The following is a 72,089-nucleotide window of genomic DNA, read 5'->3' on the forward strand; positions in this document are numbered from 1 at the left end:
GCTATGTTAAAGACTTACCTGATGTAAGAGAGGATAAAATGTGAAAATGGACATTTAGTCTTAAAGAAATATGGCAAAAAAAAAGAAATATGGCTAATAAAACAGCAAATCTGAAACAGACCATTTTCTTAGTACTTATGAGGGGTAATGAAGACAATATTGCTCTGTCAGTAATTTGAAAATTATATACATATATATATATCAGATTTATAGAATTTTGAATTCTGCATTGCATCAAAAGTACTCAATAAATATTTGTAAAATAAATAAATAATTTAGGTTCTTGGCCCCAAATCTCTTACCTGTTGTTTTCTATTTTCTTTGACTTGTATATCTGTGTTCCTTACTGCCCCATTCATTGTCATTTGGTGGAATTTCCTGACGGAGTGGCATTAATTTTTGTCTTCCATTCACTATGTCTAATCAGGATACAGGTTTCTAATGTCTTCTCATTTTGGCAGACTTGCAGTTGGGGAGGGAAATGTATTTACTATGATCCAAGTCCAGCCATGTGAATGCTGAGTACCATCCCAGTGCTTCAGGCTGTCCACTGGGTCACTGCTGGCACTGACTTGGAAACCAACCACGGAAAAAAAGGCAGGGAGCCTGTCCATTATTAGGTATTTGGGATCACTATGTTATAGGCAGATGGATTTGCATTCTTTAGAAAAGTGAATGAGTGAAAACAAATCCTAGCTCTGTCTCTAACATCTGCTCCCAAACACAGGCTAATTTGTTAACTTATAAGTTCATTTCAGGGGCTACTTCCCAGCATGAAAATCTCATAATTCTATCCTCTGTATTCCAGTGTCTTTGGGCTACTGTCACTTTCTTTGAATTATATTTGTCTTTGATCTGACAACCTTTGTGTGCTTTGTAACTATATACAGGATTAAATACTTCCTCCATTTAATATAGAAAACCCAAAGAATAGAGGCGTAAAGTGACTTGAACAAGCATTCGGCAAGTTGATTAGAGACTGGTTTAGAACAAGGGACTTCTGGATGGAAATGGTGTTTTTGTATTTTATGACCTGAACTTCTTGAGCTATAAATTCCCTTTTGATAGATCATGTACAATAAAGCCAAATTATTAAAGAGATTCGGACATACTATAAAATGATCTTTCACCACATATTGTAAAAAATCAAACAAAAGATGGATCTGATAGCCACGTTTATCCTTAATGACCAATATCTGTAATATGATGATTCCCTGGATTTAAGAAACCCTGTTTTTAGTTATGGGCTTAATATTTTTCTAACGTTCTATAGATTGATGTACATTTTAATGAAGAATTGTAGGCTCCACAGGAATTGAAATCTATGGGGATTGTAAAAAGGAAAGCCCACGAGGTTTGTGGGAATCAACGATTTTTCCTAAGGCAGCATTTCTAGTGTGGTCCCCTCAGATCACCTGCATTAGCATCACCTGGAAGCTTGTGAAAACATTCCTAGGTCAACACCTGACTTATGAATCAGAATCTCTGACAGTGAGGCCAAAAATCTTCATTTTAAACAAGTTCCTTGTATGTTTCTGATGCCCAAAAAAGTCTGAAAATCACTGGACTATGTAAATGTATTTTAGATTAAAGAGTAAAATAAAATAAATATAAACGTAAACTGTCTTGGAGCGCCTGGGTGGCTTAGTGGGTTTAAGCCTCTGCCTTCGGCTCAGGTCATGATCTCAGGGTCCTGTGATGGAGCCCCACATCGGGCTCTCTGCTCAGCAGGGAGCCTGGTTTCCCCTCTCTGCCTGTCTCTCTGCCTACTTGTGATCTCTGTCTGTCAAATAAATAAATAAAATCTTTTTTTAAAAAAAGTAAGTTGTTTTTAACAAATATAGTCAGGATTCTTTAATGGGCAACAATTCTACCATATTTTTAAAAATTCAATGGAAGATTTGGTTTTTGAAAATGACAAGGAAAGTTTTAGATAAATTATTGGTTATTGGTTGAAAATATACTGCTCCTAAAGGTAAAAAGTGTTTCATGCAAATAAATTTTCCTAAATTAATTACTTTATATACTATAAAATGTGAAAATAGCCTTTATGAACTTCAGAGTAAAAAGTATCTTTCAATAAGATTTTTCTGGGATTAAAGCACATTCTATTGAAATTAAGACACAGTAGGACATGTACTGTGTTAAACCCAATTAACTAAGTATAAAACTCAGTTCCTGCGGTCATTTGGCTCTGCTAACCTGAGCTTTCATTTTATGCTATCTATAAAAAGGGGATTTGAACAGAATTATTTATGTAAGCCAGATATAAATCATTTTATTCCCCTGCTTAACGCAGGTGAATTCAACATTCAGTGACTCCCCATATCTCTAAGGACACAATTCAAACTCTTTGAGGGTGGCTATAGGCTTTTCGTGCTGGCCTCATGTCTTTCCTGGGCCCCTAGGTTTCCCTTTCATTTCCCCTCATTCTGACCGCTCAGGCATCACATTCTTCTTCCCTCTTCCAGGACCTCTCCCCTCCTTTCCCTTCTCCCCTAGCATATCAAACCTCTTAACACACAATGGTTCACTACTACTAATATCCTTACTGACTTGTGGAGAAGTGTGGCACGTTTAAGGTGGTATATTCTCGAGGTAGAGTGCTCAGGTGCCTCTGAGCAGTAGGGTGTAAGGAAGGTTGCAAGGTAAAGGGAGAAACCAAGGATGACACTTAAATTTTTGGCTTGAGAAATGAAGGAAGGAGGCCTAATTGCTACAAGTGAGACTGATTACAAATGAAAAGAATAGAAACACTGAGTGATTATGAGCTTCCTTTCGTTCATAGTAAATTTAAAACATTTATGTGGGGACGATGTTAACATGGAAGAGCGTACAGAAGTCTGAAGTTCTGGAAGGGGGGTCAGGGCTAAAGATAGAGATGATCTTAAAGAAGGAGCAGTAATAAAGTCCCTTGGGAGGGATGGTGGAGAGGAAGGAGGAAAGAGCCACTTGGAGGCCAAGAGGTGGAGAGTATCAAACTGTGTTAAAAAGAAACGACAGGTCCAAAATGGAGCCACTTATGTTAAGCCCCATCAAGACTTAATAGTTAACCTCATTGCAGTGTCCACCTGCCCCCAGAGTAGAATTTTAAACCACTCAGTCTGGCATTTCTTGATCAGCACCAGTGAGGTCATCTCTATCATCTGCATGAGGAGACCTCCCGCCCCTTGCCCTAAAGGAAGATGACCTTGTCTGAAACAATTTTTGGTGATAACTTCCTTGTCCTGGCACCACTCAGTCCCTGCCCATTTCTGCCTAGAAAAGCTTCCTATTTGGCACAATTCCTGGGAGCTCCTTTCTATTTGTTTGAAAAAAGTCAATTAGTACTTTAAATTTACTCAGTTGAATATTTGGTCTTTAACTGGGGGAAACCTGGGAGGAAGCAGGGAAACCAGAAGAATGGTGCCCTAAAGCCTAGAGGAGAAAGTGATTCAAGAAAGAGGGAGCATCAGTTCCGTTGAAGCTGCCAGTAGCCCAAGTAACATGAGGCCTGTAAGCGAGAGCAGGATTTGGCAACATGGAGGCCGTCGGTGACATTGACAAGGGCAAGCCTGGTGGAGTGGGGGCAATGAAAGTTCATGCAATGTGGACTGCTGGAGAAGGCAACATGAGGAAGTGGTGGCCGTGACTATAGCAGATCCCGTAAGTACTTTTGCTGAGAAGGGCAGATAAATGGGCCTGTATGATGATGATATTACTGCCGGGAGATGTAGACCATATTACTATGATAAGAATGATTCAGGAGAGAGGAAGACTTTATGATATAGGAGAAAGATTCTATCTGCAGGATGAGGCCCTGGAGGGTATAAGGATACAAGCTTGCAGAGGCCCAAGAGAAGAGCTGGCCCCAAATTGCCACTGGGAGTGCTTGTCCACTTTAAGAGGAAATGCAAAGGCTTTGCCATGTGGGTCGGTCTACAGATGGTTTGGGCGTGGGGAAGTGGATGCTTCTATTTTCTCACCGATGTCCTGAGCAAGGACAAAGAATATACTAGAGAAAACCCTCAAGTGGAACTGCCTCTGAGTGCCCTTTTGCAGTTTTTCATCTTGAATTTGAAGTAAGACAAGTCATTATATTTGGGTGTTTTTCTCCAGGAAATTTCAGAGGTTTCCCTCCTCCCAAGGTCCCCTCCAACTCCGATCCTGCCCTAGCTCGGCTTTATCTGTCGGTCCGGCTAAATGCCAGTTCTGTGGGAAAGCTGTGCTGCTCCTCTAAGTATAGATCTGGTGCTCTCTTGTCTCTCTTACTGCAGATATGACGCTATCATAATTATCCACTGACTCATCTCTCTATCTCCCTCCAGAATGTAAGCTCCCATCCAGCAGAGATTTTCAGCTCTAATGTTCTAAGCTCTAACCTCAACTTCAAATACAACACTTAGCACTACAATAGGTGCTCATTGAATAAACACGGTCCCATAAGGCAAATATCAACCTCTTCAATTTCCATATTAACATCAAGAATGTTTGCACTGTCAATTAAAAAGATTTATTGCCTATTCATTACCAAAACACTAAGTTTCCTTAAGATTTATAGTTTAGCTTCATCTTACTGTAGTTCCCAAAGTTACTATATATAATTATATACAGGGTAATTTTATTTTTAAAAGGGGGTTTGCACTTTATTTTTTATTATTTTTTTAAAGATTTCATTTTTAAGTAATCCCTACATCCAACACAGGGCTTGAACTCAACCCTGAGATCAAGAATCTCATGCTCTACTGACTGAGCCAGCCAGGTGCTCCTAAAAAGAGGTTTGCATTTTAGCTGACTTCCTTTTCACTCTGCTTTCTAAAAATGGCAACTAAAGGGAAAAAAACGTGTAATAGTGAAGGTTAGAGAAGAAAAGCAAGCAACAAGCTTGTAAGTATTTAAAGTGCAGTGTAAGAGACCTGTACATCATATTTTATCTACGGGTTTTCTTTTTCAGATTAGAAACCAACAAGTTTGAGGGCAAATATGCCTCATTTTTCACACAAACATTTGTACAAGAAGGGGAACCATATATTAAATAATGAGATCTTAGAATGGTTAGGAAAATTTTGAGAGGATATCATTTAGACTTAAAGTCAGTTGCCATACGAAGGATAGGTTCAACATAATCAGGGACATGGGTCTCAGTGGTATTCACTTCTCCATTGTTGGTAATAGACATATTTTTTTCTTTCTCTGATTGATCAAAAGTCATTACGGCCACTTACCGGATCAGTAGGCACTACAACATTTTACAGAGATGCAAGAATTCATTTAGTTTGTCACATCATCTTCAAAATATCCAACAACCTTGAGATGGACCTTATGTCCAATATAAGTAAAATACACTATAAATAGTGCGAAGGTTGGACAGATTCAGTAAAACTTATATAAAGGCATAGAATTGGTAAAGGGAAGAGTCTGAATTCAAATCAGACCTGTTGTCTGGACTCTAAGAGTAACAAAATGGGGGCAGCCCCTTATGATGTCTAAAGTCCCTTCCAGTTCTAACATTTTGTAATTTCTAAAGAAACAAAGAAATTTTCTCCCTGCACTTCTTTCTCAACTTGAATTATTAATCCCATGATCAGCTGGGAGACAAATCAGAATCTTCTCAACATCTCTCCTGTTTTCCCAATGTGCACATGTGGACTAAAGCTTTATGCACAGGAGCTCAAAAGAACAACATTTCCTTGGAGTAGTAAGAGAACCATTTCCGTTTTACTGCCTAAAGCTCTGCTACAGAGAGGAGGATGGCTAAAAACAAAAGACCAGGACAAATAAATATCTTAGAGATGCTTAGGAAATGGGTGTTATATTAGGTCACATACTTGTTGGAAAAGTAAATATTTAGTTTGATTCTGTATAATGCTGAATTCATTCTTGCCATTAATTTATTCCAAGAGTTATACTCTGACCTCTATGTTTAACTCTGGAATCAACAAGGCACGTCAGACAGATGAACATTTGGCACATGACATGGTGTGTGTTACTTACATGGAAAGCATATGTAATAGTGACCATTTGTCTAGTGGGATATGTCACAAGATTTCATTGTGGGAATGAATTCATTGCACAGATAAAGAAAAAGATCTCAGAAAGGCCTGTGACTTGTCTAAGTTTGGACTGCTAGTAAGGGGCAGAGTCCGCACACCTAGAACATGCTCTGAGAGTTCATGAATATAACACTGTTTTTGGGAGAACGCATTATTACCTCTCAGAAACGCAACTGCAGAATACTAAACACTTTTTATTCTTTCTTTATTTCCCTACACAGTCCTAAAGATTCATGATTGGGGTCATAAATCCTTGGCTCTCAGACCACCACGTGCATCGCACCAAGTGAGAATGCCAAGTTGGAGCTGGACAACAGTGACAAGAGCAAATTATAAGGACGTTGTGGGAAAGGTCTATGGTAGCACAGGGGAAAGAACAGGGACCCGAGAGATGGAGAGCAGTGGAGACCCATCCGCAATACTGGGCAGTGAACTTCATGTGTGACTTAGCTGGGATGCCTTACTCTTGTCCCAACAGATAAAAGCCCTCTGGCTCTGCCTTTGAAGACTGATTGGTCTTACATCCCTTGTAAGAGGGCTACCTTGCCCTCTAGCTTTTGGTTGCTTCTGCGAATGAGGGCCCCTGACAGAGATGGGAAGGATGGAAGTAAAGTCAAGCTTATCCTTGTCTGTCTCCCTGTGAGGTCCCCAAAGGTCATGGCTCCTCTCTAGGGCTCCTGCTTTTTATGACTCTCCCTCTCTGGGCACCAACCTTGTGGTCCTCCTTTCCCTGCCCACATTTGTGGTATCAGTACACGTTATCCCTGCTCAAATGCTGCTGGAACCCTAACACATTCTGCAGGATTCCTCCCAGCTGTCCCTCTGCTTGTGATTATGTTGTCAACTACTGCACTTGGTTTCCTTGTCCTTCTTTCTCTAAAGTAAGGATTTTTGGCTTCTTCACATGAAGTTCAGGTGGTGCACAAATTATTAACACAAGAAAATGTTTTGAATTCACTCCATTTTCTTAAAAGCATGACTATCGTCCACAATCACAAGAGACATGCCAAAAGTAAGTAAAATAAGGACACAGCTTTATTTCTCTACAAGGCAGTAAGTACACTGTCATCTCCAAGTTCAGTGACAGACATCTGGCACCAAATATTCTTAAGGCAGCCACTGGCTTTCATTCCTAGTTTCCTGACTCCAGCTACAAACACAAACCCTGTACGGCAGTTCCGAGCCCATATGCTCAGAAACCATAGGGGACATCAATCAAACACATAAGCCCTGAATTAAAGAACAATGAGGGAAAACTCAGAACAAAACACAGGACATCAACAACATAGATCTCCCAAAAAAAAGAAGTGCAATGCATGCTCTTAAAAACCATCAATAACATAAAAAAAAAAAAAAAAACCAAAACAAAACAAAACAAAACAAAAACCAAACCAGTAACAACAACAAATGCAAAATCTCCCAAACAAGTTTTCCAATGTATTACAATGGGGGGTGGATGAGGGGAAGGTACATATATATATATATATATAAAAAATAAAAAAGTTTGAAATACTAGTGCATAGTCAATTACCTAACACCAAGTTTCTTTTCTTTCCATCCAAAGCTCTACTGCCCCTCTGATACTAGCAGCATGTCTACAGGCTAAAACCATAGCAGCAAAACACATGTTTTCATTTGGCATTTACAAAATTAAATTACTGAATAAAAATATAATTTTTTATAAAACTATTTCATACAGTAATAATTTTTAAAGCAAGCTAACAAAACAACTCATAAAATGGTTTAGTACAATAAATGTACCTCCAATGATATTAACCATAAATGAGCATTTACAATCTTGATTAAAGATCCCATGGTATTAAGCCAACATTTACAGTAATGCATTGTGTTTAGTGACTGAGAAAAGTGATATATTGGAATACCTTTTGTGTGTGTGTGTGTGTGTGTGTGTGTGTGTAAAATTTCAAAAACCTCATCATGGAAAAAAATACTGGTCCATTGGTCCTCTAAAAAACAGATAAATCACTTTATGTTTTTAAAAAATCTGCATTAAGATATTAAACTGACTACAATTCATTACCTAAAAATTTAGGTAAGACTATTATTTATTTATTTTTTAAAAATCCTTTTTGTGGGGTGAAATCCCAGACGATTTCATCCACCTAAATGCACTTGGTGCTGCTCTCAACTGTTGTACCACAACAAAAATAGGCTCTTCTCCCATTCATGAAAAGTCTCATGTAAAGGAATGACATATCCCAAGTCAACTTGAAGTGTTCTGAAAACCATAATGCTTGTCTAGAAACGTCTCACATGACCAGAGTCCGGGTTGAAAAGGCGTTCACATACTTCCGAGACTGACCAGAAGCCGTCACCTGATCTTCCGTCTTTCCACAGGAGGCAGCTTCCCAGGCGCCACCACAAGGCTAATGGGGGGAAAGAGGCCAATGGCGAGGTTAGACAGGAGACCCATACTTCGGCCCCAGAGGATTCCCAATCCCAGCAAGGACACAGCTGATGGAATTCTGACCCTCAGACAGCAAAAGGAGATACCAGGGAGCCTTTGTCAGATAAGATCTGACTTACGGGACTCCAGCATTCTGAAGAAATATTAATGATCAGAAATCATTTATTGCTAAGAGAGAAGAAACCCCACTTCAGACAAGATCATAAGCTACAGTTGCATCTTGGTCCTTGAGCGCCTTTTTTTGATTAGGGTGATTTTTGCAAAGTTGGGAACAGGAATGGGACTAATCCTCCCAGATACCTAAGATGTCTCTCAGGGCGTTTACTCATTATGCAAACCGGGGAGGGCTTCAGTTCTCTGAGAGAAAAAGCTCCCACAGGTCCTGCAATCGACTCACTACTAAACATAGTATGTATGTTGTATTATCAGTGAAATATCAATTAATTTAGAAATCTCTGTTCACCAGGTTAGACACGCTGAAAGATCTACTAGGCAGCATCAACATCCGGGTCTGGTGTTCAACACATCACAGTCATGATCTCACTGACACAGCACAAGCACCCTGAGGGGGAGGTTCTTTCTTTCTTCAAACTGGCAAGAAATGGAGACTCAGAGAGTGGACATAACCTGCCCAAAGCTGCTCCGAGGGTGAGGAACGGAGTGGCTTTGGGCCCAGGTTTGTTTCCTGCACAGTCTGAGACCATGCCTTCCCTCCATATTGCTTCCAACTGAAATACGTACTTTTTTGCTCTACTTAGTTCCTGAAAGGATTTATGATGCTCACAAAATAAATATAAGATAACAGGGATTAAACAGTAGCCGAGGCAGGGTCATGGGGAAATATGGAAAAAATAAATAACACGACGATGGGGTGATATTTGTACATAAAACGTTTGTCATGAAATACAGTGTGCCAGCTAGGTGTCAGCCTTAAGCCTGTGCCTGAGCTCTCTAGCCATCATCGCAAAGGGAGACACAGAAACACAAGCAGATTTGGGGTCTGTGAGCTCAAAACTAAACCGGTGGTTTAGTAAAAGCACAACTCTTCCTGCTATGGACACCCAAGAGGGATTTTTCCATGGGACAAAAGAAGAAGCCAAAAAAGGCCTCTCCTTTTTAGAGCCTCCAAGGTCCTGTAGAGGACAAAGTGAATGCATGGGAACCAGGTGGGGTAAGAGGCACAGTGGGAGGTTTGTGGGGCCGTGCCCAGGTGAAGTGGGGACGGTGCACTGAGACACTGCCAGGGAAAGGACAAGAGGGGGAGAAAAAAGGAACATACCCTGGGTAGAGAAATAGCTCAAAAGAACCAAGAAGCTGCAGTTTGTACACTGCTTATGGGAGGGACTGTGAGAGAGGAAGATCAGACAGATTTGGTGACAACATTCAGCAAGGGTCACCATGCGCCAGCCATGCTTCCAAGCGTTTTCCATCTTTAATCTCACGCACGTCATCCTGACACAGGTTGCCAGAGGCACAGGGGCGGATGGGGGCCCTGTTTTGCAGACCGGCCAACGGTATAGGAAGAAAGAATGTGGGCAACATCCCCAAGGTTAACCAGCTAAGAAGTAGTGAAGCTGGGCTGAGTCTAGGCCCTTGGGAGTGTAGGATGCCCCTGCCATTAGTGTCCTTAACAGTAGAAAATTGCAGGCTCAGCCCAGTGAGGTCTTGGATTGCAGGAAGAAGTGTTTAGATGGTGGGGTGGGGGGCAGAGTGAAGGTCAAAATCATCAGGCTTTGTAGCAAAGAGGAATCATTCTGAATGAACGTGGCGTTTGTACAGTGATGGGGTTTCCTAGCCTAGTGGCTGGAACAAAGTGTCAGTGACAGAAGGCTTACGGTGCCATGTTTCTAACTTGGGAGCTTGCACAGGACACAAAGGTGGTTTCCCGGCTTCTGCCCCACCTGCCATGCAGTCTCACCACTAATGCAAAGGGCATCATCCAAGTTTATACATGTTTGCTCTGAAGGCTCAGAAGCTCAGCACCTACTCTGAAATACTGTATAGCGAGATGGATTATCATAATATTTTCCTGGAGTTGTGTATCATAAGGATGACAGGTGTTTGGGGCTGACTTCTGCCTTGGGTCACATTTAATCTTTTCCTAAACAAAATCACCAGAGTAGTTACAGTATTCCTTTGAAATAGTTCTGAATAAATGATGGTTCTCCAGGTTCAAACAAGCAGATTAAACACACATGTTTCTCTGGTGTATATCTGTCCGTACAAATTCCATATTTCAATTAAGTCAGTTGTTTCCATGTTGTTGCTAAATTGTTCAGTGCCATGCTCAAACATCAAATTGAGGCATGAAGCCCAATTAAGAAAAGTTGATGTTACCGTTTCAGTGACTGAGTTAGCATCCGTTGCCACTGCCATGGTGAGACCTGTCACTACTCCAGACTGAAGAGGGAGATATGGCGGACGGCTGCATGAAGGATTGCGCAATGCTCAAAACCAAGGGCATCGGTCTTAAAAACAAGTGAGTGAAGAGGCTACAGAAGGAAATACCTTCATATGCCAATACCTTCTATGTAAATCCCAAATCACATAAGACACATACAAAACCTCAAAATACCTATTTTGAGAGAATCCACACAAACAGATGGAGGGGAAGGGGGAATGAAGGTGAGATTGGAGAGAAAAGTGAGAAACAGGGACAAATGTTTCTACTTTTCCTCTGGTGAAGAATTTTTCTACTTAATACTACTCAGCCATCCAAAAAAAAAAAAAAAAAAGGAAGAAAGAAAGAAAGAAAAATTTTGCCATTTCAAACAATGTGGATGGAACAGGAGGGTATTATACTAAGCAAAATGAGTCAATCAGAGAAAGATAATTATCATAAGATCTCACTCGTAGGTGGAATTTAAGAAACAAAACAGAGGATCGTATGGGAAGACAGGAAAAAATAAAAGATGAAAGCAGAGAGGGAAACAAACCCTAAGAGCCTCTTAATCATAGGAAATAAACTGAAGGTTGCTGGAGGGCAGGGGTCTATGGGAGTTGGGGTAACTGGGTGATGAACATTAAAGAGGACACGTGATGGGTAGTATATAAGACTGAATAATCACTGACCTCCACCTCTGCAATCAATAATCAATTATATGTTAGTTAATTGAATTTAAATTAAAAAAAATTTTAAGGAATTTTTCTTAGCTGTGCTTCAATAAATATAGACTTAATTTTTCTAAACATGTAAATTATGTATCTTCTTAAAATTCGACTGTGTTCTTATTGGCTCTCCTACATGGCTTAACACTTTATCCATGTTTGGCTCTTTCTCCAGGAGTAGATATTTAAAACAAGATCAATATGAAAAAGGTACCCTATATTTTTAATTAGTGTTTTAAGGAAACTTTTCAAACAGTCAGTTTTTCCTAAGTCAAAACAGAATTTTCCAAGAAACAAATCAAATTCCAGAAAATGGAGCATCTCAAGGGCATATAAGCCCTGTAGCTCAAAGCCCAGGGAGGGCAAGACGGTTGAACACATGACTCTCCTGGTGCAGACAAACACCAGGACCCAGTAGCCACTGTGTGTAGAAAAGCCAGTGAGCACCATGAGCTGGCATCTCCTCTTCTGCGGGTGTGAGTACTTCTTACAACAATGAATGAAAAACCTGGTTAGAGCAGACATAGACCAATAGGGTGAGAGTTACGGAAGAGCAGAGGCACCAGTACTCAGGTAAGAGAAGAGGTGCTCAGGTCCAGCAGCTGAAATGACGATGGCCTCCTCTTTTGCTTCTTTTCTCTCTCCTTACCTCTTCCTTCCCTCTCCCTACCTTGAAGCCCTGTGGCCCTTGGCCAACTTTTCAAGCAAACAGAAGAGTTTTGACAAAGGGGGATTAAATGTCTTCATGCTAGAAGAGTATTTTTTACTACTGTCATATATACCTTTGTGCCTCCTTGATTCCGTCTTGAATTTTAGCTTCCTTTACACTAAAGGATTGATTAGAATTATGGATTTCTGCACATGAATTCTCTTGTTAATGCAGCCCTGTCACTCAAATGCTAATTCATTTCAACATTAATAATCCTACTACACATCCTCCTCCTCTTGCCTGAGAGTCACCTTGTTTATCCTGTGATGGGCCTTTAATTGTCCTCGGGGCAGAAGTGAACTGTAAACAGACTGTCAAAGCTTTAACTGGGATATCCTGCTAAGGCACTTGAAATAAATACTTGGATCCTTTGTGGAAAACAGAAGAAGTAAAATGAGACAAGACCATGTCCACAGGTGGTTTTCTGTCAGAATTAGATTGTCTTCTTGTTTTCCTTTAGAATATAGGTTTTTTCATCATGTTGAACATTATTATATTCACACTGCAACTTCACACAATAGCTGATGTTCAAAAACCTTGGCAAGCTAATTGCATTCCAATTCAGAGTTCTAATAAAAAATTTGCATCAGTCATAAAAAAATGATTTTGAAAAACCAAAGCAACTCATGAGACAGTACTGTTTTTCTTTAGTTCTGTTTTTAAATAATAAACGGGTGTCCTAACAAGTAAGGACAAGAATTATCCGATTATTTTATTTAATCCATCTGAAGAAAAGACTTGCTCTGGACTAAAATTCTAAAAGTCAAAAATTCCTTCCCCAAAGGGCATCATTTAAAGATGTATCAATTATAAGACATAATGTAAAAATCTTGAAAACTGTTGAATCTTGAAAGTCAGGGATGGACCAGAGATGAAATGTCACTAAGGTAAGGTCAGTGTTCAACTTCTCCCACGCATGAAGTCCTCCCATTGTCTGCACAAAACAGTGAAATGACCCCAACTTCAGGGTTTTTAACTTCTCATAGAAAAAAGCCTTAAAAGTTAGGGAATTAAAGGTTCAGGCAGTGATTGGAAGTTGCCCCATCCACTTGTGCCTCAACTGCCCACCCAAACCCAAGTTAACTGTTGCTAATGTGATTATAATTTTCCCCAGTTTGGAGTTTTTCCTGCATGTCTCAGGGGTATCGTTCCATCTTACATGTTCATAGACTTTGAAAACATTTATAGGCTAGGATGTCACATATTAGTTCAGACTATTAAGATTAAGAGAAGTGCCAAATTGCTCCAAAGCAATTCTATCTTTGCTGGCCAAAGGAAGAGTTAGCATCATAGTGTTTACTAAGGTGAACAAAAACAAACAAACAAACAAACAAACAAATCCATGTCTTGTAACGTCTGGGGCAGGGCATTCTGAATTTGAGCTTGATATCCTTTTCCCTCCTTATTCAGCCTTTTCTAGTTCAACCCAAAAGCTGTATATGGTCAACTTGCTTATTTTAAGACATATATAGAAAGCAGGTCACTGAAGTACTACCAACGACTATGTGAATACTTGCTGGGGCAAGTGGAAAAAAGTGACCCAAGCGAGAACAAAATGAGTACAGAGGTATCCAAACGAGCAGGTCAACAACACCACAGTACATTAAGAAATACCTAGAAAGACCTATGTCGTGTGTAGACAGATTGTTTTCCATGTCTGTTGACATGCCAACACAAGAAGCAGAAAAATAGAGAAAACCAATTAATCAGTTGTTTCATCTCCATCACACCAAAGGTAGCTCTGACTACCTTTATTTCAGGAATCAGTTGAGTCAGCTCTCTCTTTGGGTGACCCACTGACATAGTTCTGCAAGAGTGGAACCGGGAATGAGAAAGAATGTGCTAGAGGAAATAGTACACCACAGGGCAAGAAGCCCTGGCCATAGGGGAGGCCTCCTTGCCTCTTTCTGACAGAGACTGTGTACAGCCTTTGCCCAATAATAGGTAACACCAATGTCCATGGGCAGTTGTACTGTCATTTTGAAAGCAATGTTATCTCCATTTCATCGTCCTACCAACCTTGTATGACGAGTGGAGGACATACTATAGTCCTCAAGTTATAGACAAGAGCATTTTGGTCTGAAGAGGTTAATGAATTAGAATCACATAATAAGAAAATGGTGGAGCCTAGACCAGACCCCAGGTTCCTGTTGTCTGCATGCTAGTTTATCGTGCTCTTTAGCAATGCCGATCATACAAAAAGGATTTGCCCTGTTTTAAAAAAATTCATTAACAATTCATATAAAGATAGGAGCAATCAAAAACACATGGAACTGAAAAAGTGAGTCTCATCTACTTGCAATAATATTTTAAGATTCCTCAATGCTGTGTAAATGTGTTTAAATAATAATGGCCCGAGAAAGTCACTTAAATTAAATTCACTGTTTTACAAAAGTAAGGCCATGACAAGCCAAGTCAGGAAATTTAAATTTAAAGCTGTCATTCTGTGGTTAGAAAAAAAGCGGAAAGTGAGTGAGTAAAACAGCATATGAACATATCTTTTACACTTGGGTTTTAAATAGGAATAAAGGGAAATTATAATTTAAGAGAAAAATACAGAAGTTCAGAAGGCTTATAACTTAAGTACAGTTTCAGATCTGCCACTGAAAATGTCTACCTCAAGAAATGTTTATTAGCATAATAAACTTATTTCAAAGTGTAAAGCTAATTAAAAGCATTTTGAAGAAGACAGGTAGCTCTTTTCTCCTTGTTGAGGAGGGAGCTTTGCATTCATACATCTGTGTCCCAAACTGCAAGCTTTCTAAGCCAAATTTTATTTCCCCAAATTAGATAGTTTTATAACCTTCTAGACTCCATCCTCTACCCCCATACAATGAGGGAAAAACATGGTATAATTGTCTAACATGAAGATCTCACATATTCTGGGCTACATGAAGAGACACAAATATCAAAAATGTCTCAGAACATTTTTATTATGAGTCCCTGTTCACTGGTACAATGTAAAATTAAAGCACCTTTAAAAAGAAAAAAGAAACTCAACAATTATAAGATTGTGCAGCTGCCACAAATTCCTTTTGGAAGAAGGCTGAGCATAAATAATTTTAAAAACAAAAAGAACATTATTTGTGCCCAATGGATAATATAGCCTCTATGTAAGCATTATAGTTTATGGATTGTAACTCGGAGTTCTGAGATGTTAAAATTCATTGCTTCTCAATGTGTCCACATAACACATGGACATACTTAGCACCCTGATTTTGGTCTCTACACACCTTTTTCCACTGAAAGGATCAGAGCTCTTGGGGGAAATGGTTAATTCCAGGGAGAGAGCAAGGAAATATGACTATTAAGTTATAGCAGTGTAAATGAAATGAAATAGAAAATTCTGTTCCTCAGTGGCATTAGCCACATTTCAAGTGCTTTAGCCACATACGACTAGTGGTTATCAAACTGGACAACAGCATATTGGGCATTTCCATCACTGCAGGAGTTCTACTGGACAACACTGGTCTAGAGATTAAAAGAGATTTAAAAGACTTAACAAAATGCACTGTGTGAAACTGTTTCATTTCTGATTAGAAAAATAAAAAGAATCTTTTTTGGGTTAATGGGGGAAACTTAGATAGAGTCTCAGAATTAGAATATTAAGGAATTATCATAAATAACAATGTGTGATGGTGGTATTAGGTCATATAAAAAAACATTTTTAGAGCTACATCTGGAAGTACATAAATGAATAAATGTTGTATTGTCTGGAATTTTAACACATGATAAAAACAGATGCAGTAAATATGGCAAAATGTTAATAATTGTTAAATCTAAATCAGAATGTTTTCTATAATTCTACGTATGTTTGAACTTGTCATAATAAAATGTAAAACTCATAGCTTCTTGCATTTCTAGTTTTAGAATATCAAATGTGTATAAGCATGTGCATTTCTATGTACATTAGAAGCTAGAACCACAATGGTCCAGTAGTTTGGCCTCAAAAATAGTAATTGCTCTGCCTAAAGTGTTATTGCCATAATTAAGCCAGGGATGATTAAAACTGAAATGAGAGAACACAGAATTACTGTAGTCTTCAATAAACTGTTCTTCTAAGTTACCTAGACTACTGGGTGGATAGACAATCAATTGCCCTATATAAGTGGTAGACATTTTATATTTTAGAAGTATCAAAATTTTAAACTTTTTAAGGAATCATATCTAGTTGTTTTAATTAAAAACACTATGATAAAAATATCAAGACTATTTGGCTAAAATCCCATTCAATATGTGATTTATTTTAAGTACAAAAGCTGTAGGTTATATAAAGTACTCTTAAGCTAAAAAGCCAGACCATGTAAGAAATGCATTTGTTCAGTAATGTTATTCACGAGCAATCTGCCTAATTAAGTCAAATTGAATTACCAATGGAAATATATGATAAAGTATTATGTCCTAAACAGACAAAATTACAAATTGCAAATTACAAATTAGATAAATTGCATAAGAACCTATGCAAATATTGTTGAATTGGGACTACATGAAATAGAAACAATATATGCTTAAATATTGAGATTCATTTGATGAATTTCCCAATATTTATCACAGTAGTTTAAAACATTTTAGAAATCGCCTATTTCTATGGTATCAGAAGCTAGAGCTCCAAGACACAAAACAATGGAAATTCTTGGTGTGTACTATTCATTCATTTAATGAGTATTTCTTAAAATGAATTAGTTATCTATTACAGCAGATTATTAAGATATATTTAAGCAATATGAATCAGTAAAACATATACTGCAGATAGAAACATTGACTCTAAAATTAACTTCTGGATCTCAATTATTTCATTTAGTGGAATTGACAAATACTGCCTTCACTACATGATCTATATGAATGGCTTAATCCCATTATACAGATATTAGAATCTGTAGAGTGCCAAATACGACTCCTTTATATGGCAGAAAATATAGATTAATGAAACAAGGCTCTATTTAATTTTGAGTCTCAAAGATAACTAATATTTCCATTAAATAATATATAAAGACATTAACGATAAAGTTCCATACTGATCAGTTTTTAAAAAATACAATAGCATGTAAGATTAAAAATCTGACAACTTACTTTTTTATAATACTGACAACTTGCCAATTTTATATAACATATCTTTTATATCAGTTCCATGTTCAGCCCTAATGGTTTTGGCCAAACACTATTCAGTTAGGCCCAAGAGCTTTTAGGATTCAATTTTAGTAAAGTAACCTGGGGTTTTCAACTTACCCAATGATAGTTACTCACATCATGATAACTGTCCTCAAATATACTTACATGTTCACTCTCTGAAATTCAGAATGCCTTTTTTCTGACTACTATAAATATAGGTTGAATCCCAGACTAGGTTATAAAATATATGTAAGATTTACTCTAGCTTACTGTACTAACAACAACGGTCAAATTCTAGGCTCTGGAAACCTAGGGCCAAGTATTTTGGAAGGAAGATGGAAAGAAAAACAAAGAATGCATTGCCTTTCTGGAGCCAGGATCAGTCTAGGTAAAATTTTGAAAGAGCTGGTCTTCACCTTGACATTCTTCTAACCTGCTTTCTAGGCCCCCTTTGGCCTCAATGGAGTTTGTTCTCTTCTTCCTGTCCCAGTTCTTGGTGACAGACAGGCCTGACTGACTCAGGAACACTCCAGAAGCCCCCCACACCCTGGCTTTCCCTCTTCTGTGTCCTATATTCCAGTCAACCATCAGTCTCTCACCAAAGCAGCTGGATCAGATAGAGGCCACAGGAAAACAATCTGATTACGAAGCAAAATGTGCCTACAGCCCTTCTAGCTGTATTTGTATTACTTAAAAAATAATACCAAATATCACCAATCCTTAAAAAGGGGAAGTTTTAAGATTCTCACAATTTGGGGGGAGAAAACCTACCACAATGATGGGGAAGCCCTTAAGAGGAGAAAAAAAAAAAAAAAGACAAGTTCTCAAAGCACACCAACCTATTCTGGTTACATTAATTCACAGTACAAATAGCACTTTCCACTTCTATCTCTAGGTTTTCTATACACCTTAGGGTTTGTGAAGTTTCCCTCAGGGTAGCTCAGAGGTGTGGAGGGGAGGGCTCTGCAGGTGGCTGGATGCTGGGCTACTTCATGTTGGGAACTGCTTTAAATACTTTAGGGGAGTAAATTTGCATTCTTTTTTACATTTGGCTCAGGATTAATTTGGCATTTGCTGTATTTCATCAACATACACCTACTTCAGGGTTATAAGGGAAATCTCTTTTGATATTAAAACCCAGGAGCAGACCGTCAACTACGGCTTAGCCACACAATACTGGCAGCTGACTTTCTTATTCTGGTAGTCAAATAGATGGTAATCATTTTCCAACTAGTTAATATCAAACTTAATTTTAAACCCAAATAGTGCCTGAGTTTTGATGGCTTACTAATTAAGCATAAAAGGTAAAAATTTGGAAACAAAAAAAAAAACTATATCCATAAACTTTTTATGACATGTTTAAGAGCAGAAGAGGAAGATATTGACACGTGTAAGCACTGATCTTGCCCTCAGTCACAGTAAGAAATGTTTCACTTCATCACACTTTGAAAACCTGCTCTAATAAAAGCTTATGCTATGTCTCATGTGAGTGGCAATAAGGAATGTTAGATTTTTAGACATCAAGAGTTAAAAAGCATCACTCCTCTATAACTAACGTCTTAAAATAAAAACCCCCCAAAACCCTCCAGATGAGTGTTTTGGTGAATGGCTTTTAAGACACCAATGTTGGAACAGTAATTACCTGCAAGGGACTCACCAGGGACCTGTTTTTAGGTACTGTAAATGCTTTGAGAACATGGTCTTCATCTTCTGATACTGGTGTCATTAAAACGGAACTTGTGAGAATATTCTAAAGGGAAAGAACAATTTGGAATTTAAATGAGCCTGGAAAATATGAGAGCTGACACAATTTTGACACTGTAGAGCGGAGATTATATGAAGTGATACACATGAGCAGGAACAAGTGCGGGAACCTGCCAGAAATTCTCTTCTTGCTGAGCTTAGAGAAGACCTTAGCTAGGCCCCAATCCTAATTCCACTGTGGCAAACACTTCTAAAACAAAAAGCTTTGGGGTCTGACACAGTTCTAGGCAGGAGGTGGGGACTCAAAAAAATAAGAAATCTGCTAAAGGAATTGGTAAATCCATGCTTTTAAAAACGAAAGACTGGGGCGGTTGTGTGGCTCAGTTCGTTAAGCAACTCCCTTCAGCTCAGATCACGATCCTGGAGTCTCAGGATCAAGTCCCACATCAGGTTCCCTGCTCCGTGGGGAGTCTGCTCTTCTTCTGACCTCTCCACTCTCACACTCGCTCGCTCTCTCTCTCTCTCAAATTAAAAAAAAAAAAAAAAAAAAAAAAAAAGTGAAAGACTGGGGCACCTGGGTGGCTCAGTTGGTTAAGCAGCTGACTCTTGATTTCAGCTCAAGTCATGATCTCAGGGTTGTGAGATCAAGCCCTGATCTGGGCTCTGAAATCAGTGGGGAGTCTGCTTGGGATTCTCTCTGCCTCTCCCTCTGCCCCTCCTCCTGCTCTTGCTCTTCTAAAATAAAGAAATAAATATTTTCTAAAAATAAAAATGGAAGATTTACTTAGCGCTAGAGAACTCTTTATTTTGTATATTGGTACCAAAACATTTTAGAGCTACAAATTAATGGCAGTGTAGTATAATGGTTAAAAGCATGGAATTTAGAACAAGACTTTCTGAGTTCTAATCCTGAACCACCACTTATTGGCTATAAAACCTTAAGCAAGTAAGTAAGCCTCCTTGTGCCTGTTTCCCAGTTGGTATTATGGCAAAAATGATGTTACCAATTTTGCAAGGCTGTTGTGAGGCTTCAATGAGGTGATACATCTGAAGCTCTTAGAATGGCACTTACCCCTTAGTACATACTGAATAAAGATTAACAATTGTTATTAGCTCTGATTCTCCATAAAGGACAAGCATTTGCAAACTCCAAACTTTAATGATGGTGGTAACTGAGTGCTAAAAAGAAAGGAGCCATTAAGCCATGACAGGAAATGGAGGAAACAAAGTACCTATCACTAAGTGAAAGAAGCCTGTCCGAAAAGGCTACACTGTGTATGATTTTAACGATACGAAGTCCTGGAAAAAGCAAAACTATAGAGACCGTCAAAAGATCAGCAGTTGCCAGGGGTTGGCAGGGCCAGGGGTTGGTGGTGAAGGGACGAATAGGTAGACCGCAAAGAATTTTTAGGACAGTGAAACTACTGTGTATCTATCCTATTCTAATGGTGGATACATGTCATAAATTTGTCCAAACCCATCGAATGTAGAGCACCAAAGGTGAACCCTAATATAAGCCCTAATATAGACTTTGGGGGAGGAAGGACCAATGATGTTGGTTCATCAGTAGTAACAAAGGTACCACTCTAGTGGGGGATGTTGGCAATGGGGGGGGCTATGCAGGTACGGGGCAGGGGTGTGTGGAAAATCTTGGTAGCTTCACAGCTTTGCTGTGAACCCAAAACCGCTCTAAAAAATAAAGTTTATTTTAAAAAATGGTGGCAAGCAAAGTCATGCACTAGTAAGAACAATGAAGGGTGTCTGCTATAGACACGGACTGACCTCATGCTAGATGCTACCTAAAACCAAACAGGAGGCAATGCAACAAGGAGGAAATACTACCCTTAGAAGACAAACACTTGAAAAGAAAATGTAAAATTAACGTTCTGCTTTCATGGAAATATGTATTTTGGTGCAGGAGATTTTTTAAGTGGCAGGGACTCTCAAATCATAAGAATACAAGTAATGAAAAAATCTGCATGGAAAAGAATCTATTTCCAATATATATACAAAAATTTCTATATTCAGCATTAATAATCATGAGAAAATAGTCATACAACAGAGAACATTTAGAAATAGGATGCATTAAATAGTGCTAAAACCACAGGAGCCTCATGCACCACGCAGAGAATTCCGTGGGGCACCAACATCTCCTAAATGGGCAAGTACTTACTGGCACGTCTGTCACAGGCGATGTCTGTGTGAACAGTTGGGTGTTCAGGCTCTCCCCTTCCCAGTGGTTGGAGCAGAAGAAGTTTCCTGCTTTATCTGTTGGGGATTCCACCTAAAAGCAAACAGGAAGTGCTTCGTTGTTTCTAGAACTTCCCACAGAACACTGACCCTTGAGAGTAAATTTCTATAAAATGAGTAATATCTGAGGATCTATATCTGAGGATTTAATGTATATAATGTTGACTGTAGTCAGTAGCACTGTACTGTATAATTGAAATGGGCTAAGAGAGCAGAACTTAAACGTTCTCACAAAACAATTTTAACAAAAGGTCAACATGTAAGGTGTTGGATGTGCCCATTAACTCAGTGAGGGAGAATCCTTCCACATTGTATGTGTATATCATATCATCCTGTTGTACACTTTAAATCTCTTACAACTTTGTCAATCTTATCTCAATGAGTCAATCTCTGGTCAGTCTCTCAAACATTTATCCTTATATGAAAAAAAATTCCAGAGGCACTATATCCACCAATTGGAAATACTTCTTGTCACCCAAGACAAAACTTTTTCTTTTTTAAAAAGATTCTATTTATTCATTTGAGAGAAAGAGAGAGAGAAAGTACAAGCAGGGGGAGAGGCAGAAGGAGAGGGAGATGCAGACTCCCTGCTAAGCTGGGAGCCTAACTCAGGGCTTGATCCCGGGACCTGGAGGCTATGACCTGAGCTGAAGGCAGATGCTTAACGATCTGAGCCACCCAGCTCCCCCCAAACTAAAACTTTGATCCTTGCAAGTTAGTGTCTTTTTCTTTTACACTAGACACTATTAGATACTATTATTTTAATTTAAATTTAAACTCTCCATGACATCTGAAAATTAAAATTCATGTGTATTAATTATCTATGTGTTTGAGTATCAGTGATAAAAATGTACAGAAAAGAAGTGCCTGCATGGCTCAGTTGACTGAGCATCCATCCCTTGATCTCAGGGTTGTGAGTTCAAGCCCTGCATTGGGCTCCATGCTAGGCATGAAGCCTACTTAAAAAACAAACCGACAAAGTCCAGTAAAATGTCTTCCTCTCTTTTTTTAATCCTCCCTAACACATTTTCTGTTCAAACATGAAGTAGATAGAGGTGGCTTGGCCTCCCAGATGAGAGGTCCCATGCCTACTACAGTTTGACAGTACCTCTTAGCTGCATCTTGTAGAAAAATCTTGTACAAAAAGTGCTGTTGATCCCCAGTCCTGATGCCAGATATATAAGGCTGCCACAAGGAACAGAGGCAGCAGGATTCCCATCTTACTCCCTCCAAAGGATCTTGCGCTTACCTCTTGTTTGATCTTTTTCAGCAAAGGGGGTCCATTTTCTTGAAACTCAGCAACAATGCCAGGTTCGTCCGATTCCTGCTTGATCACATCCTGTAGGTCTTCTACTAGGTGAGATGGTGTTTGAGGCTGAAAGGAAGAGTGGGCACGTGTGCGTCAGAGGACGATTTCTGTCTGCGCTAATCAACCGGCTAACCTTGGGAACTTGGCCCAGACTTACTAGCATCTTCAGAGGACCATATTTAATTTCTTGAGCTGCCAGGGCGTGTTTGAATGGTGTAGGAGTTCTTGGAGAGCTTTCTAGGATTGACCTTTTGATAGCTGGAGTTCTAAAACTTTAAAAAGAAAACAAGTGTTGGTTCAGTTATAGAAGAACATTTGTCCTTCCCATCACTCTACCTATTAAATGCAATATTTTTGTACTGAATAAACTCTGTTATTGATATACAATTGGGTATGTGAATTAACCATATATGTGTTGTTAAGAAAAAGATAATATATATATATATATATATCACATATTACCAAATAGTTCAAATTACGATACTCTTAAGAGGATTAAACTATTTTTTTTTCATCTTTCTTTCATCATTCTGGAGACACAGTGATCCTAGGTTTTTATAATGACTAAAAGCTTTATAAAGATCTGTTGTCATTTACAAATCAATTTGATCTATTCATTAAAACAGGCCCACAACAGAAAACATGCGTTAACCTTTTAAAATGTACTTATTGTAAGTGGAAATTGTAAGATATCATTTTTTAAAGGTTTCTTATAATTCATCTTGATGTTCTCCGCCATTTCTTTGAATTGGGGAAGGGTTTTGTTTTTTTTTTAAAGATTTTATTTATTTATTTGACAGACAAGAGATCACAAGTAGGCAGAGAGAGAGGAGGAAGCAGGCTCCCCGCTGAGCAAAGAGCCCGATGTGGGGCTCAATCCCAGGACCCTGGGATCATGACCTGAGCCGAAGGCAGAGGCTTTAACCCACTGAGCCACCCAGGTGCCCCGGGGAAGGTTTTTTAAAATATAAACATTGCTTAATCACTCCTTAGCTTCTGATCATATGATAGAAGTCCTATCTATAGATAAATTTCAAAAAGGAAACATAAGATTAAAGCATATGAACTACTCAAAGAACCATACCATTGTTATTCTGAGTTTTATAATCAGAAAGGAAAGGAGGTTGAAAATCTTGTCCTTAGTGAAAAAGAAAAAGCCTTACTGAGCAAATGGAACAACTGAATGGAAAAGTTATGTGAGTATGATCTCACTTCTGCATGTGGTCCTACATAGTCCTTCTGAATAGGACTTTTTTTTTTTAAGATTTTATTTATTTATTTGACAGAGGGAGAGAGATCACAAGTAGGCAGAGAGGCAGGCAGAGAGAGAGGAGGAAGCAGGCTCCCTGCCAAGCAGAGAGCCCGATGTGGGGAGGATCCCAAGACCCTGGGATCATGACCCAAGCCAAAGGAAGAGGCTTTAACCCACTGAGCCACCCAGGCATCCCTGAATAGGACATTCTGAAGTGAGTTACAAAAACGTAATCTAGTTTATCTACTGACTTGCCACCCCTAGGTAGTTGTAATGTGCCTAGGACAGGTATAGTCAATGTGGGAATATCCATGATTAGATGCATAAAAATGGGTCAGATATTTGGAGGCTAAATTCCATTAATTAAATGAAAGTAAATAATTTTATTCTTGAACCAAGCACTTACATAGTATTTTCCTTTTGAGTTTTCACAGTCTGGTCTCTATGAAATGGTGTTGTAACAGTCAATTTGTGACCACTGAGAGGTGTGGAAGTTAAAGAAGGCATTTCCAAGTCTAAGTTTTCATGGTTACCAGAAGTGTTTAAGAACTAAATATGGAAAGAAAGAAAAAAAATTACATAAGCACTGATTCTTTATTCAGCCCGACTTAAATATCACACCATGATAACAAGTGAGTATGTTTTACTGACCCATTCTGTAAAATAATAACGATATTAATAGGCACATAATGTTGGACAGGGTATTATTTTATTTCAGTTGGAGTGCAATTTGGAGTGTAATTTCCAAGCAATAAAATCTAGTGTTATTACTGAAAAACTCACAAAATCCTATGAAAATATTCTTAATAAATACTATTTGTCATTAAAGAGAATGAGCTGCATACTTTAAGATTATAAGCCTTAAAGTGATTTTTTGGAAAGTAATTATTGTTTTTCTTTCATGCTGTTTTTTTTTCTCTTTAATGACCTACGAATTATTATGATGGAAGGTTTGCATTATATGGAAAGTTCTTGAATAATAAGATATATTTCTCAGAATGCCATTGTTCTGGGGCAATCATAGGTGTTCCTCAAAAAGTTCTAAGGTAAAATAAGTTTGGGAAACAAACATATCATAATCTCCTCTTGGATATTCACAAAGTGCATCAGTGTCTTTAAAAACTCTGAGAGGTCCTGTAGTAAAGAAACCAATTTTAACTGTGACATAGTGTTTCCCAAGCTTATATTCTTATATATTTAGTTTTTTCTGGAACATCTACTAAAGCCTTGCAGAACTAATATTCTCCAGAACACAATTTGGAAGATACAAACAAATAACAAGATAATTTGGGGGGCGGGTGCTTCATTTGCTCATACTTAAAGCTCTCCTTAAAATAAACTCAATAGACGTACTTGGGAAAATGTGTTAAAGTGCCAAATTATCTAATAACTTCAATCAGGTTAGCAATTAAGGACTACAAGTCTCTGATAAGAATTATAATTTCCATGCCTTGAAAAAACTCTATGCAATGAGAATATTCATGGCAAAAACCATGTTGATAAAATAGTATGGCATAACATAAAGAAGCCAATGTTGAGGAAATTAAAATTAAAACCTAAGTTGTTTTCCTTAAGCATTTGTTCCTTATGCTTTCCCAAAACTTTCCCCACTGAAGTATGGATCAGAACTTCTCAAGCTTCTGGTTGCAACCCAAATGCTCTCCAAACCCAGTTTGGTTCCCTCCTCCCTGGGTCAGTGAATCACAAAATAATAAGTGAACAAACAGGCAGAAAATCTGCTAAAGTTTTTAAGGAGGGGGAAGGGATGGGAGAAAAGGAAGGGATAGAAATGTTAAACTCTAACATTGGAGGAAATAAAAGCACATCCCATGCAACTAACAGTGTTTCAAATCACCCGCAAGAAAGAGAGCATTATGACACAATCAGCAGTCAGCCTACAGACGGCTCCAGCTATGGGAGGCAGTATGACGTGGCAACAGCCAGAGTCAACGATGGAACAGAATCAGTGAGGGCAATAGTAATTAGTCATTTGTTCCAAAGGATTAGTGTCCAGATTATTAAGGCTCAAGTGGCTGTTGAAAATTAGTAAAAGCCGTGCAGAAACCGTGCTCTACCTGTGAAGGGGAGAAGGGTAGGCTTTTGACAGGGGAACGCTGGGGAGTTGAGCTGCTGACGTCAGCAAATACGAAGGAGCTAGAGTCTCCAGTGGCCAAGGGGCTAGCCTGGCCCCGCTTTTTTCGTAGGATGACCAGTGGAAGTGTGCTGTGCCTCGAAGGAGGTGAGGGCTTGAGCGGGTCAAGGGAACCCTCGTTCAACTTGAGTCTGTGCGCCCTCGTGCTAGGCTCTCCTGCAGGGCTAGTCACTCTGCCCTCTCTTTGCTGAAGCTGTAGGGCTTTGCCTGCATGCTGCTGGCTAGGTGAAAACTCTGGTTCTTCACAGAATTCAAAACTGCTGAGATCACACCGTGATGAAGAATCCTGAAACAATGTGGGAGGTGCAGAACTTTGAGACAGTGTGTGCCTGCTGCGTGCCACCACCTGAAACAGCACTGAGGAAGAGATGCTGACGGCGGACAAAACACCTGGCCCTCTTGAGAAATGGCTTCAGGATTCATGATTGTTCTGGGACGCTGCATGGCGGGTCTCCCATGCTGCCTGCAGGCTAGTCCCTGCAGACATGCCATAGGGAACCCCCCAAACTCTCTCACTTCACGCAATCCAAAGCAAAAAGGAAACCTGTTCTAGATGGCACATTTTGGCAAGGGGCATCCTATTTGATGGATATGCCATAAGTATGCTTTTTAGTGACAAAGGAAATGAACTGAGTGTCTACATTTTGGGTGCTGCACTCACATGTATTTCACTAAAGATAGTTTGTCTTAGTGAACCAGCTGGGACTGGGAATCAATAATCAATGTTTTATGGGGAGAGCCATGTACCACCAGTGAACTCCTTCCTGCTTCAGATACATAGAAAGGCTGCTTTTAAGTTCTGAGTAAACACAATTCTTAATGTGCTATCCAAAAGCAAAGCACAGTTCTGGAGAAAGACAAAGAAGTAACAAAGTAAAATAAGTTACAAATAACTCAAACCTCATTTCATAAGCCAGGATCTACTTATAGGTCATTAACTTTACTATTGTAAAAGAAATATGCGTTTTGAAGGAAATGCGTGAAAAGCTACCTTTTATCTGGGTAGTCTATGAATTCAGATCTCTGAAAAACCATAGATGCAAAGGCCGAAATCATACTTCTACATTAATATATGCTAATAACATGATCTTTGAAACAGAAAATGGCTATCACCTGAGAAATGGGTTTCCTAATCCATCTGCAAAAACATAAACTTGTCTTACCAGTTCTACTTACAGAATCTATAAATTGAAGTGTTTCTGCAAATTCTAAGAGGTTCTTGACGTTATCCAGGATGGTCCCTTGGTGAACGATCATGCACCTTGCTGGGGAGGCACTTTCTTCAGGTAGGGAGCCAGGGTCCACAGGCAGAGATGGAGTGGAGTGGTGTTCTTCCAAACAGGAAACAGGTGCACTGTCCCCATGAGGTCTGGTGTGGTCAGCGATGGCGGTGCTGTGCCACCCGGGATAGCTGCATGTGTGGTTCTGGGTCTAAGGCGGGGTTGGGGGGGTGGCAAAGAAAGAGCGGGGAGAAGAAAGGGAGAAGGAACTTAGCAATGAAGTTGCACAAGGTATCAGATGCTGTTGGAGGAAAGATAAAAGTAGTTGCATCACCCAAAACTTGCGTCTATGAAACAGTTGTCAAGATGTTTCCTTTTATCGATGCAAGACCCTGCTTTTTAATAGCGTTAAGATCTGTCACCTCCACGAGCACCCTCACTGTCATCATTTTGCTAAAACTGTAAACAGAGGGACTGTGTCACAAAGTACAAGTCTCACACAGGCCACCTTCAAGATCTACTTTAACATAACTTCCAAAAGGTCACATATAGTTGCTGTGAACTAAGAATTGTCCTGTTAACTTACAGAAAGGCTGGGAGACTCAAGAGTTAGAGTTCCTTATATCTGCATATACTCTTGTTGCTTCTGTCCCTTCTGAATGTTACCAGTTGCACTGAGGCCCTGAAGGGCTGCCAGATCAACGTGGTTAGGAAAGCAGAAGAGCGCACTAACAGAAGTCGCCTTTCAGCATGACCACGCAACAAGAGACATTGCAAAACGTGAACTAAAGTTAAAAAGTGGTTGAACTAACATATGCACAGAACTAAAGTTAAAAAGTGGCTGAACTAACATATGCACATAATCATCTTACTATTTAACCACAAAGGAATCCACCCCTATGAATTCCTACTGGGTATGACATCTCTTTTATTCTCTTTGTTGTTTAACTACATAGGTTACAAAGTACATGTCACATTCTCAGTTCGCAGCCCACCCACCAAAAAAATCAGTAGTGGTCCACACGGCTCTCATGCGTGCAAAAAAGAGAGCAGTCCTGTTATTTAAGGAGCACTTATCCATACCTTCTTCCCATGTATATATGAACAGGCATCAGATCATATGTGAAATGATAAAGGAAGAAAATCTAGCTTAAGAAAAATGATAGAAAAAGAAAAATGTCAAATGAATAGATACCAGAGACAGAGCTTTGTAAAAAATGGCAGATTTTCATTCATTTATATCTGTTAGTTAGTCTTTGAATGGATAACAGTCCTGAGAAAACAAGAGAATCGATGGTGGCCCCCACAAGTGGACTCTGCCACACAAAAAGGCCACCTTCAATTTGGTCAACATACATTGGGATTCCAACTGCATTTTAGCACAAGCAACTTCTCTTCAAACACTATCAATGGATCTATAGTCATGGTTAATGTTGTAGTTAGAAGAGAAGGGAAAAGAGACAGACGATGCTGTCTGTCCCCCATTGAAGCACATGGTTCTGTTCTTACCGGTAGCGCCTGCTGCCCTTTGAGCTCATTCTCAGTTGACATGAGGAGCAATTCTAATTCCTTTATTCGCTTTTCTTTCTCAGGGTCTTCATCATTATAGTGTCTCTGAAATTAAAAGTTAAGAGAGAATAAAATTCAAGGGCCTGACTGGAAGCTGTAGATTCAGTGGTTGTGGCCCACATCGTGAGGGACCATTGGGCTCTCTGAGCCTCAGTGTGAGACCAACGCCAGCTGAATCCAGCCACTGTACAGAGCTTTGGGAAGGTTCTTCCAGATGTAAGGGAGCGATGCGAGATCTGAGTCTCGAGTGGGCACTCACTGATGTGCTGGTTCAGCTGACAACGTCAGAGAACCAGAGAATTCCTGAGCAGGTTTCCTCTAGAAGTGAAGATTGGTAGCTTGCTGGCCAGAACTCCACCCCCCTCTTCACTATGCCCTCTTTTTTTTTCTCTCTCTCTCTTTCACTTCAGTTGGTCAAGTGAAAATAAGTGTTTAGATGAAAGAAATAAAGCACGTCTTTAAAAAGTTTGCTTTGAACAGCCCATGAGTTTCTTGAGGAAAAGGTCTTCAAATGATCTTACCTGAATGGCTGCAGCTGCTGGCTGAGGGACGTTGACTATATTTACATGTAACGCTACAGGATACGGGACATGACTGGAGACCTAGATCAAAAAGGCAGACAAACAAAGGCCGAGTCATTCATGATCACATAGGCATTAGGGGACTTGGCTTCCTAAGGTTTTGCTCTAGGACTGAGGAAAAACAAAACAAAACAAAACTCTACTGATAAAATTCAGGCACAGAGAAAAAAAAGGAAAAAAAAAAACCAACCCTCTAATTTGAAAATTTAGTCAAGCCTTTAAAAACGGCTAAGTAAGTAGTTGAAGGAACATAGATTTAAAGTTCTCTCATTGATCTTGGTGAGTATTCCTTAATTAGAGTAAAGCACAATGAAACACAATGAAAACATAACCTAAAAATCATTCATGAATGTATGAAAGAAGTCATAATGGGAAAAAACTGATGGCTCTAGCTGTTTATTATAGAAATATTTTTCTTGGAATAATTATAAGTTTTAGTAAAGAGCACAGAACTGCCTATGATAGTTCATTCATCTGAGACTTTTCTGGTAAGTCTGTAGTCAAATGTATGGAATAGAGAAGAGTGAAAACTCTTTAGGAATATATTTTGAATATAATTTGCATATGAGCTCCATATTCTTGGCTGTTTCACCATCTGTTACTGTTAGTTATAAGATTAATTTATTGATCTTATTATCTTCTTTCTCCTTATTTTTCTTTTCCCAACCATTATGGAAATTTCCTTCCCTGAATAGAAATACCTGACAATTAGGAAGGAATCACACTGATCCAAAGGAGAATGAAAGGAGAAATCAGATAATGGTGTCACAAACCTGCTCCTGACTCAGAGTAAGAAGGTAAACATGCTGGAAAGGAATAAATTAAGACATTTCTGCTAGATCACTACCAGAATCAAACTTACAGAATCAAACTTGTTGAATTTTAGTGTCAAACGATCTCCTCTTTAATATGACATGCACTTTTCATTTTGGAAGAGGGAAATACATTTTCATTTCCCCCTTCTGCTTCAGCAAGAGCTTGTTAAGTAAATTTACATGCAAAAGCTAATTTGATCTGAAACATTTAAGTTAAAATCCAACAACCTGGACTCCTCCAGTCTTGCCCTGTGAGCTGGGTGACTCTTTGAGGATCACTGAACACCCTGGCTTCAGGGGATGTGCCCTCCGATAATAACATCTCCCCACATCTACCTCAAAGGCTGTAGGTGGGGATCGAAGGGGGTCTGTTTGTGGAAGTTCTCTGAAAAGTATAAAAGTGTGAGGTATTCCTTCTACCTGGAGCTAAAATCACTGATCATCCCTCTCAGGAAACTAACGTCTCAGAAATGGCTTACATTTTGTGCTTCAGAAATGTGGTAATAGGAATAGTCATTGTTCACCGAGGCCTGGCCAGCCGGTGGGAGATGAGCTGATGGTGGAGGATGAACAAAACCCATCAGATGGCTGTTCTTCTGGAAACTGGGGGCCACTGTTGGTGGGCTGGCTTTAGAAGACTCCTGCAGATAACCTTCCTGCTCAACCTTCCGACGCATGGTAGAATTCCAGTGGTTCTTGATAGCATTATCAGTTCTGCACAGAAATAGATCACATAAGGATTTTACTAATAAAAATTTCAATTCAGGTTAGAGTTAATTGACAGAAAACTGTTTCAGAGACCTTTTCTTCTGGTCTTTTGGGGTTGTTGCTGTTTTAACTGTTTCAGTCTTCTGGACCTCTGAAAAGTCATGCTTCCCCTATTACCTAATTGAAAATCCACAGATTTTTCTCATTATCCCATATGGAACATACATGGACTTCTAGAAATCTTTAAACTCTTGAACCACTTTGTTTCCTTGACAAAAGAATATTTTAAGTACAACCACCCTTCGTGTTTATTCTGACTGCTCATGGTACAAGGCTATAACACACAACTTAGAGATACAGCTGTTCTAGAAAATTTCTCCTTTGAGTGTGGATTAGCAGGGCCTACCCACCACAACGGGCACACAATAAAGTTTGGTGAATGATAACGATGTCACCATCACTGTCTGCTTTTTATCTCAGAGAGCACTAGGCCGAAATTTTGAGTAAAAAAAAAGGAAAAAATAAAAAAGAAAGAAATGCCCACCTTTTGCAGTCCACCTCAAACTGTTCTCTAACCAGAGGTGAGAATGGAAAATGGGATCCAGAAGGGAAAGATGCTAAGTCCCCATGTATTTTCCAACTGCAAAGCATTTTTACTAAAGTCTTTCAATTCTCAGGAAAACAGTTTCTCAATTCAAAAAAACAAAAACAAAAACAAAAACCATTTTAAGCCTCCCTTCTACTCTCTTGAAGGGGGTGGGGAAATGTATGCTAAAGAAAGAGGAAGTACAATTGCCCCTTAAATTTTTACAAGAATCAAGAGCATATCCTCTCAGGCCAAATGAGACAAAAGCCCTACTTTCTTCAGCCTCTTGGATTTTCTAAGCTGATCCTGAACCCTCCATGAGGGAGGAATAGCTCTGGAAGGTCACACAAGAACACTACCTAAACCATCAGAGCCATGGCCTTCTTTGAAAGGACCCTTTCTCCAATCCTGAAGCTCAAGGATAAAATCTATTAAATTTTTTCTATCTTACATTATTTACATAAGATTTATAATGAAAGGTATCTTCCAAATTAAAGAAAATGTGTTTATAAAGTGTTCCAGTGGGGTAAGTGGGACAAAAATGAGCTTCTTTAGATATCCCTCATAACGAGGTCATTTTTGTGCCTTGTCCATTTAAAGAAAGCATAACACTGGCATTATTTAAAAACCTGGAAGCAGTATGATAATTCTAGAAATGCTCTGCTTCTTCAAAGGAAGAAAAATGAAGCCATGTGGTATAATGAAACAAACTCTAATAACAGGAAAATGACAGCTGAGCTCCTTCTGGTCACTTCACCAGCTGCATGAACTCAGACCAGAGACAAGATGTCGATTCTCAGTTTCCTTCTATGTGTTTAGAGGTTTTATAGTTTACAGAGTGCTTTGACATCCATTTTATTTGATATGAACATTGGCCCTGTGGAGGAGGCTATTCCTCATTTTGCCAGTGGGGCGATCGAAGTTGAGGAAGGTTCAGTGACTTGGCCCAGAATGCATTGGTGGGTGGATTCTGGAAGTACTTGACCAAAGAAACGCTAAGAGCTCCTCCAATTTAAAAACCTATGGATCTGGCATATCTCATGAAACATGATCATTGGAATGTAATTCACTCACCATACATTTAAAACAAAATGTTCAATACCCACTCCCTCATTCTTCCCAATCAATATATTTTTTGACATATTATTACCGTCCAGGCAGTAGCTTTGCGATTTCTGCCCATCTGTTCCCCAGTCTCTTGTGTGCCTGGTAAATAATTCTGTCTTCCTCTTCTGTCCAGGAGGTTTTCTTAACTTCTGGATTCAAGTGGTTATGCCACCTCTCCCTACATTGTTTTCCAATTCTCCCCTTTAAGTGCTTGGCAATAACAGACCAACGTTTCGGACCGTATTTCTGTACAAGCTCTATCACCTTCAGATAAACACACAAAAATAACCTATGTTTTAATGTTATGTATTGACTCAGTGTAATCATTCTTCAGTGTTACAAGATCTTTAGAAAATGTCTAAGAATCTGCTTTCATTCACTGAAAATATGGGAATAGAGTCCTCAGCTTCCTGACGTTTTACCTGTTTCCTCAAGTTGGGAAACATTCAATAAAGATGTCTGGGGAATAGTCAGAATTGTGATTCACACACCAATGCGGGAAGAACTTACTCTCTGATCTTCTTCTTTGGTCCAAGGACCCTTGATGAGTTCAGGATTTAGAACTTTCTGCCATCGGTGCTGGCACTGCACATCTGTTCGATTCTAGACAAATAAAGTATGCACTGTCATATAGGTATGATGTGATAAGCACATACCTTTCACATAAGGCTTTCACATAAGGCTTTCTCATGGTATGAGTCATACACTGACAAAACGCACCTTCAGGAACATTTTAGGGCATGTTTGGAAAGCCTACCGATCGCTCATTACTTATAGCTAGTGAACATACAAAGAATATATCCAAATTGTATCTAAAATTAGAAGCTCTGCCTCCTTTGTGAAACAGTCCTGCCACATGAACTGAAGGACCATCATTTTGTACAGATGTCAGTTTAACTTACCTTATCCTTAGCCCGTAGAAGTACCTCTGTGGACTAAGACTAAGACTTGTTAGTGATTTCACGTGACAGTCAGGCTTTCATGGAAACCCATTCCAAATAACTAAAGTTTGCCTCCCATTCAAACTAAGAGATGTGCTTCAATTTAGGGCCTCGAGTCTTAATATTACAGCACAAAGATAAATAGAGGCTCTATATTATAAGAGAGGGTGATCTTATAAGAAAAAAAAGACAAATATATAATCAACTAATAGAAGGCAGAATTTGATTCACAGGTAAGAAGAAACCAAAGCAAAAGGATATTGGACTGAGAAGAGAAGCTTCTCCTTAAGAGGAGAAATTATGTTTCCTAAGGAAGAGTCTGGAAAAGCTTTTGATAGGGACTTGGAAGGATGGCTGGAACGTTCTAGGAGGAGACATCACCAGAGACAAAAGCCCAAAGGAGGGAAAGCAAAAATGAATTCAGTGAAACCTGCTCACATAGAGGAAGTAGGAAACAGAACACGAGCTATATGTCGGGGCCATGTGGAAGGTCATGGGCCCCTTAATTTGTGAGATTCTATGTCACTGCTGTGGATTTTGAAAAGTTCAGGGACAGCTGCATTCGAGGAAGCTCCATGAACTAACAATGTTTGGGATGGATGGAAGAGTGGAAGGCTACAGGTAGGGAAGCCAGTTAGGAAGCCCCTGTAATTGTCCAGAGAAGAGGGAAGGGGGCCAAACCTGTGGAACAGCAAGGAGGTTGGAAAGAAGGGGCTGACTGACAAAGGAATTCCAGATTCCACAGTCACTGCCTGGAAGTAGGAGGTGGGAAGTGGGATAAGTCAAAAAGGATAAACCAAAATTTTCAGCCAGGGTACCAAAAATTTGGCTATCTAAATAAATAGGAAATTTAAAGAAGCTAACTAGAAAATATCAGGAATTTTGTCATCCTACCATCAGAATGCTAATTTATATTATTCTAATAAATAAAAAGATAAAACAAGAGGCAAAGTTTTAAAAAAAAAGTTGTAAAAATTTTTTTACAATCTCTCTAGAAACCCCCGTTATATGCATTACAATAGAAACTATAAACTATAAGTTATGGATGAGGCCGTTCTCCTCCTACTTCTTATATATGAGCAAATGTGTAATATCTTAATGTCTTTTTCCGGGACATAAATGTTGGGAGAAGGTTTCCTTTTACAGAAAGAAAAAAAATTACAGACTTACCGGGAGATAATTGGCAATAACTTTCCAGTCATCTGTTCCATTCTGTTCCACCAGCTTCTTTAGCTTTTCATCCTAAGACATTTAAAGTTAATCTAGGATATCAGTCATTTACAGTATAACTTTATTCAATTAAGAGTAAAAGGGAACCAAACCAATAATCCAATCCAGAAAAAAACCCTCAAAAATATCCAAATACAACAGATATTAATGTAATATACTGGTTTAGAGCATAGATTTATTTAGAGTCTGACACACCAGAGTTTGAAACCCGACTCAGCTATTGAATAGTTAGACGAGCTTGGGTATATCATTTTATTTTTCTGGGCCTTAATGTCATCTTCTATGCAGTGGGAATGCTGATGGCTCAATGTGGGTTTTGGGAGATAACGTGAAATAGCGATGCAAGACATTTAGCGTAATGCCTGGCTCACTGAATGTTTAGTATATGAAAACTATTAAAAGTTCACTTGATGGGGGAAAAAAAATGAACTCCAATGTTAGAGTCAACAGACATTTAATTATGACAGTAAACAGCATCTTGAGTAAGAAATAGTTCAAGATTTATTTTAACATTTAGCTAGTTCAACCTCTTTCATGCAAAAAATGAAAGATCACTTTTTAGATTAAATTTGAAGTCATGGATAATACAAGAAAATAATTTTATTTTTGTATCAGCATAGTCACAATTTAAACAAGGCCAAACTTATCAGAACACAGAAGATACTAAACCTCAGGAAGAAATCTTCAGGTCTCAAGTGCCTTTCTAAACACATCCCTTCAAGTGAAAAAAAACTGCCACATTTCTGCAAAGATAACTTTCACACACAGCGTGGGTCCTTGTAGGACACAGACACAGGAATTAGGAAACCAGTGTTAACAACAAAACTTCTGTACCTCCCAGGATCTTCTAAGATCACTCCATAGATAAACTAAGCATTTCCTATGGACCTCACTGCCAATCCCACTTGCCTATCAACAGGGGTTCTGGTTTAAGTGAAGTAGGGTAGAATGAAACTGAAGAAGAGTCAGTATCATTTATTCTAACATAAAATCCTCTAAAATCAGTTGCAATTGTTTTGAAAAACTTTAAAGAAATCAATTTTCCCCATACATGAATAATTTTTGCCCCTTAAGTATTAGTTCCTTAAGTAGAAAGATTAAGCTTTTGCTAAGCTAGCAGAAAAAGGAAGGTGGGAAGAAGACATATATCCATCCATCACTGAAAGCTGAATAGACATTCATGTATATGGCTCTGTGAAATATTACATATCACAACTGTTTAATCAATCCATTATGACAAGATGAGTTCTGTGAGTATTTTGCTTCAAACTTTTGTTTTGTTTCAGGAAATAGCAATTCATTCACTTGTACAGAGAACGCTTGTTAATATCTTCCTTTGCATCAAGTGATTCTGGGCTCAGGGAACACAAAAAGGAACAGACACTTAGCCCTGCTCTCAGCAGATCTGTTGTCAGTCTACTGGGGGAGGCACGCATGTTCCAGCACTAATAAGTAAGAATGTGTATCCAGTGCTTGGAGGATACAGCCCACCTGCCTGGGGAAGGCAGGGATGGCCTCAAAGAAAAGGCGATGTCTTCACAAGTGATAAAGAAGTAGTAAGAAGCAGTGCAGCAGAAGGATAAGAACAGAATAGGCACAGAGAAAACCACAGATTAAATCTAAAGTGAGAAGGAGGGGACATTCAAAGAACTATGAAGAGTCTGGAAGTGGATGGTAGCGTGTACCCGTGGGGAAGTGGTGAGAGGATAGCATGCTGCACAGGCAGGCTAGGCTAAGATTTCAAAGAGCCTGCTAATGAGTTTGAGCACCTGTCGTTTAGCCGAAACATTTTTTTTTTCATAAATTGATACACTTCCATGTTTTGATAACACAATTAGTTACCTCTTCCCTGGTCCACCTAGTTTTCCCCAAGTGACGCTTTCCAGACTTAGGCAGCAGCCCATCATAGTCATGATCACACATCTCAATGTCTTCATCATCCTCGTCACTACTGTATATGCTGCAGGAATAAAAAATGGGCAGACGTGGACTGAAACCGGAAGACTTAAACTACTGGGTTACAAAATTTACACGAAGACTCGGTCTTTTCAAAGGTTACAGAGATAAAATTTGGAAAACCTGCACGACAAGATTGTTTTCTGCATTCTGTTGCTCTAGCATTGTGCACTGGTTCTGCTGGTAGTGGTATCCACAGATACGGCCAAGGACCTGGCACGTGCTTATTGCTCTGCATGTTTGAACCTGCTGAGACTCCTAGGCCAGCGACAAGTTACATATTTCACAACCTTCCAACCAATGAAGGCTTAAGTTGAAAACTTAATGTTAAGGACAATAAAAGAAACAGGAGCCTGTGTCCTTTACATAAGCACATGCTCGAAACCTTTGGCTTACATCACAGCATTGGAATAAAATTTCTCCAAGACAAGCAACTCAATTATGTTACTCCAACGGGGCTGGTGTTTTATTGACAGAGAAGGAATTCAAGAAGCGATACACCCGACAATACAATCATAGTTATCCCTTACAGATTGAGAAGATTAAGAAAATGTAAAAGGAGAGGATTTTAAAAACCCAAGGAAGGATAAGGCCATCGAGTGATCAGACTGCTTTGTGCACAACATTAAGATCCAATAGCTCAAAACTGCAGGCCAGTTGGTCCAACTTGTGGCTGCGATGACAATACTCAGTTTCCTAAGTAACTAAATGAATAATTAGGCCACTTGGTAGTCACACTCTTACTTACTTTTTTGGTTTTGTTTGTTTGGTTTGTTTTTTTTTTCCCCTGACTGAATGGTATTTGACAACTCTTAAGATGCACCTAATTCAAAACTGAGGGATTCCCCTAGGTGGGTTTAAAAAAAAATGCATTAGTATTTTGAGGAGAGCCTTTTCTTTTACCTAGTAGACCAAATTCTGAATCCTGATGACTTTTGAAGTAACTCTACACTAAGTGTTTATTAATCATATACTAAATAGATGACAGTAATGTTATAGCCGTGTATAAGATATGCTATCTTAAATTCTATCATATTAATATAAATGCACCTTAACTATCTGAAATTATGCTATCTTAGAACCTTCACTAAAATTTTTCATTGTAATATTGAGAAATCCAGCAAACTGAGTACAGTTAAAAAATCGTGACAGAAAGCAACATCATAGTGCCAATCATGATTTTCAAAAAGAAAATTTGTATTTATATCAGGTTTTGTCTTCCCAAACTAACTTAACAAGTATATATTACTCACCCCCTTACAAGTCAAGCAGAAGTATTTCCCCAAAATCCTGAATTTGAGGTTCTTATAATTTAAAACTATTATTTTGGGCACAAAATGAAGGTCCAGGCTGCATGGTGACAAGTAGCATGTGATCCAAACTTCAAACACCACAACAAAAGAGATCACTAAGCTGTACTTATAAGCTACAATGATTTTTTCATTTAGTGTCTATTCTTTAAACAAGAGTCTCATCCTGTTCCCCACTGTCAACGAGAGGTTCTAAACAACTTGATTAATAAATAGAATCGATTCCTGTAAATATACACATACATATACACATATGTATATGTATGTATGTGTGTATATATATACATATATATGTGTATATATATATGTATATTTCTGTAGGTCAGCATCTTTGGAAAGATTCACAGGGAGCTTCTTGGAAAGCCTCCTTACGAAATATCAGGAATACCAAAAAGAGCAGAATAATCTGAAAAAGGAGTCACAGATTCAATTTACTTTAACGTTTTAGGTTTGGCTGGATCTGGAGAAGTGAGAAACTACATTTTCCCAACTAGTAATTGGGCACTTTCCTCCTGGAAACAGCTCATCTCACAGGAACAAGCAACAAATGCAGCCGCCCATAGGGGGCAGTCAACGTCAGGTGAGAAAGGATAGGCATCAAACAGGTCTACAAGTTCTGGAGGCAAAGGTGCAAGTTCTAATTTTGCCTCCACTTCCCTGCATGACTTGGACAAATCACTTCCTCTCTCTTAGGACGTTAGTTCCTCGCCTATACCTAAGGGCTTGGATTTTATTAGTAAGGTACTTTCCAGCGCTAATAAATGATGGTTTCACGTCTTCAGGGCTTTTTCAAATTTCAGCACGGAAGCAGAGATGTGCAAAACCAGAGTCTTGGGGGAAAACGTGGCGTGGGACTTCTGCAGGTCCTGAAGAGACCAGAAGGGGAGCAGGGCGAGCCCAGGGATGCTCCCAGTCTCCTCCGGGGGCCATCAACAGGTTTGGCACCTGGACCAACTTTTGAGCTTTGCAGGCGATGCCCTGGCTCCAAGTTGTCCCGGTAGCCTAAATAGCACGACTAATTTCTACCAAGGACCTGAAATAACTTTACCTTCTTCTGTTCTGACAAGCTCTCAGACTCAACAGTTAGAGGACTTTCAAAGGTTGATTTCAAGCTTGATGCACTCGACTCCCCACCTGCTAGACCTGGTGTGGTTACAAGAGTACAACTATGAATATTACATTCTGTCAAGGAAACAAACCGTGCAAAGAAACGAAAAAGAAAAGAGGTGTTGGGGGTTGGGAAGAGGGAGGGGAGCGGGAGGAAGTGCCTTGTAGCCGCTACTGTGATTCTAGAAAAGGGGTTCAGACTCATTTCGCTGACCTGGTTAATAATCCCTGTGACGCTCGCCCAGCAAGAAACGGCTTTGAGCCCGCAGCGGGGTTTCTCTTCCCCCTTAGGCAGGTTCAAGGCTCCCGCCCCTCCCGGCCGCCACCCTTCTCCGCTACCTGGGAGCTGCAAGGAAACTGCGCGGCCCCGCCCCACCCGGCCCGCAGAGATCTCGGGGCGCGGAGCCTGCACCGCGCCTCCTCCCAGAACCCCTTCCCAGCTTCCTTCTCCTCCACCTCCCAGTTTCTGCTCTCAGAAAAAAAAAAAAAAAAAAAGGGTGCCCTCGGCTGCTCTGCTGTTAAGTCCCAAAGTCGAAGGTGAAACCACTTCAGGGGCAGCACCCCCGTGCCGCGTGGCCGGGCCCAGGGCAGGCGTTGGTTGCCCAGGGCCCCCCCAGGTCGCCTCCCTTTTTCTCGGGCGCCCAGCCCAGCCTAGGCGCTGCTCCCCGCCTGGCCAGGCCGGGCCCGAGGGTGCTGCTGCACGGCCCAAGCCCACACCCACGCTCCTTGCAACTTCCCAGCGCGGCGCGGGGACAAGCGACAGCCGGTTCAAAACCAAATAAGTACATGAAAAGCAAACAACCAGAAGGAAAAGAAGTTGGCTTTGCTTTGCCTCCAGGGGCTTATACCAAGAACCTCTGAGCGAGGGTCGGCCGGTCAACTCTTCCTCTGCACCGACCACCTAAGGCGGCTGGAGCAGGGCTTGGGGAAGAGCGGCAACTCAGCCGCGTCCACGTGTGCGCGCCGCGCCGCGCCGCGCCAGGACCTCTTGCCCCAGCGCCGCGGGGATTGCGTCCTGGTTGCGCGGCAGCGGCCTTGGGTGCTGCCCGCCTCTGTCCTTTTCCGTTGAGTGGCAACCGCGACGGCCGCTGGGCTTGTCACGGCACCCCGCGGCTCGCAGGGAACTCCGGCGCGTCCAGTCCGGGAAGTGCAGAGACCAGGGGAAAGCGGGCGCGCCCACGATTGACAGTTCGGACGAATCTTTCCCTCGTCCTCTTCCCTCTTCCCCTCCGCGCAGCCACAACGTGAGGGGATTTCGCCCATCATCACGGCAAGCCTCCCCAAGTGCAGGGACATGTGCGGCGCGGACGCGTGTTGAGTGCGTGTTAAGTGCTTGCATAATAAATAAAAGCCTCCCAGAGTACTATGATGAGAGCTTTCAAAACCTGGGCTTACACCAATTTGCAAATGTAGAGATCCTTTTTCTCCCTAAAATCTTCCTGGCTGCCGCCTGTCAGCTGCTACTCTTCTTCGCCTCCGTAAGGAATGAATGAAATTTAAGGGAACTACCTGCAGCTACTAAACAATCCGGCATTTTCCCTATATCTGCCATATGCTCTGCGCTTCCAAGTCCAAACATATCGCAGAGCATCCACCAATTACGCTGCGACTCCTTCGCCGACGCCCGCGGCATCAAGCCGGGGACCTAGTGGGCTCCCCGGGGCTGGTGGTCGCCTCTCAGCCCCCGGCTGGAAGGTGCTGCTTTTTTAACCCCCTAGGGAGAAACGTCTCCCCGTGCAACTTGCAAAATGAACCCCAGGGCATGCTTCCTGACGTCCTGCTATATATTTTCCGCATAGGCTCTTCCATTCATCAGTTCCACTCGCGGCTTCTGCTGCAGAGGCAGAAGCTCTAGGTCCTCGCAGGATCTGACAGCCCCGCAGAAGATCCGGGAATGCATGCCCACCTGCTCCCCGAGCGCCTGGTGCCCCGCGCGCCCCCGCCCGCGGCCGCCCGTCCGGGCTCCCCGTTACCTGTGTCGGGGTCTCCGGGCCATGGTGCGGCGGGCGCGGGGCTCAGCTGGGAGCCGCGGAAACCGCACGGGGCTACCGCCTCCCGCTGCCCGCCGCCTGCCTGCGTCCCTCCCCCGCTGCGCGGCGGCGTTCCGCACCGCCTGGGCGAAGTTTCTCGGGAGAAAGAAAAGGAGGAGGAGGAGGAGGTCGCGGAGGAGGAGGAGAAGGAGGAGGAGGAAACAGGTTGATATTAAAATGTAAACTCTGTAAACAGAGATGCCATCAAACAAAGAGCTTTGGACACTCCCCCTCCCGCCAAATCTGGCGCCCCTGCAGTGCGCACGCGCCCTGCCCGCCGCCTCCGCGGTCGCCTAGGCTGCCGCCCGCCGGCCCGGCCGCCGCTCCCCTTCGCCTCTCGCGCCGCCGCGCTGCGCCTGGCGCGCCGTGAGCCCCGAACAGCGCGCGGGCGGGGAGCCCGGGGCGGGGGAGGGGCGGCCGGGGGCCGCGGGGCGCCTTTTCTTGCGCAAACCCCGCAAACCTCGCGCCACGTCCCGCTGCTGCCGCGTCCCCTCCTCGGCGGCCGTGCGGCCGTCGCCCGGCTCGGCGTGCCCCAGGCACCAGCGCCCCGAGCTCGCCGGGCTCTGATTCACTGTCCTGGGGGCGGCAAGGGCCGGAGGGGCGGGGGGAAGTACTGCATTGGGGATTGGATTTTAGGCAGGGTGTAAGATTCAGCTCTCTGGAGATGAAGTGGAGGGTGGGGAGGGGTAGTAAGGGACGAGAGCCTGTGTTTTCACTGGGTTGTTTTTTTTGTTTGTTTTTTAAATCTCTCCAATTGAACTTGTTAGTGACAAAGGACACTTAAATGCAAGTGGGGCTGCAGTTCTCACCGCTCCTTATGGGACATCCGGGAGGAGCTTTCACTCCTCTGCGAGATCCTGGAGCCAACACAGCCCACGCGCCGCCGCCGTTTGGTCACTAGCACTTGACTCTCACCCGGCACACGCCCGGCCCCACCCACCCTGCCCGGCCCGGGCGGCGCCCACCGCACACCTCTGCCCCCGCACCACCCCTACAGCCCGCGCCCTGGATCGCACACCTGCAAAATCCACGGAGTTCCAAACTGAACTAAGGAAACCCCACGTGTGCTGGCAGGGTTTTGAAAGTTAAGCGGTTTGTGATACGGAGGTCGGTATCCAGGCTTAGCGTAGTTTGGGGACTGTGTTTTACGAGATAAAAATCATCGAAGACTTTTTGTGTTCATTTAATTAGGGACTCTTGAAGAAATAAAGGGAGAAGATAAGTGCTGAATTTATAAGGATTGATGATTGGGGGATTTTAGGGGAGTTTTAGTTTTACTTCCGTTTATAGACTTGTACCATTGGGGATTTTTTTTTTTCATTCTCTGTACACACTTAATTTATTTTTCCTTTAATCTTATAAGTTGAGACTTCTGCTGACTGGGTTTGTGGGTGTCCCATGTGCCCTGGCAGTTTAAACTTAGCTCAGAAAGCATTTTTCTTACTAAAAAAGCATTTTCTTACAGAAATGAGTCATAATTTTATTAAATGGTGAAGCATGCTAGGTTTCAAGACTTTATCTGGTGTTTTAAACTTTGTTTCTTAAAAATTGTAATATAGTTTAAGTCCTTATCAAAAAAATGTTAGTTGCTAGCAAGGTTTTAACATTACTTTCTTCCTGAGGAAAAAACAACCCTGAAACAAAAATTATTGTGAGGTATTTCAGTTCGCAATTCTGAGAGATAAGTCACTTACTTGCAAGTCAATATATTTTTAAAGCCAATATTTATTTGTAGATTCTATAATAAATTTTCTCCACATCAAAAATAAAATAAATAATAATAAAGAACAAACATGTAGAAATTACTCCAAAAGGAATTACATTTCGTTTTTGGGATTACTTTATGAATCTAGCTGGTGTGATTCCCAAACTGAGCCTCTTTGGCACAGAGTATAAAAACCCTTCCAAAAATGAGTTCATTTTCTCAAGATAATTAGGAGGTACAACTGCCGTATGATTCTTAAACTCCTTTTAGGTAGAAAGATATCAAAATCAGTTTTATTCCCTTTATTCGCTTTGTAAATCATTTTATGTGTTTTAGGGATTTATTTTATTTTCATTCCCCAGGAAGACATTTTGGAATATAGTTTTGTATTTTTCCTTGTATGTGTAACATAAGCATAATCCAATAAAGAGTATATGTGCAATGATTCTTATTAGGCTAATGTGGGATATATTGCCACCTGATAACCATATGGAAGGATAGACTCAAATGGAGTTACCATAAATTCTTGTATAGATGAAAATATATTTTCAAAGCTGTTACAGAATGTTTATTACAACTATACATTTTCCCTTCCACTTATAACTATTACAAGTGTATTTTTAGATGAAAACTTTATATAGTTCATCACTTTTTTTTTTAAGATCTGCCTCATCAGTTATTTTAGCTGAGGCTGGGTTGGGAAAGGGCTAAATTCACATAAGACTTTTATTTGCATTGCATCAGACAGAGGTCAGCAACTTTTCTGTAAAGGGCCAGATAGTAAATATTTTAGACTTTGTGGGCTATATTGTGTGTTCTTTTCTTTCCTCCTCCTCCTTTTTTTTAAAAAATTTTTTTTGAAAATGTAAGAAAACGTGTTTAACTCAAGGGCCATATCCAGCCTACAGGCCTGAGTCTACCAGCGCTAGAAGAGTGGTCTTCAGTCTTCAGTGTGTCACAAACACTGAGTGTTCCTGTGAAAAGTATACATTCCCAGGCAGTGCCCCTAGAGACCATGATTCAGTAGGTCTGAGGTAGGGCCTAGGAATCTGCATTTTAAATAAGTACCCAAGTGGTTTTCATGGACGTGGTTTCTAGACAACACATGGACAATCTCATTATGAGAGAGATAACAAGAGGGTTCAATACAATTTCACCTTTGTGAATTGTTGCTCACCACCTTCCCCCCACCTCATTCTCTTGCACCTCTCCTTAGCTAAAGATTCAGTCTCTCCAATCCAAAATAATTAAATTCTGTGAGAAGGTTGATGCCAGTGACCACAGGACTATGGCAGCCGACTCTTTCTTCCTGTACTGCTAAACTTCAGCCTCAGATTAGAATTTGAAAGGAACCACTCATCATTCACTGATCATCATTAGGATTCTCCTCCGTGAGAAAGCAAGCATTTACAGCATTTTGTTTTATTGCTAACCATCAGAGAATGGCTGAGAGGAAGAGACATGCATGAAAGGTACAAATGTCAGCTTTTTTTGCTTCTGACTGTTGAGAAATCCCAAGCATGGGGTGGGTCTTTAGTACCTGTGGTCATTGTCCCAAAGACAAGAGAGGCTCCTCGGTGTTGGGGACAGACCGGCCCTCTGGGGCTCCCTGTCTCTACAATCCACCTCTCCTCACCTTCTCAACACATTTTAGTTCACAGTAAACACCAAATCACAGTAAACATCAAATGGTTACTCCCCATGATTCTTGATCATTTCAGTTAATGAACGACTGCTGTAGCATATAGAATTGAATCCGTATGTTTGAGATAAATAAACCTCATGTCAGCTCACAGCAAGCTTTTTAGTAATAACAGTGGGGGAACTGCTACTTTAGTGCAATATGTTTCATAGAGCCTGTATATTAGATAGTGACCAAATACATTTTTATCTTTAAATGAGTTCTGGGTTTGGCACCTCATTTGGGATTTCCACCCTCCAGATTATATGTTCCTTGGACAAACAACCTGCCTGTTTTCATCACCAATTTGACTGAGTCTTTGTTAAAAGCAATGAGTTTTTCCCATAAGGGAAGGGTATTTCAGAGGACGAGAAAACCATGAGCAGAAACACATGGTCAGGACCCACAAGGCAGATTCCAAGCCCAGGGACCAAGGAGCTGTCTAGATTGACTGCAGCAAGGAGAGTTTTGAAGGCTGGAGTAAAGGATTAGAGTGTGGTGTGTCGAATGCAAGAGCTACATTTTCAGGACCGTGCATTTGGAAGATTGATTTAACAGTATGGTCAGACGGACCATAGTTAGAAGAAGATGAAGGGGAAGAGCTCAGTTAATCGGTCTGGACTAGGACAGTGACCCTAACTGCAATGAAAAGGCGGGGGTAGATCAGAAGAACACTGGCTGGGCAGAACCTTCAAGACTTAGCAACTGATTGGCTGGCTATTGGAGGCACCATTCATAGAAATAGGGAAGTCAAGAGGGGAAGAGAAGTGTGCGCTATGGAGATTCAAAGAGGAAAGTGAGTTTAGATTTCAGTATGTTAAGTTTGTGGTTTCTTATGGAAGTGATCCGGGTACAGTTCTTCAGCAGGTGGCGGAGAATGTGGGACCCTTGCCTGCTGGAGAGGCCAGGCAAAATTTTGTGAGCCAGTTATTAGACACAGACATGATTAAAAATTAAATGTTATAAAACTACAATTAAATATATTGTATGCCAAAAGGTAATATATATTTAAAAGTCATAATCTCCTCCTTCTTTTTACTACATTTTATTAATATGTCCGCTCTTGGGGTAATTTCCCCAATACATGTGCATGACAAAAATACTATGTAATGTGTGCTAATGTGCATATCTTCCCAATTTTGTGTTCAGTCAAGTCACGCACGTAGCTGGGCTTGGCTATGGTTGGAGTATTTATACCACAAAAAGTGACAAAAGCTACAAATAAGGGCTCCCCATCCTCCAGAAAACCTGTTGTTAAACATTTACCAAGGCAACGCTGGAGAAATAGTCTATTTAAGAGCTACCTGCATGAAGGCGATAGTTGCCCTGTATTGTGGATTTGCTAATACACATTTGTGTATAGAGTTGGTCAAGGGAAAGCCTTTGGAGAATATTTAAGAAGTTGAAAAAGTCAGGTTGACACTGAGTGTAGGGGCCAGGTGAAGAGACCTGTTGGAGAGGAAAGAAAGTTTTCTAGACATGCATACATAAATGTCTTTGTCTTTTCTTCTTTTGGTAGAATTCTATATTTTGTCAACTGATTTTGAAAAGTTTATTTTGAGAAAAAATATTTATTGGGCAGTTCAAACATATTTGACAGTGACTCCTAATAGCAAACTCATTTTACCTCCTATCTCAACACACACACACACACACACACACACACACCCTCACTTAGAGCTAAAAAAAATTTTGTAAAACAATATTACCTCATACTACCAACCATGCAGTCTATTTTATTCTATTTTTTCTTTAAATTTATTTACTTGGCAGAGAGAGAGAGAGCCCAAGTAGGCAGAGTGGCAGGCAGAGGGAGAGGGAGAAGCAGGTTCCCTGCTGATCAGGGAACCTGATGCGGGGCTCGATCCCAGGGCCCCAGACCCACAATTCCAGGACTCTGGGACCACAATTCCAGGACACTGGGACTACGACCAGAGCTGAAGGCAGACACTTAACTGACTGAGCCACCCAGGAGCCCCTATTGTATTCTATTCTATTCTATCCCATCCCACTCATCCGATTCTATTCCATCCTATTTTAAATACATCCTGTTAACGAAACCTGCCTTGTTTTTGTGCCTTGGTTATGGGTACTGAACCATAGTTTGAAAAATGCTGCTGAGGGGTACGTGGGTGGCTCAGTGGGTTAAAGCCTCTGCCTTTGGCTCAGGTCATGGTCTCAGGGTCCTGGGATCGAGCCCTGCATTGGGCTCTCTGCTCAGCCTGCCTCCTCCTCTCTCTGCCTGCCTCTCTGCCTACTTGAGATCTCTGTCAAATAAATAAATAAAATCTTAAAAAAAAAAAAAAAGGAAAGGAAAAGAAAAATGCTGCTGAGAGGTTGAAGGCCTTACCTCTTTCTGCTTTAGGAAATCTGCTTTAGGGAATTGCTCATCTTTTCCCAAGTGATTGTCCTATCTTTCCAAAGCTTTGAAGAAAAGTCCTGAAAGCCAGGGGGGCCTGGGTGCCTCAGTTGGTTAAGTGTCTGCCTTCGGCTCAAGCTGTGATCCCAGGGTCCTGGATACAAGCTCCTTGGGGAACCTGCTTCTCCTTCTCTCTCTGCCTGCCCCTCCCCTTGCTTCTGTGCTCCTGCACCTGAGCACTGTCTTTCTGTCAAATACTGTTTTAAACAAAGTCCTGAAAACCTATTTACAGAATTCATTTTTCTCCCATGTCTTCTCACAGCTGTTCTAGCCAATTCCTCCTCCTCTCTCCACACTCCCCCCACATATGTTATAAAAGTAAAATAGCAGATTTCAAAGTCAGTGGACAAAATATCAAGTTTTATTAATAGAGATTTTAACAACAACAACAACAGTCACACCTACAGGCTTACTGGAGTAACTAAGTTACAAGATACCCAAGCCCAGTTCTCTGAAAGTGCAGGCAGCATACAACTCCTCTGAGCCCCATATTCCAGATTTTCAAAATGTGGAGATTATAGTAGAGAGCTTTAAAGGTGCTTCCAGCCCTTAATTCTGTTTCTCCCTAAAATACCTGGGCAGCCTATTTTACCTCTATCTACTGGACAGTGTTTCTGCAGTTCCTTTTTATTGGTAAACGCATGGAGACCATCTACTCAGTTCCCCCATGTGAGCACGGGCTTGCAAACACAAGAGGGCCTTTGCTCGAGAATTCTTGCATGTTCGGGGCCTCTTTTCCATGTCCATTATCACCACCTCCTTCCAGACGATCATTGCTTCACCCTAAACTAGCACAACACCCCCGCACTAATGTCCTCCCCTCTGAGCTCGTTCTCCCCAACCTATCATCACCTCTCTGCCAACACAAGCTCACTGTAACCCCTTTTGGCAGTTTAGTCATCTGGTTAAAAATCCTTAACTGGCCCCTAATGTTGGGAAGATCAGATCTGAACTCTTTAACTTGGCATTTTCGGGTTTGAGCTGGCTTTGGCCTCTGTGCCTACACAGCCTTACCCTCAGGGGTGATGGTATGTAATGACTGGGATGGCTCAGGTACGGACCAATCAAAATGGGCTTCGGCCACAGGCACTCTGGAGAGCTCTACCCGGGGACACGGGCTCAATGTCTTTCTGCTGTACAGCACGTGCTCCCTTCCAACCTTATTTTCTACCAGGCCGGGTTCATTCTGCTTCCTACCCAAGAAGCCATTGGCAATCTCGGGGTCTTTATTTACACCATGCCTCCCTCCTGCAATGCCTTCTTTGCTCCTCCTTGCTACTTAAGTGACCCCCATCTTTCAGGCTCCACTGAAGCCCAAACTGCGTTCTGAAGTTCTCCTAGGCTTCCCACTCCACAATCACTGCTCCCACCTGTGAGTCCTGTTACTGCCCACCTTGCCTGCCTTTTATTGAGCATCCGACTCTACTACCTTTCTTTGTTATTTATTTACTTCCTTTATCTATGTCTTTAATTATTATAATGTGCCTTATCTCATCTTTTGTCTTGATTATCAGCTAGACCCTGAGAGACACTATCTTCCATCTTTCTTTTCTTCTTTCTTTCTTCTTCTTCTTCTTCTTTTTTTTTTTTAAGATTTTATTTGTTTATTTGACAGAGATAGAGCTCAAGTTGGCAGGCAGAGTGAGAGGGAGAGGGAGAAGCAAACTCCCTGCTGAGCAGGGAGCCTGATGCAGGGCTTGATCCGTGGACTCTGGGATCATGACCTGAGCTGAAGGCAGAAGCTTAACCCACTGAGTCACTCAGTCACCCCTCTTCTATCTTTCAATATGCTTAGTTCTAGGACTGGATCTTGCATGCAAATATGCACATAAATGTTTTGTGCAATAACAATTAATGAGGAATTAGTCAGAGCTGTTGTGTGTGTGTGCGTGTTTAAAATACACTTAAAAATGCCTTACCTTTGGGTTTTAGAGTTTGCAACAGGCTTTGACATATATTACCTCACTCAATCCTTACAGCAGTTCTTGTCTTTCTGCCTATGGTTTTTTTGTTTTGTTTTGTTTTGTTTTTGTTTTCCCTCTAGATAACTACTTTTTCCATTTTTGGGTGGGGGTAACTGAAGTTGAGAGAGGTGAAATGATTTACCCGAGACCACACAGATAATAAATTGAAGAGCGTCCTTCCTCTCTCTTCCCCTGCCCCCCTCCGTATCTGAACCCATAGTCTAAGGAAGGGAGGGAGGAAGTGAGGAAGGAAGGGAGGAAGGAAGAAAGGAATAGCTTTAGGATAGTCATTACTGTTATTACCATCACATCAAGTGGACTACATAATTTCCAATGTCAACCTGTTAGGATAAAGTATGTCATTACTCTTCTCTTCCCATTTAAATGTATTGCTAGAAATATAAAAAATTAGTAGAAGTGTAAAATCAATACTACAATGTTGTGTCATCTACGAGGATTACACATTTTGGTTTACTTTTCATTGTTAGTTCTAGGAAATAAATAAAAATAGTTAACTGGCCTATGAAAAAAGCCATTCTTGGAATTGTCTTAATTTGGTTTAAATATTTGTGTTAAGCAAAACATTTTACTTTTCGTAAAGAAAATATCCTTTAGAAAAAATTTGTCCAATTGCTTCTAATCCTTTGGATTAAACTTCTGAAAAATTTCCAAAGTGATAGCTCTTTGGGAATGTGGGGAAGCTCATCTGATCCTCTTTTAGGGTCAGCCTGAGTGAGAGAACTTTTGTAATGAAGTTAATATTTTGTTGAAAAATATTAGGTACATCAAAGTTCTCCTGGTGGCGCAGTTGGTTGGACGACTGCCTTCGGCTCAGGGCGTGATCCTGGAGTCCCGGGATCGAGTCCCACATCAGGCTCCCAGCTCCATGGGGAGTCTGCTTCGCTCTCTGACCTTCTCCTGGCTCATGCTCTCTCTCACTGTCTCTCTCAAATAAATAAATAAAATCTTTAAAAAAAAAAAAAAAGTTTTAATTTCTTTTTTAGTCGGGATTATATATAGTTTTCTTTTCTGAAAGCCCTATTGGTGCTTTTTCTTTCTTTTAAATACCTGAGAATTAAAGATATCTTCATAGAACAACTACATACGCAAACCGCCTTAAGAAAGAAGTTACTTTTAATCTTTAGACTTCTGCACTTTCATTTAACAATTTCGTTTATATGGGTATATGAAGGAAGTGTTACTAATGTTTCAAATTAAAAAAAAACCCTCATTACAATGTATTTAGGGGTACTTTTAAGTCTGTGAATTTCAGAATGTTCATGATGGTAATGTTGATCAAATCCCAAAGAGTAAATAGATTCCTTTGAAAACGTGGCATGGGAACAGATTTTCTTCATGCAAAACCCAATACAGTTCCTGTGTACTGGTCTATAGTCTTGTGCCATGTGATGGATTTGTTGTGTCCTTTTGAAGACTGTCAACAGGTTTTGCATAGAATGACTCATTCAGAAGAACATGCCAGACAAAGTTTTGAAATTAGACCCTGCCTGGTTGTTGGTGTCCTCTCACAGCAAATGGCACAGCCGCCCTTTCAGTGAGTCAAAGCAGGGACTTGGGAGTCACCCTAAATTTTCTCTGCCCCAAGATCCAGTCAAGCACAAATTCCTGCCAAGTTTATGTCTTTAACAGTTAGCCAATGATTTCTCTCCCTTTTAATCCCTCCTACCACCACTTCAGCCCAGACATTTATCTAGCCCCTGAAGCTTAGTTAACTTCCTTAAAAGTCATTCTGTTCACAGTTGTCAAGCAGACAAATTTGTAAACAGAGACCTGGACAACCTGATCCTTGGCTTGAAATCCTGCTTGTGGACCAGACTATCAGGGTCATCTAGAAACTGTTTTCAGAGGACACATGCCTCCCTTACTACCTCTGCCAGTGTCTCCTTCACCCTAAAGCACAACCTGCCTACAGGGGAGGAATCATAGCCTCCTACAACGTTGAAACCCCAGTCAGAGACCACTGCTTGTGCCACCCCATGTGCCGTGGGGATCTGTGTTCCAATACCTTGCTCATTCTGATCCTCTGGTAGCCCTCTCCCTGCTTCCTTCTTATAGTGACTAATTCGTGCTTGTCATTCCAGCCTCTGTTTAGACGCCTTCTGCTTGAGAACGTCTTCCACAGAATGCTGCGAATGTCTCAGTGCCTCTAGCAGAGTGCTTATGTGAGGTGTAAACTTGGTTTCATGTCTCTCCCTCGTCCGCTGGACCAGTGGGTCTCACAGTTTAGAAGCCTAAGAACTGCCCTTCGTTCAGAGTCGACTCAAGAGGCCTTGCTGGGATCCAGGAATCTGCAATTTTTTTTTTTTTTTAAGATTTTATTTATTTATTTGACAGAGAGAGATCACAAGTAGGCAGAGAGGTAGGCAGAGAGAGAGAGAGAGGAGGAAGCAGGCTCCCCGCTGAGCAGAGAGCTCGATGCGGGACTCGATCCTAGGACCCCGATACCATGACCCAAGCGGAAGGCAGAGGCCCAACCCACTGAGCCACCCAGGTGCCCGGAATCTGCATTTTTAATAGGCAGAATCAGGTGATGCTGATGCTGATGCTGTGGTTTAAGACGAAGGCACCTCAGAGATCAGTTCTGGGTTCGAGTACCTTCTATGTAAGAGGTCCTTTTCATTTCACAGACATTCCGTAAGTATTGAGGCATGGAATTCGAGTCAACATAGCTTTTAATTCAGTGGTTATGTCAATTTCAGGATTTGGGGGGCGGGCCTTTGCTTGCCTCTCTACCAAAAAAATCCTTTTCTCTGGCTGTCTCCGAAGTAGGAGCACCTTGAAAGATCTTAGTAATTAAGAAACTGAGACTCAGGCCAGTGAACAATTAAAATTTATCTATATAATGAAATGTGATATTATCTGTGATTTTCCCCAGCTGCATAGATAATTGGGTTTCCTGTGGAACATTGCCACCAAATAAAATTTAATGCCAGCCATGGATCCGCTTTAAAAAATGTTTGTGGCTATGCTTTAAGAAAGTAAACAGAAACTGATATCCTTAATTGTAATACTGTATCTTATTTAACCTAATATATCCAAAATACTATCATTTTAATGCATAAATCAGTATTAAAAATTATTAAGAAGATATTTTGCATTCTGTTTTGGTACTAAGTCTTTGAAATCTGGTTTGCATATTAAATTTACAGCATATCTCAACTCAAATGCTAATTTTCATCAGAAATATTTGCTCTGTTTATAGGTTTCATAAAATGTACAACTCAAAAAGTAAATTTACATATCCAGTTGTTTCAAACATACTTAAAAATATTTTAGTAGCTGAAGCAAAAGTCAGATTTTAAATTGAATATTAAATTAATAAAGAATGACTAAAATTTAAACTGCAGTTTCTTGATCACACAAGACACAGTTCAATTGCTCAATGGCTGTATGTAGCTAATGGCTACAGAGCATGGAATTGTTCAAGGTCAAATACTTATCAATAAGCTATCTTCAAACTATTCACACTTGCTTTCATTGTTTCCTTAAGGGTCAGATTTGCAGAATTTTGAATAATGAAAATAAGAACACTTTTTCTAATAGGTTCCATTTAATTATTCAACATTAGACTTTTACTTAAATACTTAAAATTTTACCTTAAAAGACTGATAGGCTGACTGGGTCAGGGACAGTAGGCAGGGTAGCAGGAGGGCAGAAATACATATCTGATTTAGAGTTTGAGACCCTGAGTTTTCCCAACACTCCCAAACAAACTGTACAAGTTTGGGCAAAATGCTTAATGTTTAAGCCTATATCTTCATCTATAGAATGGAGGTGATAACCTATTTTATGCACAACCCTCCAGAATCAAAGTGAGAATCAAGTGGCTAATATATTTCAAAGTATTTCATAAACTTTGGATAGCTTATTTTTAGAACACAAATATGGTTCACAACCATTTAATTGAAACACTATGCTAGTAGCTACCATTTATTAAGCAATTGCTATATGGCAGGCATTTTGTGGGCTAACTTAATTCCCAAAGCATCCTTGCCAGGTAGGTGATATGATCTCTGTTTGACTGAAAAAGAAACAGAGCAGTTTAGAGTTTAAGTACATGTGCAAATTTACATGACCTTTAAAGTTCAGAGCCAGAATTTTAACCCAGGCATTTTTGATCCCAACACTGTGGGCTTTCCTAGAAAGTTTAACTCCACTGCCCTCCCTCCCTTCACCCCCAGTAAGAAAGGTCAGGTCCCTGCATTTCTTTTCAATTGATGGAATAAGATAATCCAATGATGATTTTTGGAAATAATGAGTGAGCTGAGAATATAACTCATTTTGAGAGTGGTTGTGGAATTTTAGGCCTATCCAAGGGTTAGCCCATTGCAGCAAACAGAATGAAGAATAACTCAACAGAGATTTTTGAATAAGGATTTACTCCAGATAATTTCCCAGAGAAGGAATACATGACCTTCTGAGGTTGGTAATTACTGGCATTTCTGGCTTTGAGCCAAGCCTGGAGCCATAGGAATTAGTTGGCAGTGATTAGATATATGCTTATTAAAGAAAACAACTGGGCTTCAGCAGTACTGCAGTCAGGTTTCATGTAAATCTAAATGCTTGTCCTTTATGGAGTATATAACATGATGTTCAGAGAAGAAAGGGAATCAACAGTAAATATTCAAACCATCAGAGGTGACCAGTGCTGAAGTGGGCTACTTCCAAAAATGAAAAAGGCCAGGCTCTGATAAGTCACATAGTTTAGACACCCTTTTGAGCCCCTATTTGCTCCCAAAAGGAGGTAAGGCATTTCTTGTAGTGTGGTTTACAAAATTTATGTTGCTTTTGTGTATAGAAATAAATCATATATGTCAATTTTTTCTTCTGGGATTGAAAAGATTTTTCAAGTTTCACAGTGAGCGGAGTATCATGTTAGCCACACTGTGTTCAAATAAACAGAGCATCCTATCCCTTCATCGGAGGCCAGCAAATGTTGGGCTTACTCTGTGATGGCCATGGTAGATGGGGTCACCCTGTCTATCACCTCTTCAGAAAAGAGTCTCCCCATTGCCCTAGCTCCTTCTCCAGGGTGCCAGGCAGGCCAGCCTCCACTGTGCCCCCTCACCTCAGCTGTTTCCCAGGGAGCCAATAGAGTAGCACAGTGGGAAAGTCTTGAGGACCTCCTTCACTGTCAGCAGGGACAACATCAGCAGCAGGGAGCAGCCACCAACAAGTTCTTCAGCATTAGTGACAAAGATGAATGGGACAAGTTTCTGCCCTGACAGAGCTTAGCGAGAGGAGGCCAGCACACAGTGATTACCATACCGTGTGCATTCTGTTCCTGAGAGAGAGCTTAGGTTATGCATAATTATAAAACAACCAGAGAAGATGTTGGAGAGGTCTTGCCTTGTAGAGCCCAGTCTAATGTGTTTTCAGTCGACTGGCCCATCCAGATGCTTTCCCCGTCCACCTGTACATTGTAATCCTAGGGTGCTATCAGACTCCTTTTGCAACTATTGCCTTGAATTAAATAAGCATATTGATCCATTTATAACTAGTGCCCTGTAGTGTGTTTTTGTTTTTGACTTGGGGGTTTGGGAAAGAAAAGGCCCAGGTGAGACATTTGAGTGGAAAGCCTCATTGAGTAGGAAATAAATCCGAGTGAGTGCAACCCACTGGGAGGACGTGGAAAGAAACTTAGAGGTAACCTGGACTTTTTGGGTTTGCTTAGGTCCTAGTCTGCCTCCAATAAATGTAGTAACCAGAATGTGCACATGATAGCACATTGTAAAATGTTTTAAAAAAACATTTTCTTCAGCAGCATCTGGGTGGCACAGTCGGTTGGGCGACCGGCATCATGGTTTCGACTCCCATGATGATCTTGGGACCATGAGATCAAGCCTGGTGTTGGGCTCTGTGCTCAGTGTGGAGTCTGCTTCAGATCCTCCCTCTCTCCCTCCAGTCCATTCTCTCTGTCTCTCCCTCTTAAATAAATAAAATCTTTTAAAAAAATTAAACAATAAAATAAAATAAATTTAAAAACCATTTTCTTCAAACACATTGCTTTTTTGGGATATCATTGATGTCTTTAAAATTACATATTGGATTCTTATTTTCCTCATTGTGAAGTCATGCCGATGCCCCTTGTGAGAGCAACTACTACCCAAGTGAGGAGCATTAATCCACTGATGGTATTAGGACCTCTCTGTGTTGTTCCATATTCTGGGATGAACTCCATGTCCAAGCATGTGATCCCAAAGGCTTATTTACTTTGGCTGACCAAGAGATTAGCTTCTGCAATTACTTGCCAGAAGGAATAAAACTTTGGGTCAATATGAAAAATGCCATTTTCACATTGCTTTTCCATCTCAGTAGAGCTCTAAAAGGACCTTGATTTTGGAAGTAGCACCAAACAGTTTAACAGAGAGCTTTCCAATGAGATCATAGCTTGGCGGTCACCAGGAGGAAGAGAAGGATTTCTAGGGGACTCTGGCCTTGTCTTTGGGGTTGGCACAATATCCCTCCTGCTGAGCTGTTCTGGTTAGCAAGTTACAGCTTTGGGAATGGTGCTCCTAGGGATCCAGAAACCTAGCAAGATCTCGCCTATGCCCTGTTTTCTCTTCACATTCCCCAGCCCTGGCGTTTGGACTGGGGTTGACTTGGAAAGGAAGCTGCCTTTGGAGACATATTTCCCCTTGAGAAAACCATGGTGATCTGAAGGTACGTGACTCCGGAGGCAAAGACAGAAAGCTGACAACACTGAACCAACTGAGAAATCCATGGAGGGTGTTTCTCTTCCGGGTCACATGCGACACTCCAGCATAATTGGAAAGACAATGTTACCTTAGGAGTATGTTGGCAGATAGCTTATCCGTATAAAGTATTCTGAGCCTGTATGAAAATTCATTGAAGGAAGGAGGGGTTGGGGAGTGGAACCAGCCGTATGCATAGTATTTGTGTACAATCTAATTTCCTGACCAGTGTTTATATTAAAATACTACCAGCATGCTGTCTTACATATTTTCATCAGCCGTGACTTTCTTTCATGAAAGGTTTTCGGTTGATTTTTTTTTTTCACCTTATTCCAGAGCTCTTAGTGGAGAATACTTGCAATCTAGTAAATACTAAACATTCAAAATTTATTTTGGGGTTTCAGACCTGGGTCTGGGGGTTGACTTGAGGGGACACATTAAACTCCATGTAAATTATAATGAATATATTCATTTCATTTTTAAGGGGAAAATTTCCACAGTTATTTGATTCACAAAGTCATTGGTGGACCCTACAAGTGAGCTAGATGATTATGTGTTGATTTATAGAATGAGTTTAATTCTGTCTCAGGGCATGGATTGGAAAGCAGGCAGAAATCCTCATCCAAATCTAGTTTTTAAATAACTGTTCAGTCCATAAGTGTGAATTTGGTGAAACTATAGTCAAGTATGTCATCTACTACATACAGAGATGAGAGACAAGAGGAAATATTATTTTTATAATCATTAAAAATAAAATCATGTACTTTCTTCCAAAACTTAAAAAAATTTCTATTTCAAAGAATTGGGCCTTTTTTTGATTTCCAAAAAAGATGAGCCCTTGTGTAACATTTGAGTATAAGAACGGAGTTAACCTTTTCCTCTCCCCAGAAATAAACATTAAACTGAAGCGAGTCAGAATTCTAGTCATAAGCTCTTATTTTTTGCACTTGAAGAACTGAAAGCTTTCTCTGTTTGTTATTTTCTGAGGGAGGGGGTTTCCTGTGTGTCTTTCTGAAGCTCTGGGGATCCCCTCATCTCTTTAGTCCTAGTTACCTTTTCTTCACAGCAACTAAGGGCTACCGTGATCATCGTTTGCCACCCCCTGGCAGAGCTATCTGCAGTTTTTCATGACTGAATGAGGGTACTAAACGCTAAGGAAAGAGATCGTTTGGCAGGGTCATGAGAACCCAGGAGGGAACAAACGGGGGCTGGTCCAGCATGGGAGGCAGCATGGGGACCGGGGTCTTGGTGGGGCCTTGGCGGGGGCTTGGCGGGCCCTCTTCCAGGAAAAGAGCTCAGGGCTCGGGCACCACCAGCTCCTGCTGCAATTCCAGGAATGACCACTGGGGCATAGGGCCCACCTGTCAATTTGCATTCTCCCTGAGTTGGTAATGAAGGAAATCTAAAACCTGTATCAGTTTTTCAAACTATTACAGCTATGAAAGATGCATTTTTCTTTTATGCCTGATATTCTAGACTTTAAACATCACAAGTGGTGTTTTAAATGTATTATGGGTGCAGAGCACATTATTGTAGTTCAATAAAGAATTCTATGTCTCCATTACACAGACTAATCACACCTCCAGACATATTTATCGTAATTTTCCCAGCTGATACAGTTTAATTAATGATATAAGGACATAATTACATGTTTCAGTGATCTTTCACATATTTACAGGAACTGCTGTAACTAGCTTAATTAGAGTAATTATGTAAATAGCTGATAATGCACAACAAATTACAGAAAAAAAGTCTCCTGGAGTCTAGCATGTTCATTTTCAAGCAAGCTTAGAAAAGGAAAATATTTACATCTGGGGATTAGAGTTAAGACGACATGGCCTCTATATTTTGTTGTTCCCAAACCAGGCAGAACATAACTGGTGGAGGTTTAACAGTTAACTTTTCTTCCTTTTGTAGTTCAGTTGCAGACCTCATGTCCGTTGTTGTTCTATGAAATTGCTCATTCTGTTCTGCCACTGGCTCGAGTTTCACGATGAGTTTTCTGTCACATTGGTTGCATCCTGCGCTCACTGAGGATGGGAAGGGTACTTAGGGAAGAGGTTGACAGATCTCACACATTTTTTTCATTTCCTTTCTTGTCCTTTAACTGATATCTTCTGTTTTCATCCATCACACTCATGCACAAAGACATTTCTCTAGATCAGGATCTCAGAGCTTTGTCTGTAGGGAAACACATCCTTGGAGGGTCTGTCATTGATGTTCTACTGTGCAGTTCTAATTCTGGTTTGCCCAGGGCTCAATTCCTTTTGATGTTGCCTTTCCTTCTGAAGTAAGGAAGCAGGAGCCTGCTTTTAAAGCAAAATAATGCCCCTCCTTAATCAGCTGCTGTGTTTCCATGGATTGATGCCGGGTCCACCCTCTCCCTGCCTTTGTCTTGACCTGCTGCGGGACCCATGTCCTGATCCTTCTTGGGTAAGAAGACTAAGGAAATTCAACTGAGCCAAAAGAAGTATCAACCTTAAGTTGTGTATTGGGTCAAATTTTATTACAATTTGCTCCAACGAGTGACTCTTATATGCTCTGCACTTTGACCCTCTGCCTGTTCTCAGCCTTTTACTTGATCTGCCTCATTCCCACTGTCTCAGCTCAGGAAGCCTCTGCCATGGTCCTGCCAGTCTCCTGAGTGTCCTGTGAACACATTCCAGAACCTATGTGTGTGTTCTTTTTTTCCTTTTCAGTCTCCTTTTCTACTGGGTTTTACCCATTTTGGAGGTCCTTCTTGAGTTTACCTTCTGCATGAAACCCTTCACTACTAGCCTTAACTTCTTTCTCCTCCAGGACACAGTCTATGCATGTAAATCAGTTAATTCTGTACTGTCGTGCACCGTGCATCCATCCCTTCTCTCCAGTTGGATGGAAGCCTCTTGAAGGAAGGAGGCTTGTGTCTGATACTTCTTTATGCCCCACTGGGGCCTAACACAGTGTTGGTTACACAGCAGGCATTTAATGAATTCCCATGAATGAGTCAAGTGTAATAATCAAGTGTGTTTAATCTGCATGGGGCTGTGCAGGCTGGGTATGCACAATGGTAGGGGCATCATTGAACATCAGCTTTGTAATACTTTTTACTGTCATGTTGGGCCCTTTCTTCTCACTGCTGCTTGCTGTAGTCACTGATGTCTCTAGCTTTACCCTTACCAGTTAGGTGCACTCTGCCCAATGTGCAATTCGTCAATTCTTTTCCATAGCAGGATCCAGTATGCTCCCTCGAGTAATTCACAGGCTAATAGGAGATGCAGACATAGAGATAAATCATTGCTAAATCTTACAATGATCAAAGTATTGCAGATAGATAAAGAAGATGTGGCATAGAGATGGATAGATATAAATATATACATGACGGAATACTGTTGAGCCATCAAAAAGAATGAAATCTTGCCATTTGCAGCAACATGGGTAGAGCTAGAGTGTATTATGCTAAGCAAAATAAGTCAGGCAGAGAAAGACAAATACCATGATTTCACTTATATATAAGAAACAAAACAGATGAACATAGGGAAAGCTAAAAAAAATAAAAAGAGAGAGAGAGAGGGAGGCAAACCATAAAGACTCCTAACTGTAGAGAACAAAGTGAGGGCTTCTAGAGGGAGGTGGGCAGGGAGTGGGCTAAATGGGAGATAAGTTTTGAGAGGGCACTTGTGATGAGCCCTGGATGTGATATGTAAGTGATGATCTACTCCTGAAACTAAGATTACACCATATGTTAATTAACTAGAATTTAGATACAATGTTGAACATTAGAAAAAATAAAACAAAATAAAATACCATATCCTAATTAAAAAAAAGGTAGCAGGAATTACAGAAGTGGTGTGGGGAAGGAACTAACCTTTAAATTGTAGAATTAACAAGACTAACTGAATGTTGGGCTGAAAAGGGGGTTGGGAAGGGGGTCTAGGTCGCTCCTAGGATTCTGGCCCTTCATAAAGGATGGTGCATCTTGTGAGAGAGGTGATTCTGGAAAAGGAGGACAAGGTTTGAGGAGAAAAGAACATTTGGGGGCCTTTGGAATGCCTGTGAGAGATGGGAGAGATGGGGGGTGCCCAGTGAAGTATGATTGACTTAGTACCAGAAGATGGAAATATGAGAAACGTCCACATCACCTGCCCATGGGTGGGGTTGTGTAGGGTGTTCAGCTTTCAGAGAGAGAGAGAGAAAATAGGACATGAAAGAGAATTGGCCAAAAGGAGAGTCACTAGGGTAGTGGGAGGAATTGTACCAAGAGCAGAGTATGGGCAGAAGAGGCCCAGGAGCTCAAGGTGTCACAGGCTGAGATATGAGAATTGGGGATAGCCCATTCCCAGATCTTGCTTTAAGCAATCAATAGGGATGATTTCTTTTCTTTTCTTTTCTTTTCTTTTTTTAACAGGGATGATTTCTACTAAGCACATCCAAATGTCAGTCTAAGCATGGCATTTTCTTTGCATATGAAGTGAATGGATAAACATTCCTTTTCTAAACTTTTTCTTACATTATTTCTGCGCAGAGTAAGTCTTTTGGTGAGTTGTTACCTGTTTAATAGGAAAATTGGGTTAGGATTAAATAATGAAATAGGTGTCCCTTAACTGAACGTGGAAAGTAGGCTGAGGTGTAAGAACTGACAGTAAAGTGAGATCATCAGGACCCACTGGTGGGCAAAGACAAGACAGAATTGCTCATCTTATTCACAGCCCTGCCCCGACGACCAGTTTCCTGTTACAGTGAGCTGTGCATGGCTCCCTTGACCCCAAAGCCCCTTGCAGCAAACCCAAATTCCCTTCCATTTTCATAGGCTTTTTTTTTTCTCCACTATCCTCTGTTTTGCTTATTCAAAGTCTATTTTAATTGTTTATTACATTGTTGCTTTAAAATTTCTCATAAATGGCTTTAAATACCTTCTATATAATTATAATTCTGAAATTTTATCTCCAGTCTGGATCTGTCTCTTGAACTCCAGACTCATGTAGCTAAATGCCTGGTTCTCATCTCTGGATCCTTCCAAGTCTTTCCTTTCTAAGTAAATGACAGCTTCATTCTTCCAGTTATTAAAGTTGGAGGTTTTCCCTCTTCATAATCCTTCAAGAAATCTTATTGGCTCTATCTTTAAAACATATCCAGAATGTGACCACATCTCACTTATTTTCATTGCTATAGCTCTATTAATGGCCACTGTCATATTATCTGTCACCTATAATATTATACTATGTTAATGGACTGCCCTCAGTCTAGTTTGGGTACAACAGCCCGATCCTTTTTTTTTTTTTCTCTTTTCCTGAGGTATTGAGTATTCCTTTAATATATTTCTCTGGCTTAGAGAGAGAATTTTCCATACACTGCTTAATTATTAAGTGATAAAATCAATTTTTTAATTTCAATTTTTTATTTCAATTCTAGTAAATTAACATATATGGTAAAATTGGTTTCAGGTGTGGAGTTTAGTGAGTCATCACTTACACAGAACACCCACTCTCATCACAAGTACCCTCCTTAATACCCATCACCCATCTAGCCCGTTTCCCGCCCACTGCCCTCCATCAACCTTCGGTTTGTTCTCTATTGTTAAGTGTCTCTTAAGCTTTGCTTCCCTCTCTTTTCCCTTCCTTTATGTTCATATGTTTGATTAGTGATATCACATAGTATTTGTCTTTATCTGACAGACTTATTTTGCTTAGCATAATAGATTTTAGCTCATGTCCTTGTAAATGGCAAGATTTCATTCTTTTTTTAATGATTTTATATATATATTTATTTATAAATATATATATTTATAAATAAATATATATATTTCAATTTATTTATTTTCAGAAAAACAGTATTCATCATTCATTTTTTTTAAAAGATTGTATTCATTTATTTGACAGAGATCACAAGTAGGCTGAGAGACAGGCAGAGAGAGAGAGGAGGAAGCAGCCTCCCTGCTGAGCAGAGAGCCCGATGCGGGGCTCGATCCCAGGAGCCTGGGATCATGACCTGAGCTGAAAGCAGAGGCGTTAACCCACTGAGCCACCCAGGTGCCCCAAGATTTCATTCTTTTTGATGGCTGAGTAACATTTCAGTGTGAGTGTGTGAGTGTGTGTGTGTGTGTGTGTATACCACATCTTCTTTATCCATTCATCAGTCAATGGACATTTGGGCTCTTTCCATAATTTGCCTATTTTTTAAAAAGATTTTTATTTATTTGTCAGAGAGAGAGAGCGCGCAAGCAGAATGAGAAGCAGTCAGAGGGAGAAACGGGTTCCTCGCTGAGCAAAGAGCCCAATACGGGACTTGATTCTAGGACCCCTGCAATCATGACCTGAGCCAAAGGCAGATGCTTAATCATCTAAGACACCCAGGTGCCCCAATAATTTGCCCAATGCTGATAATGCTGCTATAAACATCAGGGTGCAGATGCCCCAAAAATCCTTTTAAAAAGATAAGACAGACCCATGTTACTCTTCTGCTTAAAACCTGATGTTTCTCCAATTTAGAGTAAAAGCCCAAGATGCTACAATGACATAAGTATATTTCACCACCTTCTTGCCTCCTGTACCAACTTTGTCACCATATCTTCCTATTGTTCTTGCTCAGGACACTCCAATCACTGTGACCACTTGACTGATCCCAGAATATGCTAGGCGTACTCCCACTTTAAGGCCTGCTTTTTCATCTGTCTGGATATTCTTCCTTCCATCCATATGACTTGCTCCTTCCCTTCCTTTAGGTCTTCATCAAAATTTCCCTTTTCAGTGAGACTTTCCTGTGTACTCCATCTAATATAATATTTCAGTTCCCCATTCCCAAGTTCCTAATGTCCCTTGCTTGCTGAATTTTTCTCCTTAGTAGTTAAATACATCTGATATACAATATGTTCAGATTTATCTTTGTAATTGCCTCTTTTTGAACTAGAATATAAGCTCAAGAGGAAAAGACTTGTTTCTTTGTTTGTTTGCTTGTTTTACTTCTTCACAGCTGTATTCCCTTTGCCTGGAAAATTGCCTGGCATATATTGGGCACACAGTAAATATTTAACGAACGAGTGAGAGAATAAGGAAGACACAGTGACTTTGCCACAACCTGTCATAAACTGTCTCTCATCTCTCTATATCATTTGAACAGCTTCAAAAATTCCATTTCTTTCCCAACATTTCCTATGTAAAACATTCATGAATTTTATGTGGTACATATGGGCTGGGTATGGAATAGCGCAGACTCCTCCCTTCTCTTTTTTCTAATCATCATCACGACACCATCATCACTTTCTGACCATGCTTTTATGTTCCAGGGACTAGACCAACAGCTTGACATATAGCATTCCATCTAATCTTTACAGCAACGCTAGAATGGAGATATTATCCTCCTTTACAGTTGGAGAAATGAAGAGTTAAAGAGGTTAAGAAATTTGCTCAAGATCATACTGAGAGCAAGTAGTAGAGCCAAAGGTCTCAGGCGGCTCTCATCCCTAATTTCCATAATCTATATTTTGTATATTTAGTATAGATGTGTAAAACTTGGATGATTTGCAAATGATTTAGACCAGGAAACATAATGAGCCCAAATACAGAATAAAGTTACAGAAACTAAACAAAGCATTCTTTTAAAAACATATGCTCAATTAAGTAATTTGAATTACAGTAGGCATTGCTGGACTCAGAAGTTTATTTCAATGAAAAATGATAGGCAAGATCTCATGCTGACTAATTTATTGAAAAAGAGATAATGAGTGTTACATTTTTCTTAAAAAGTCAAAGGTCAATTTCTCCTAGGCTAAAGAACAGAAATAGAAGAAAACAAGACTATAACTAATGTCATTTTGTCTTAAATATCCTGGTGACATTTTAGTCAGTTTTCTTTTCTTTTTTTTTTTTTTAATAATTTTTTGTTTTTTATAATCATATATTTTTATCCCCCGGGGTACAGGTTTGTGAATCACCAGGTTTACACACTTCACAGCCCTCACCATAGCACATACCCTCTCCAATGTCCATAACCCCACCCCCCTTCTCCCAACCCCCCTCCCCGCAGCAACCCTCAGTTTGTTTTGTGAGATTAAGAGTCACTTATGGTTTGTCTCCCTCCCAATCCCATCTTGTTTCATTTATTCTTCTCCTACCCCCTTAACCCCCCCTGTTGCATCTCCACTTCCTCATATCAGGGAGATCATATGATAGTTGTCTTTCTCCGCTTTTTTTAGTCAGTTTTCTAATGGAAGTCATTTAGCTCCCTAGGATCAAGCAAATGAATTCAAGAAGCCAGTTTTTTTTTTTTTTAAATGTATTTATTGACTGTGAGGGTGACACATTTTGCTGTTCATTCAAGTAAAATAAAACATTTAATTTAGAAGGCTGATGACAGGAAAGGATTTGACCAAGATAATAGATGTTTTAGAATGATAACGTGGAGGCATAATTTCTTCCTCCCAGAATAAGACATTTCAGTTCTTCCCCTCTTAACATTTCTACTCCTTATTTACTTATAAGGTAGGGGTTGAGGGGCATGGGATTGAGAACAGAAGCTCTGATGCCAGGGACCTTCCAACGGCATAAACTGAAGTCAGAGATACTTAACACATGTTTAAAGAGGTTGTTATTTCATCATGAGTTTTGTAACTTCATAGAAGATACTTGAAATTAGTATCTTATACTTAGAAGTGAATGTTTTATTTCTTCAACAGGATTTTGTAAGAGAGAGAGAAAACTTTTTTAAAAAGTAGGAACATGCCACTAACTTGGTGTTATACCAGAAAAATACGAGGTTCCTTGAAGTCATTCAGAGTAACACTCCCACATAAACTTGTCACCTTACAGACACTACACTTCCTTTCTTTCATTTAAAAAATTGGCAGCTTGTCTTTCTAGGCCAATTACTATATGCTTCGTTCTTCCTTTTAAGCAGCTAATGGAAAAGAAGTAGGAGTAGACTAATAGTAGATAATAGAAAAGATAACTTCAAATGTGGGCAAGCACACTTTGGTCAGAGTACTTGAGCTGGAAGCTAAAGGAAGTGCTCTAGAATTCTACAAGAGAGAATGTGTCCCGCTTAGACTAATGAAGAAGACTCCATTACACAAATCAGACTACGGCTATTCATTAGCACACGGTATTAGTCTTGTTATGATGTGTACAAAAAATTTTTATTTTTCATAGGGCTCATTCAGGCAATGACTACTCAACTGTTTCCCCATGTGTTGTTGTTGTTGTTGTTTTGTTGTTTTGTTTTGTTTTGTTTTTTGCTTACCTGAATTCATTTAAGATGCAAGCACAAGAGCTCTAATGACCAGGTAATGGAAAATACTGCTTTGGAAAAATGGAGCTGACTTCTGGTCTACCTACTGTTCAAACCTTTAAGATGTTAACAAATTCAGTATTTCCCCCCCTTTCTTTTCATTTTTTAAATGAAAGTTTCAGAAAAATGAGTTACTCTTTGTTTTTGTCTTTTCTTCTATAACACATTTAGAAAGGTAGAACCTCTTACCTTGATAATGTAGAAAAATAGTTTTATAAATAATTCCAGAAATTGTTCTTTCTTAACTGAAAGAACAACATGATTAGAGACTATAATTACAGATAATTTTGGGGTCTATATGTGCCCTTTACAATTTTCCTCAATTATACTATTACTCTGATTATTGTTCATCACCTTTCTGCATTTGCAAGGCATGGGCAATTATCGTGTCCTGCTTTCTGAATTTGTTCTTAAGTAAGGATTTTGCTTGTGCTCTTAACTTTCTTGCTACCCTACTTTTTTGCCCCACTTTCAACCGCTGTCAACACAGCCGATGCCTGACTCAGAAAGAAGTCATTCTTTACTTCAATGTCATGGCAATCAGTTCACTCTTTCCTATAACATGTCATGACTCTTTTGGATATTTATTCATCCATTGGCACCTGTGCTAAATACTGGCAGTGAAGAAGTGAATGGATCCAGGTTCTTGGACTGGAAGGGACAGGTGGTCAGGGGATTGATGCTTGTAATGAACGTTATCACATTGTGATCAGGCCTATGAGAACAGTGTGTATAAGGGATTACAGATGAAAGACTTCACAGTGGAGGAGATATTAGTTGGGACTGGTAGAAGTCTGCCAGAGAGAAACACAGAAGAACATCTCCTAAAGAGGAGCAAGGATAAGGGAACAACATGGAAATATAAAGCATAAAGGGTATGGCTCTGTGGGGACCAGGTAGATAAAGAACATGAATGAGTGGGCTAGGGGTGATTCACTGGAAAGGGGTGAGGACTATGGAGAGATAGAGACTTTATGCCACGTCTAAAGCAGAAAGCCATTACTTAGGTCAGCAAGTCACTGCCATACAGAAATGTGGACACTGTTAGCAAATCCTACACTTTTCACAAGAAGATAGAAATCCTATGAAATGTCCAAACAATTTTTTAAACACTGTATGGCCCAAACAAAACCTGTCTGTAGATTAGGTCTCCTGCTAATAATCTGTGTAGCAAATAATACACTTCAAAGTTGGTTGGTTTTGGGTAGCAAGAGCAGGCAGATTTGGGGGGGGGTTGAGATGGTAGAGAACTGTAAAAGATAAAGAGGGGCAGACAGGTTGGAGATATTTTATAAAAGTTCTCTAATTCCTTATCTTGGAAGTTTGGACTCCATTCTAAACGTAACCGAGAACAATAGAACAGTTTTATGTAGGGAAAATGCCATGATCATTAGATTTATTTTAATTTCTTGAAAATATTCATAATAAGTTACTTTAAATTTAAGGATTTTATTTATTATTTACTTGAGACAGAGAGAGCGAGAGAGAGAGCATAAACCAGAGGGGCAGAGGGAGAGAGACAATCTTGAGCAGACTTCACTCTGAGCAGAGCCAGATCTGGGGCTTGATCTCACAACCCTGACATCATGACCTGAACTGAAACCAAGAGTCAGACCCTTAAACTGACTGGGCCACTCAGGCACCCTTGGTTTATAAACAATTTAAAACAAATTCTGGAGTTAGCTCTTCTCACAGAAATAGCATGCACAGGAGTAGATCCAATACTTGTTTGCAGTTACAATCCGAGTTAATCAAGCACTCAGGAATTAAATGAACCATAGGACAACTCTATTACTACCACCGCCACATGTGTTTGCCGATGTAATTGTGTAAATTGGACACTGGGCTGGAACTTTCTGCACTGTTAAAAAGACCGTCACTGACTTCCCAGTCTGAGCATTAAATAGGATTCAGTCTCGCTAAAAATAACTTGACATGCACAGGTAGAACAAACAAATCGGAACACATCCTTAGACCTTTACCTAGTTGTATGCAGAGCTGGGCCAAGTCAGGGTGACCTCATGCCAGAAGGATGTGGTTAAGCTGTAACCTGCTGTTTACCTGCCCTCACAGCCATGGCTATGGGCATTGCTTTAGCCACAGCTGCCTATCCCAGAGCACCCCCACTCACCCCTTCTCTGCTCACTGAGATGGGGTAATGAAGGGACTCGAAGGAACAGTATCTCTGTTCTCTATCAGCGCTTCAGGGCAAGGTCAATGCGTTGTACACAACAGCTGCCCACACTGCCAGATTCTGGACCTAAATTAAAGTGCAACACTTTCTTTTAAGGCATACCGGAACGGGACTCTGATGATGCATGGTCATGAGTACGGAGAAGTCTGACTGTTAATGGAGTTTAATGTTCCTGGCAGCCAGTCCTGGCTTGGGTTCTAAGTACTGTGGCAAAGATGTGTTTTCTTGGCCCCCCCCATTATAGCTTTAAGTAGGGTCTCTGGTTTACATGGGTCCAGGGTGAGTTTGGGGTCAAAAGTTGAAACTGATGACTAACGTTGGGCTCTGAGCTTTTAGTCATGAGAGGTCCTAGAACCAGGACACAGCTATCCTTAACAGTGAAAATGTAACCTCAGGGGCTCCTGGGTGGCTCAGTGGGTTAAAGCCTCTGCCTTTGGCTGGGGTCAGGATCCCAGAGTCCTGGGATTGAGCAAGCATCGGGCTCTCTGCTCAGCAGGGAGCCTGCTTCCCCACCCCTCTCTGCCTGCCTCTCTGCCTACTTGTGATCTCTATCTCTGTCAAATAAATAAATAAAATCTTTAAAAAAAAAAAAATGTAACCTCAAACCCCTACCTGCCCAGAGGTGCTAAAGTAAGAAAAGCCACATAAGAGCAGAACTCTGGACTGGGAGAGATTAGTTTCATTTGAGGATGTTCATCATATCGCTTTTTCTTCTGTCTTTTCAGTTGGTCCGCTTGTGAAATGAGGATAATAAACTATTCTTTTTGAGGCGCCTGGGTGCTCAGGTCATGATCTCAGGGTCCTGAGGTCGAGTCCCACAACGGCTCCCTGCTCAGTGGGGAGCCTGCTTCTCCCTCTCCTGTCACTCCCCCTACTTGTGTGCGTGATCTCTCTCTCTGTCAAATAATAAATAAAATCTTAAAGAAAATCTGTTCTTTCCTACTCCATAGAAATGAATATCCCTGAGTATGTACTGAATTCTGCAGGAGAAAAATTCTAGATAGAGTACATTATTATTTCATTAGTGAAAAATTATACTTGTATAAAAAAGAAAAGGCAATCCCCTTACACTACTTCAATTATAACAAATACTTTGCATCAGAAGACTAACCACATAGAAGTCAGCCTTTAACTAGGCTTTAATTTTCATTAATTTCTAATGAGTGGGTATGCTTACTTTGTGTCTCTGAGGTATAATATAGATGGCCAAAGTGAAAATAAGAACAATTTTAAGAATAGATGGTGCAATGGAAAGTTCCTGGCCTTTTTGGCACCTCCTTTGACAGTCAAAGGAAAGACATAATCAAGTTTCCTCACAGATATTGTCCATATAAAACCAAATCTTCCATTCTCACTTTCACCAAAAAAGGAGGGAAGCAGATGTCTATGAATGGGGGAACTTTGGAACTCAACTTGTCTGATTTAACTACTTCCCTGTTCAAACTTTTACTACTTTCATTTTCGGGTCAGAGACTATACACTCTGGAATCACTTTTGCTCATTTCCATCCCTAGAGTTTTGTGTGCGCGATTCTTGTAGCCCACCCTTCGATAATTCGAGAAAAGACACTGAATTCCCATTTTCCTCATCACTTTTTTATCTCCCCAGCCACTCTCTACCTCAAGCTAATTTGAGAGGAAAGTCTGGGAACCCATTTAGGATGCAAGGTCAGGTATTTGATCTTTCTTTCTGAGAGAGGTGGGCCACCTACTGTTGCCTTTTGGTATGACTTTTGAAACTAGGAAACGCCAGTGGCAGAAATTAGGTAAATTTAGAAATTACAATTACAAGCAGTCGTATACATTTACAAATCAGACCTATTAGCAAAAGAGTGTAAAAGCTTCGAAAGTTTTTGCTGTTGTCTCCATTACTCACTGACCATTGTTTTTGCCAGTGTGGCTGGGTAGAGGCGTTAGAGAAGGTGGATGAAGGGCTTAGGAAGACTTTTTAAAAACCGTGAAGGCCCAGGCCCCACCTAAGAAATTCTGATTTTTTTTTTTTTTTTTAAAAGTAGGCTCTATGCCCAGTGTGGGACTTGAACTCACAAGCCCGGGATCAAGAGTCGCATGCCTTCTGACTGAGCCAGCCAGGCACCCCAAGAAATTCTGATTTAATTGGTCTAGGATCGACCCAAGCATAGTTGTTTTTTTTTTTTTTTTTTTTTTTTAAACTGCTCAGATGACTTGAATATGCCAGAACTGAAAATTACTGCTATAGGAAGTTGCTGCTATAGGATGTTACTTACTTCTTGATGCTGGGTTGTTTTTTGTTTGTTTTCAAGAGACAAAGGGGCTGCTTTGTCAGGCTTCTTTGAATCAGAAGCTCCTTCATGGAACATATTTCTAAAAGTTTTCCAGAAAGAAATTGCCATGAATTGACAGGCCAAATGATCAATTCTCATGAATGGCCCATCAGACTTTCAGATGAACAGTTCCTTTTTTACATCTTGTATTTTTCAATGAAATGTGTACAGTGAATGAGATAGACTTCTGTTCCCAATTCTGTTCCCCCTTTCACTGAATGTGTCAGTTTGAGCTGATCATTTCACTTCTTAACTGGAAAATGAGGAGAGTCATAGCAAGTAGCTCCCTGGGGTTTGGGAGTATTAAATGCAATACTACATGGCCCACCACAGACAGCATGGAGCCCTAGTGCCTGCATGCAGAAAGTTCTCAGTGAAAGATGGAACTGTTGGTCAAGGGAATTGTACTGCAGTGAGCATTGCATATTGGTCTCTCCGTGTCTTTTTAGGTTTTACTTAATCTTGGTTTTAGCCCCGATGGGTTCTTCACAAAAAGTTATATTGAACTACATATAGGCAATTGACTTTTGGTGCATAGCTAAGCAGTTCAACTAAATTTAACTATGATTTTACTGCCAAAATATGCCCCTACTACTATGACTAGGTGAGGGCACAATTCATAGGGCTACAGAGGAATGAACTGAAATCTACTTTCTTCCTCCTAGAATCCTTAGTAGGGTACTAATGACCGTGTGTCGGTCGGTGTGTTCCATAAGTCAAAAGATGCTAGCTGGTTTTTATCCCTCAACTACTGCTTTACAATAATCTTAAAATGAAATTTTAAAAACAAACAAACAAAAGTGTACCTATTATTCTCTCCTTTTACCTAGCGTGGCTGTTGAAATTTCTTCTTGCCTTCTTCCAAGCCTATTTGCATGAACTTACTCATATCCCATCTTCCTTGACTGAAGGGTCATTGTAACTGCTTTGCATTTGATCTTTTCCCCTTACCCCACAGAGCTTAGTAACCAGAAGTGGGGGCTCCAGGGTCAGAGTCCTTATTTTCCAAGTCCCTGGAATTCGGCTGTATGATCTTGAGTCTTTGCTTAACTTCTCTGTGCCTCCAAGAGTTGTTGTGAGGAGTTGGTATGTAGGTACCCCATACATTTTAGCTATTATTTAACAGTTGTTTGGTAAGCCCTTTTAGCTTGCTACACAATTTAAATGTTTCCATTATTTAAAAATCACATTATTTTGATCGTCATCATAAAAAATTATGCTCACATGATTTTTCATTGATGAAACATTAGTATTTTGAGGACTGGAAACTACATAGATCCTTAAAAGTTCCAGTTTCTCTTCTTCTTATTTCCACCTTAAGTGAATTTAAATTGAATATATCCACGTGTATTGAGTAAGTACGAATAGATAGAAAAGAATGCTACAATATGGTAATTTGATGTGGTCACTATCAGGCAACCACACAAGACATTGTTGTGTATCTCAAGATTACACAAAATGATTTCTAAACCTTTGCCGGTTTATTATGTGGCTCTTCAGATAGGAAAAAGTCGCTGCAGACTGATACTCATGGGAGTCTGAGCTAGTGAGTGCTTCTTCTTCATCCCTGCCACCTCTGGTATGGTGTTGATGTGAAGAGAGATAAGCCTTAATCCTTTCCTTGTGCTCTACACTTTCAAGTGAAAAGTGACAAGCTGGTGACTTACTAGGATTGGTGGATGATCTGGGAAGCTCATTCATTCAATTAATTGTCATAACATACCTGTTACTTCCCAGGCTCTGCAATGTGAACCAAAGTGGATGGGGCCTGACCTCCTGAGGTTTACCATCAAGGAGGACAGACAGCTATCCATCAAATGATCCATCGAACAAGCGTAAAATTATACCTCCAACAATTTTAGGAGGGAAAGGTACGTGGCACAATGAGAGGCTAGACTTAGGGTACTTTCCCTGGCCAGGGAGGCCAGAGAAAGCTTGTCTAAAGAAGTCACAGTTGTGCTGAGAACAGGCAGATGAGTGGGCATTGACTAGATGAAAAAGAAGGAGAGTGCATCCTTGGCAGAAGGAACAGAAAATGCAGAGTCCTGTGGCAGGAAGAAGTAGACTGAGTAAAGAGAATTGAAAGAAGATCAGGTGGCTGATTCTGTGACAGAATGGAATGAATTACTCTCACGTGGATTAAGCTAGATGAGCTTCTGAGAGCTGGTCCATGTCTCTCCTTAACTCTACATATAGTGATAAAAAGTTTGTAGCTTGAAATTGACCAATGTGGGTGTTTTTACACCACAGAAATTGGCCAGTTCTTTTGATCATTCCCAGAGAGCTGGTTTACCAGCACACCATCGGACTAACTTATATGGAGATTTAGAATCCAACCATTCCACATGGTACTTAATCTGAGAATATAAGCAGTGAAGACACATGTTTTGGGAGAGAGGAGATTGTGACTTCCAATGATTTTCACCCCTTATACAGCAAGAGCAAACTAGTTAGGTATGAAAAATGTCCTCTGGCGTCATAGCTTAACTCTTTTCTTTTCTTTTCTTTCTGTTTTCAAATGAAATGACTTAACCTTCCATACCAAATGCTATGGGAAGCCTAGTACTCTACCTGAGATTAGTAATCATTCCTAAGCTCAGTGCCATCTTCCCCACAATCACCTCTCACCTTGAG

General features: G+C 40.5%; 1 protein-coding gene across 8 annotated transcripts; it reads right to left on the reverse strand.

Moving 5' to 3' along the window:
• Positions 1–7,045: 7,045 nt before the first annotated feature.
• Positions 7,046–41,246, reverse strand: MYB (MYB proto-oncogene, transcription factor). 8 transcript variants are annotated; one of them, XM_044248326.1, is made up of 16 exons: positions 41,157–41,228; positions 36,653–36,770; positions 34,751–34,822; positions 33,150–33,242; positions 32,683–32,903; positions 30,763–30,952; positions 29,364–29,444; positions 28,783–28,887; positions 27,230–27,484; positions 25,977–26,339; positions 24,308–24,450; positions 22,807–22,921; positions 22,590–22,715; positions 21,264–21,374; positions 19,029–19,136; positions 7,046–8,419 (listed from the first exon to the last, which is right to left on the reverse strand). In XM_044248326.1, exons 1-16 carry the CDS (start codon positions 41,177–41,179, stop codon positions 8,303–8,305), a joined length of 2,241 nt encoding a protein of 746 aa, XP_044104261.1. In that variant the 5' UTR covers positions 41,180–41,228; the 3' UTR covers positions 7,046–8,302. The 8 variants fall into 8 exon arrangements, with proteins under 8 accessions (XP_044104261.1, XP_044104253.1, XP_044104245.1 ...); XM_044248318.1 differs by having other exon boundaries at positions 19,044–19,136; positions 30,718–30,952; XM_044248310.1 differs by having other exon boundaries at positions 30,718–30,952.
• Between the last annotated feature and the right edge of the window lie 30,843 nt (positions 41,247–72,089).

This window comes from Neovison vison, chromosome 1, assembly GCF_020171115.1.
Source record: "Neovison vison isolate M4711 chromosome 1, ASM_NN_V1, whole genome shotgun sequence".
NCBI classification, from domain to species: Eukaryota; Metazoa; Chordata; class Mammalia; order Carnivora; family Mustelidae; genus Neogale; species Neogale vison.

What these genes read in the sequence shown, in the direction of transcription:
- MYB (XM_044248310.1), bottom strand. Translation starts at nt 41,179, where the DNA reads ATGGCCCGGAGACCCCGACACAG. An exon ending in TTATTGCCAATTATCTCCCG is followed by an intron (nt 33,243 to 34,750) that starts GTAAGTCTGTAA and finishes TTATTTGTCTAG; the next exon opens with AATCGAACAGATGTGCAGTG. An exon ending in ACTCAAAAGGAAAATACTAT is followed by an intron (nt 22,922 to 24,307) that starts GTAAGTGCTTGG and finishes TTCTTTTTAAAG; the next exon opens with TTTTAGAACTCCAGCTATCA.